The sequence below is a fragment of the Schistocerca cancellata genome, chromosome 3 (genome assembly GCF_023864275.1).
Source record: "Schistocerca cancellata isolate TAMUIC-IGC-003103 chromosome 3, iqSchCanc2.1, whole genome shotgun sequence".
NCBI classification, from domain to species: domain Eukaryota; kingdom Metazoa; phylum Arthropoda; class Insecta; order Orthoptera; family Acrididae; genus Schistocerca; species Schistocerca cancellata.
Window position 1 is genome coordinate 901269272 of NC_064628.1, and position 72089 is coordinate 901341360.

Here is a 72089-nt window from a genome sequence, read left to right on the forward strand (position 1 = left end):
TCTTACATTAATATCAGTGAAAGTCTTTTTCAACATCTGTTTTTGTACCAGAGACATTTGCACTGGAATGTATAATTGGGCCAGATTATACAGGGTGGTCCATTGATACTCACCAGGCCAAATATCCCAGGGCAGTATTCGCCATCTGTACGTTGGATTGGTTGCTAGAGTCAGCGGCTGCATTGCCGCCCATGGAGGTTACACGATCTGCTAATACTGGTGTTTCAACAATGTTCAACAATGGTCGATACCTAGTACCTCAGTCCTGCTTGCGCTATTGTTCCTTAAATGTAATCATTTCATGTGCTCCATATGCATTGTTGCAGCAAGAAATCTTGAGTGAACTGGAAACATCTAACTGGGAGGTCCATTGACCATGACTGGGTCAAATATCTCACGAAATAAGCGTCAAACGAAAAAACTACAAAGAACGAAACTTGTCTAGCTTGAAGGGGGAAACCAGATGGCGCTATGGCTGGCTCGCTAGATGGCGCTGCCATAGGTGAAACGGATATCAAATGCGTTTTTCTAAAAAGGAGCCCCATTTTTTATTACATATTCGTGTAGTACATAAAGAAATATGAATGTTTTAGTTGGACCACTTTTTTCGCTTTGTGATAGATGGCGCTGTAATAGTCACGGACATATGGCTCACAATTTTAGATGAACAGTTGGTAACAGATAGGATTTTAAAATTAAAATACAGAACGTAGATACGTTTGAACACTTTATTTCAGTTGTTCCAATGGGATACATGTAGCTTTGTGAACTTATCATTTCTGAGAACGCATGCTGACACAGTGCGATTACCTGTAAATACCACATTAATGCAATAAATGCTCAAAAGGATGTCCGTCAACCTCAATGCATTTAGCAATAAGTGTAACGACATTCCTCTAAACAGTGAGTATTTCGCCTTCCGTAATGTTCGCACATGCATTGACAATGCGCTGACGCATGTTGTCAGGCGTTGTCGATGAATCACGATAGCAAATATCCTTCAACTTTGCCCACAGAAAGAAATTCGGGGACGTCAGATCCGGTGAACGTGCGGGCCATGGTATGATGCTTCGTCGACCAATCCACCTGTCATGAAATATGCTACTCAATACCGCTTCAACCACATGCACGCTATATGCCGGACATCCATCATGTTGGAAGTACATCGCCGTTCTGTCATGCAGTGAAACATCTTGTAGTAACATCGGTAGAACATTATGTAGAAATTCAGCATACATTGCACCATTTAGATTGCCATTAATAAAATGGGGGCCAATTATCCTTCCTCCCATAATACCGCACCATACATTAACCCGCCTAGGTCGCTGATCTTCCATTTGTCGCAGCCATCGTGGATTTGCCATTGCCCAATAGTGTATATTATGCTGGTTTACGTTACCGCTGTTGGTGAATGACGCTTCGTCGCTAAATAGACCGCGTGCAAAAAATCTGTCATCGTACCGTAATTTATCTTGTACCCAGTCGCAGAACTGTACACAACGTTCAAAATCGTCGCCATGCAATTTCTGGTGCATAGAAATATGGTACGGGTGCAAGCGATGTTGATGTAGCATTCTCAACACCGACGTTTTTGAGATTCCCGATTCTCACGCAATTAGTCTGCTACTGATGTACGGATTAGCCGCGACAGCAGCTAAAACACCTACTTGGGCATCATCATTTGTTGCAGGTCGTGGTTGACGTTTCACATGTGGCTGAACACTTCCTGTTTCCTTAAATAACGTAACTATCCGGCGAACGGTCCGGACACTTGGATGATGTTGTCCAGGATACTGAGCAGCATACATAGCACACGCCTGTTGGGCATTTTGATCACAATAGCTATACATCAACAGGATATCGACCTTTTTAGCAATTGGTAAACAGTCCATTTTAACACGGATAATGTATCACGAAGCAAATACCGTCCGCACTGGCGGAATGTTACGTGATACCACGAACTTATACGTCTGTGACTATTACAACGCCATATATCACAAAGCGAAAAAAGTGGTCCAACTAAAACATTCATATTTCTTTACTTACTACACGAATATGTAATAAAAAAATGGGTGTTCCTGTTTAAAACAAACGCAGTTGATATCCGTTTGACCTAAGGCAGCGCCATCTATCGGGCCAACCATAGCGCCATCTGGTTTCCCCCTTCAAGCTAGACGAGTTTCGTTCTTTGTAGTTTTTTCGTTTGGTGCTTATTTCGTGAGATATTTGGACTGGTCGCTATCAATGGACCACCCGGTATATATATACTACTGGGAAACCATGGTGTGCCAAACCACGTAGAATTTGATCGAATGATGGCATATGCCACCAGGGGTATAGAAGGCATACTGATAATGGTTTCAACGACATCGGCGAACAGGTAGCATAGTGGCATAGCTACCAGAGCGCTATTGTGGCCATTCTTTAACAGGGAATACTCACAACCAGAAGGCTATATAGCCTTCTGGTTGTGAGTATTCCCTATTAAAGAATATATATATATATATATATATATATATATATATATATATATATATATATATATATATATAGTGTATTTTCATGGGACACCCATTTTCGACGGAAAACGTCGGTTTCTTTCCCGTTACACTCAAAATTACATACACATCAGAAAAGTTTTGCATCACATCGGTTCCGAGAGTTCCGGAACCTGTACAGGAAACTGGAATCATTTCCGCCCTTTTTATTGCTCGTGAAAACCACACATTGCATGTTGTACCACCACACAGCGAGACCTTGAGAGATGGTGGTCCAGATTGCTGTACACACCCAGTAGCACGTCCTCTTGCATTGATGCATGCCAGTATTCGTCATGGCATACTATCCACAAGTTCATCAAGGCACTTTTGGTCCAGTTTGTCCCACTTCTCAATGGCGTTTCGGCATAGATCCCTCAGAGTGGTTGGTGGGTCACATCGTAAATAAACAGTCGTTTTCAATCTGTTCCATGGCATGTTCGGTAGGGTTCATGTCTGGAGAACATGCTGGCCACTCTAGTCGAGCGATGTCATTCACAAGATGTGCACGATGGGCCATTATGCTGCAGAAATGGTTGCACTATTGGTTGGAGGATGGAATTCACGTATCGTACAGCCATTATGGCGCCTTCAATGACCACCAGCGGCATAATGCCACCTCGAAACAGCAGGGAACCTCCTCCACCTTGCTGCACTCGCTGGACAGTGTTTCTAAGGCGTTCAGCCTGACCGGGTTGCCTCCAAACACGTCTCCGACAATTGTCTTGTTGAAGGAATATGCGACACTCATCGGTGAAAAGAACATGATGCCAATCCTGAGCGATCCATTCGGCATGTTGTTGGGCCCATCTGTACCAAGCTACATGGTGTCGTTGTTGCGCAGCTGGACCTCGCCATGGACTTCGGGAGTGAAGTTGTGCATCATGCAGCCTATTGTGCACAGTTTGAGTCGTAACACGACGTCCTGTGGCTGCACGGAAAGCATTATTCAACATGGTGGAGATGCTGTCTGGGTTCCTCCGAGCCATAATCCGTAGGTAGCGGTCACCCACTGCGGTAGTAGCCCTTGGGCGGCCCGAGCGAGGAATGTCATCGACAGTTCCGGTCTCTCTGTATCTCCTCCCTGCAGCCAGGCGACTAACGCGAGTTTTGGTGTTCTCGCAAAGATAAGTTATTTTAGATTATAAAACATATAGATTAGTACTGATTACGTGGTAAATAAGTGTATTAGTGTGCCGTTTAAGTGTACCATTAAAGGTTTCATTTTTCTTTACGTAATATAGCAGAAAACGCGAAAAGACCGTACAGTCGTATTTTCTGTTTACGTTCTGCTGCAGCAAATCTATAAAATTTCGTTTAGTTGTTCCTTGCTCTCTCCAGCAATTTAACTTAGCGTAACTCTTCATTATTTAACTAACATTTCCGGAAAGTAGCGTAAAGTTTAACTTGTTGTTTCAGAAACTTTGTACTTTTGTTTTTGTTTACACACAGTTGCGTATAGGCCAAATTTGTGTAACCATATTTTCGTGTTTATCTGTAATTTAACTGACTTATTCTTAATAAACTATTACGTTTATCATGAGTGAAAAGTGCTTGACTTGCCGTAGAATTGTTAGGTCGGGGCTTTGGTGTGATGGGTGCTGTAGTTTTTTCCATGTGGGTGACTGTAGTGGCGTGGGAATAGGGGAAGTAAATGAGACTCATCAGTGGTTTTGTAGGATTTGTAGTAGAGATAGGAAGATACTGGAACAGGAGGGGAAAATTGCTGCCCTTCAGGCTGAGTTAGACAAGGCCAGGGGAGATCTTGACAGGTTAAGGAGGGAGAAGGGTAAAGAGAGGTGGGAAGTGGCAACAGGCAACAGGAGGAACAGGCCAAGAACTTTGTCCGACAGCTTTATGGTGAATGTGGAAAATAGATTTGACCAGTTGCTTCAGTTAGAAGCTGGTGAGCCTCAAGCAGTTACAGGTGTAGACAGGGCACAACAAACTTTCAGCAGCAAATTGAAAAGTAAGAATGTAGGGAAATCAGTAAAGAGAAAGAAAGTGTTGTTGTTAGGTAGTTCCCATGGAAGAGTTGTTGGCCAACTCTTGCAGGATGAACTAGGATCAGAATACCAGGTCACCAATTTTTTTAAACCTAGTGCTGGTCTGGAGCAGGTGACAGAGGATTTAGGATCACTTTGCAAAGATTTCACTAAAGAAGACACTGTGGTTATAGTGGGTGGGGCAGGTAACAGTATTGACAGATATCCTGGGTACAGTATAGAGTGTGACCTGGCGAAGATTGCATCAGCATTGAAGCATACCAGTGTTGAGTTTGTATCTGTTCTTGGGCGCCATGACCGACCTCATTTGAACTCTTCTGTCAAGAGAGTTAATTTGGAGCTGGAACGGCTGCTCATGTCGGGTGCGGGGTCACACATTGGTGTGGTTCATGTTGATTCTATCAGTAGGTGGGATTATACTAGGCATGGCCTTCACCTCAACAGGAAGGGGAAGGGTAAATTGGCTGGGGAAATAGCAGGAAAGTTAAATGGGGGAGGCACTGTCATGAGTGGTAAAATACCAGTGGTTATAGGATTCAGAAAAGACCCTTTTTTAGGGTAGGGAGGACAGAAAGAAAGCAAATTTTAAGAGAGGTTAGAACTGAGACAAACCTTCAGTTTGAGAAAGAAATCAAAAAACATAATTCCAGCTTATTACATCAACATAAACAGCCATTGGTTAAGAATTTTCAACTGTCAGCAGATATTTTAACTCCACCCAATTTTAACTCAGTCAATGTGAAATGTCAGCTATCTTTATTGCATCAAAATATTCGAGGACTGAGAAATAAAATTAATGAATTAACTATCTGCATAGATGAATTAGAGTCTTCAAACCCAGCTGACATAATCTGCCTCTCAGAACATCATGTGACCACTGGTATAGAACTTTTAAGTGTTACAGGGTTTAGGTTAGCATCTCACTTTTGTAGATCAGAAATGGAGAAAGGAGGAGTTGCCACATTCATCAGGAACTGTCATAAATTTAAGAACATAGACATTCATAAATTTTGCCTAGAACAGCATATGTAAGCATGTGCAACAGAATTAGATTTTCACAAAAAAATCTTTCATAATATTAAGTGTATATCGAGCACCTTCAGGTAACTTTAATCTGTTTGTAAACCACCTTGAAGCTGTACTGGCCCATTTAACAACCAAAAACAAAGAAATAGTGGTTGCTGGTGATTTCAATGTAGATTTCCTTAAAGACTCTCCCAATAAGAACTTATTTGAGTTAGTAACACTATCATTCAACTTAATTCCCACAGTAAAGCTCCCCACTAGGATAGCCACTTGCTCACAAACAGCCATTGATAATATCTTTATAGAAAAGTCCAATGAACAAAATTATATTACAAAACCAATAGTCAATGGCCTCTCAGACCATGACATGCAGTTCCTTCTGTTAAATGTTAATAATGAACAGGATATAAAATCTGTTAAATCTGAGCTCAAGAGGGTAATCACTAAGCCAAAAATTTATTATTTTAGGACACTCCTCAGAGACATTCACTGGACTGATGTTTACAGTGCTCATGGCATGAATGAAAAATATAACATTTTTGCTAATAAAGTGCTTACCTTATTTGAACACTGCTTTCCCCCAAAACTTACCAAGGTTAGAGCAAAGTCTACAAAGAACCCATGGATTACTCGAGGAATAGGGGTATCTTGCAAAACAAAAAGAAAACTCTATCTGTCAATCCAAAACATTTCCAATGTTGATGCTATAGCACATTATAAGAAATACTGCAAAATATTAAAGACTGTAATACAGATGTCAAAGCAAATATATTACAAGGAAAAGATAGTCATATCAGATAACAAAATAAAGACAATATGGGATATAGTGAAGGAGGAGAACGGTAGAACCAGACATGAAGAGGAACAAATAGCATTAAGAGTAAGTGATACATTGGTGACAGATGTGTATAGTGTTGCAGAACTTTTTAACAAACATTTTATAACTGTTACTGAAAAGATGAGGTTGTCAGGTTCGGTAGATGCTGCTATGGATTATCTTAGACCAGACATTTCAAGTAACTTCCAAAATATGAATTTGACCCTCACTACCCCAACAGAAATAATGTCCATCATAAAATCTTTAAAATCAAAAACATCTAGTGGGTATGATGAAATATCAACAAAGTTAATTAAAGAATATGATTCTGAGCTAAGTAACATATTAAGCTATCTGTGTAACCAGTCGTTTATCAGCGGAATATTTCCTGAATGGCTGAAATATGCTGAAGTTAAGCCACTGTTTAAGAGGGGAGATAAAGAAATAGCATCAAATTTCCGTCCAATTTCACTGTTGCCAGCATTCTCAAAAATTTTCGAAAAAGTAATGTACAGTCGTCTTTATAACCATCTTATGTCAAATAACATACTGTCAAAGTCACAGGTTGGATTTCTAAAAGGTTCTAATATTGAGAAGGCCATCTTCACTTACAGTGAAAATGTGCTTAATTCATTAGAAAAAAATTGCAGGCAACTGGTATATTTTGTGATCTGTCAAAGGCATTTGACTGTGTAAATCACAATATCCTTTTAAGTAAACTAGAATATTATAGTGTAACAGGAAATGCTGCAAAATGGTTCAATTCTTATATCTCTGGCAGGAAACAAAGGGTGTTATTAGGAAAGAGACATGTATCAAGATATCAGGCATCATCCAACTGGGAACTAATTACATGTGGGGTCCCACAAGGTTCCATTTTGGGGCCCTTACTTTTCCTTGTGTATATCAATGACCTTTCATCAGTAACATTACCAGATGCCAAGTTTGTTTTGTTTGCCGATGATACAAACATTGCAATAAATAGCAAATCAAGTGTAGTCTTAGAAAGATCAGCCAATAAAATATTTGTGGACATTAATCACTGGTTCCTAGCCAATTCTTTGTCACTAAACTTTGAAAAAACACACTACATGCAGTTCAGAACTTGTAAGGGGTGTCCCAAGAGTATATGTCTAACATACGATGACAAGAAGATAGAAGAAGTGGACAGTGTTAAATTCTTGGGATTACAGCTTGATAATAAATTCAACTGGGAGGAGCACACCACAGAACTGCTGAAGCGTCTTAACAAATCTCTGTTTGCAATGCGAATTTTGTCAGACATAGGGGATATAAAAATGAAAAAGCTGGCATACTATGCTTACTTTCATTCCATAATGTCATATGGGATTATTTTTTGGTGTAATTCATCAAGCCAAGCTAAAGTTTTCCGGACACAAAAACGTGCAGTAAGAATTATATGTGGTGTGAACTCAAGAATATCCTGCAGAAGCCTGTTTAGGGAACTAGGGATACTAACTACAGCTTCCCAATATATTTATTCCTTAATGAAATTTGTCATTAAAAATATATCACTTTTTCAAACCAACAGCTCAATTCATGGAATCAATACTAGAAATAAGAATAATCTTCACAAGGATATAAAGTCACTTAGTCTTGTACAAAAAGGTGTGCATTATTCAGGAACACACATTTTCAATAACTTGCCAGCAGCCATAAAAAGCTTAACAACCAATGACATTCAGTTTAAGAGAAGCCTAAAGGATTTATTAGTGGCCAACTCCTTCTACTCCATTGATGAATTTCTTAGTAAAACCAACTGATTTGTATATAAGTACAACATAACTTCTGCACAATTTCAGTGCAGTAATGTGTTCACTGAAAATGTGTGTGTGTGTGTGTGTGTGTGTGTGTGTGTGTGTGTGTGTGTGTAAGTATAATCTAACTTCTGCACCATTTCAGTGCAGTAATGTGTTCATTGTAAATAAGTATTACAGTAGTTGTATTACATGTTTATTACCTTATAAATAAATAAAAAACTTTTTTATTTTAAATTCAGTGCATTAGTATTTGAAAAATGACTCTTAGTGTTCATTAAAAAATGACGATCATTCCACTTGGGACCTGTGGAATGGTACATTAGCTTATTTGTTTTAGTTGTAAGTATTTGTCATGTATTGTTGTTTTTCTGACATGTTCCACATCCTGGAGGACCTCCTCACTACAGATCAATTGGACTGAAAGTAAATCTAATCTAATCTAATCCGGACAACATCGCTTAGGTTCACTCTGAGACGCCTGGGCACTTCCCTTCTTGAGACCCCTTCTTGGCACGAAGTAACAATGTGGACGCGGTCGCACCGCGGTATTGACCGTCTAGGGATGGTTAAACTACAGACAACACGAGCTGTGTATCACCCTCCTGGTGGAATGACTGGAACTGATCAGCTGTCGGACCCCCTCTGTCTAATAGGCGCTGTTCATGTGTGGTTGTTTACAACTTTGGGCTGGTTTAGTGACATCTCTGAACAGTCAAATGGACTGTGTCTGTGATACAAAATCCACAGTCAACGTCTATCAGAGTCCTGGGAACCAGGGTGATGCAAAAGATTCTTTGATGTGTGTACTTTAAGAGGAATCTTACGTGGCCATTCAATACGGCAATCCCAGAATAGTCCACTGAGATATTTGTTTTGTCTATATGTAGTAATAGGGATTGTAAAAGTGAAGAATAACCAGCACTCCAGCAACAACTAAGCACCACACTGCTACATGGTGGTCACAGTCAGCACAGGCAAAGGCAGTGTTGTCACTGCTGGAGTACTGGTTATTTTTTATGTTCTACAATCCCTGTTAATACATATAGATAAAACTGATATCGCACTAGACTAATCTGGGTCCGCTCTATTTGTAGCCAGTTTTCAGTATGAAAATGACTATTTTTGTTCAAGAATTCCTCTTTGGTTGAGAGGGAGTCACTAAGGATAAACATGTTTAACCAAGATCTGCAAACGCTTCTGCTATCTATGAGACATTTTATTCCCAATAAAAGATGTCAAAGAGTTTTATAGCCGCAAATTCCACCACTTTCTGTACCAAAATTAGATTCATTACAGAGTACTATAGATCACTTTTCTTTCTAGTGTTGTATTTGTGAATATCTCTGTTACTCTCAAATTAGATGGATTGCTAATAACAAATTTCGCAAGTGAATAAATGTTTTGTGTGTTTTGTTTGACACTGTCAGCTGCTTAAAGAGATACCTGCAAGATGGAAGTGCCTGAAAACCACACATAATTCTAATCACTTTATTGTCTGAAACGAATACTTTTTGCTTAGGTGAGATATCACTTCAGAATCTTATCCCATAAGACACAAGTGAATGACAGTATGCAAAATGCTCTGCCTGACAGAAAACGTGATGCATTCATAAGAAGAGGAAATGAAATGAAACTTCATGGGTTGAGAAGATATGTGGTATAATTTCAGTAATCACAAGTTCTAGTCAAAGGAATTTGGTGGTATGAATCCACTTATCAGTATCACACTGCTCCCTCTCTGACCTCGATGCATGTGCAGAGTAGGTGTCATAAAGCGATTATATCGTCTGCTGAGGAACTGTGGCCCAAAACTGTTGTAACTGCTATGATGTTAGGAAAAACTCTGCTAACGGCGGGTAAAACAGTTGTTTGTTAAAATATTACCGGTTTCCTGGTCTAAAGCCGCATCATCAGGTGCAACCTGCAAGGTAAAAAGCGAAGTATAGCGTCACCACATTTTTCGGATAATAAAATTAATAAAGGAATGTCTAAAACATACTCACAACGTTAAACGATCAAAAACAAACACATCGCTCCTTGTCAAAATGTACTATTCAGAGCATGTCGTCAATACTATGGCGAGTGTAAGCTAAAGAAGATGTGCTCCAGTCTTCAAGATGTGCTTGGATCACTGGCACTGCAGGGCAGCTCAGTGTGGGGCAAAACATAAGCAGCCTGCCCGAAAGGCAAAGAGAGGGCCCCTCTCCGAGCTGCCCTATGGTGAAAGTGATGTAGGCAAATTTTAAAGAGTGAGGCACATCTTCTTTAGCTTACACTCGCCATAGTATTGATGACATGCTCTGAATAATACATTTTGACAAGGAGCGATGGGTATCCATTTGATCTTTCAATGTTGTGAGTATATTTTACACATTTCTTTATTAATTTTAATACCCACAAAATGTTGTGATGCTGTGCTTTGCTATTTACCATGTAGGTTGCATCTGATGATGTGGCTTCAGGCCGCGAAAGTGGTTGTGTTTTAATAAATAAAAATTTCACCAGCTGTTAGCAGAGTTCTTCCTGACATCATGCCTTTCAACAGCTGCATTTGGCCAGAATCCAAAACGTTTGTTGTAACTGGTCCTTGACATCCTGGATGCTGGCGCTTGGACAGTGTTGATGTCAGACCTGGTCCCACACATGTCCTTTGGGAGACAAATCTGAGGATCTTGCTGGCCACAGGACTACCTCAGCATCACACAGCCAGCTCATAGATCTATATATCATGTGTGGGCGAGCATTTTCTTGTTACAAATGGCACCATGGATCTGTTATGTGAGAGGTAACACACAAGGATGCAGGATGTTCATGACATACCGTTGTGCTATCAGAACTTCCTCAATTACTACCAGTAGTAACTTGAAGACATGTCCGACTCCTTCCTGCTCTACAACACTAAGAGTACCAGCATCGTACTTCTCAGAAACTTTGGAAGAATGTGACCTCTCTCCAGGCTGCCGCCGTACTCGCTAATGATGGTTGCCTGGGCTACTTCTGAACCACAATTCATCGCTCAACACAATGTGACGCCATTCACCAGAATTCCACACTTTCCACTCACAGCATCACTCTAGATACAGCCATTTATGCTGTGATCTTAATGATATCCAGTGCATGGTATGGTAATTCCCTAGTCCGATTGCTGTTCATCTCTGACAAATGGGGCAGGAAGCCACAGAATGGTGTAGGGAGCATGTTACTTGTTTGCAGATGGCAGCCACAAGTGTGGAGTAGAGTTATGATGTACTTGGTGCACAATACTGGAATCCTTCTTAGTGGAGATCTGACATGGTCGACCAGAACCTTGAGATGATCATGCTATGCTCACTTTGCCATACAGTCCTAACATTGTGTCCGTGTTACATCAGTATATGTTACAAATAAGATATTGTACCATTCGACCAGCTGGCCACATGGAGACCCACAAGGACCACCTTCCAAACTTTGTCATGTGTTGATAACACTTTCTCACATGTATATGTTCATAATGTGGTCGCTTGACATCTGACATTGTTCATGCCTTTTATGTGGCCTACACTGAAAACGAACAACACTAATGAACTCTGGTGGTCGTTCTACCTGTCAAAGAGAATTGAATCTCTAATCGTTTACATACCCACCGATGATGTGTAAATGTACAAAGTTACATTGACATCCATCATGTCTATTGGGCGCTTCACTTTTTTCGTCAGGTACAGTAGTTAAATTACTGACTTCTGCACACTGATGGGTGACAAGTACTCTTACTTGAAAAGCATCCAAATCTAAATGTTTTAGGAAGTCAGGGATATTGTTTTTCACTTACAGTTTTCGATGTTCATACCTATGAAATCAGAATTTTTTTGCGCTGTTCATTATTTCTGGCTGGCATGCTGTGTTAATAGGAGGTGGGCTATTTTTGACTGTACAAAACCGGATGACCTGCGTTTGTCAAAACTTAAAACCAACTCATTTGTACAAAACCGAGCAGTAACTAAAACAGGAACACCATTTCTTATTTCCTCTATTGATGCTTCATCACTTCACTTCAGAACAATGCTTGTATATTCTACAAATATTAATAATTCTGCCACGTGATTCAAATAACATGTCAGATAACTAAAATAAAGCATAAACAATAATGGCCAACGATCGAACCTTTGCACTTTCTCACACAGCTGATGTAGACTCTCTTCATGTTACTCAAACAGCTAGAGTAACATTCTGCATTCTGTTTCCAAAATAAGAACTAAACTAGGGACGCGTTGAAATAAATATTTTGTAAAAAATATAATTATGTGATTGATTCAATCAGACGTCTTCAATAAGTAACAGTAGATCCCAGCTGGTAATATTTTATAATTTAAAAAATTTGTTATGTGTTCAGTATACATAAAAATGGCTGACTCAATAGACTGGTCCTGTTGAAATCCAAAGTTTAACTGGCGAAGTAACAACCCTGGAAAATACAACCTTCTCAAAAATTTTGGAAAATGATGTAAGGAGTGACAATGAACGGTAGTTGCTCACATCTGTTGAGTCAACCTTTTTGTGGGGGGACCTAACTATGGCATATTTCAATTTGTCTGGGGAAGCACCTTGACTTAATGATACATTTACAGAAATGACTGAAAATATTACATATTACAGGGTCACAACGTTTTAATGGCTTAAACTTTTACAGACATGATCATCTTCTTTATTTATTATGGGTATGTGAGATTAACTTTTATTTCAGTAAATGTCCTCTCTATTACTTTTTCAGTGTTTTATTCCATCTCCTCTTCTGAACTATCTGCACTAATTTTGTCCTCTAGAAATTAATTATTAAAAATATCTGCTGCACATGAACTGTCTGTTACAGTGCTCCTCTGCTCTTTGATAGAAGTAATATTATACTCTATGACTTCCTTTTCTATCTTTCAACAAAATTCCGCTTTGATTTTGATTTATTGTCTGATCTGCGAATTTCATACAAAACTAGCATATTTTTGGGCTTTTTTGAAACTTCCCTTAACATGTTACAGCTCTGATTACGATTTAGTCATGTCATAATCACGGTTAAATCGAAATCTGAAAGCATGATCTACAGACACACAGAGAGTCCTGCTCTTATATAAACATCGAATATTGTAGAACATGTAACAATTACAAACACAAATAATTTAGAGAACCTTCTAAAAATGACAAACACTAAAAAACATTTAATTGCTGGTGTCCAAATTTGAAGTGTCAATCCACAGTACGCTAGCCATCGAAACTAACCGCAAATCTGCATTGCATGCAGCACAGTAAGCAGTACTGTGAAAGTGTTTCTGGATAATTACTTATTCTGGTTATTTTTAGAAGTTCTTGTTTCGCTGTGAAGAGATATTGATACATATGGTAAGCCAAAGGGTCTTTAATGACTTCTTATTATCATATTTAACTATCTTTTTGGGAAAACTACTTCAAAAAATGGGTACAAACTAATTAAGAAATATGTCGAATTTATAGCTAGGATTAACTCCTCCCAGTCAATATTTCTCATACTTTCTTTAAAAACTGCAGTCAATAATCAACCTTACAGTTTTCTTAATATCTTTCTGAACTGTACAAGGAGATAAATTATGTAATGTAACTAACTGTGCATCGTGATCTGTCAATCCATTTACTGCAGAACAGGTATGCGTCTCTCTAACTCCCATTTATTGTATGAATTCATTATTTATAAGAAAACTGCTATCTTGAGCTACTTGAGTAGGGAAATTTATGACTGATATTAAATTATAAGTTGTTAATAGCACCTCTTGATCACTTTTTCTGACAGGTTCCGTCAAGAAACTTACATCAAAATCACCAAACACGAGTAAGACCTTCCTTCTGTCTGACAGACCGCACAATAATCCATCAAAACATTCATAAAAAATTGCCACGGAGACCTGTATACGGTAACAATCACATTTTCAAAATTAACTCAGATGTACGTGGTTCTACACGGAAACACCAAGGAAACTGGTATAGGCAAATGTATTGAGATATAGAGATTGTAAACAAGACAGAGTACGGCGCTGCGGTCGGTAACGCCTACATAAGACAAGTGTCTGGCGCAGTTGTTAGATCGTTTACTGCTGCTAAAATGGCGGGTTATCAAGGTTTAAGTGAGTTTGAACGTGGTGTTATAGTCAGCTCACGAGCGATGGGACACAGCATAAAGTGGGGACTTTCCAGTACGACCATTTCACGAGTGTAGCGTGAACATCAGGAATCCAATAAAACATCAAATCTCCGACACCGCTGCGGTCGGAAAACGATCCTGCAAGAACAGGACCATCGACGACTGAAGAGAATCGTTCAAAGTGACGTAAGTGCAACCATTCCGCAAATTGCTGCAGATTTCAATGCTGGGCCATCAACAAGAGTCAGCGTGCGAACATTCAACAAAACATCATCGATATGGGCTTTTGGAGCGAAAGGCCCACCCGTGTACTCCTGATGACTGCGAGGAATGGCAAGTGCAGTTTGAGGCGCCATGTCACAGATTGCTCAGACCCTCCCGCCTGAGGTTGGAGTCCTCCCTTGGGCACTGGTGTCTTTGTTGTTCTTAGAATAAGTTAGTTTAAGTAGTGTCTAAGTCTAGGGACCGATGACCTCAGCAGTTTGGTCCCTTAGGATTTCACAACACATTTGAACACGACACAAAGCTTTAGGCACATCCAGGGCCCGTCGACACCGACATTGGACTATTGGTGACTGGAAACATGTTGCCTGGTCGTACGAGCCTCGTTTCAAATTGTGTGTGTACGGGTATGGATCAACAATATAAATCCATGGATCCTGCACGTCAGCAGAAGGCTGTTCAAGCTGGTGGAGGCTCGGTAATAGTGTGGGGCGCGTGCAGTTGGACTGATATGGGACCCCTGATACGTCTAGATACAACTCTCACAGGTGAACGTACGTAAGCATCCTGTCTGATCATTTGCATCCATTCACGTCCATTGTGCATTCCGACGGACTTGGGCAATTCCAGAAGGACAATGTGACACCCCACACGTCGAGAATTGCTACAGAGTGTCTCCAGGAGCACTCTTCTGAGTTTCAACACTTCTGCTCGCCACCGAACTCCTCAGACTGAACATTATTGAACATATCTGGGATGCCTTGCAACGTGCTGTTCATAAGAGATCTCCACCCCCTTGTACTATTACATCTAAATTCTGCTATTTATATTCCTTTCTTATGTATGTGACAAAACGACAACGAGATCAACACGGATTATGGAAGGATGGGGAAGGAAATCAGCGGTGCCTTTTCAGAGGAACCATCCCAGCATTTGACTTAAGCGATTTAGGGAAATGATCTAAATCAGGATGGCTGGAAGCAGGTTTGAACTGTCGTCCTCATCATAATAGAATCCTACCTCTTTTTCACAGCATACTTAGTTAGTTAGCTAATTTACTAATGTCACTCAGTTTTGCTTTCACAAACAATATTGCACTGATAAATCTGTGTATCAACTCACAAATGAAGATCTTGATGAGCTAAATAACAAATACAATCCTATTGGTATTTTCTGCAACTTTTCTCTGGCCTTTTATTTTGTAAACCACAAAATTCTACTGGAAACTAAATTTCATTGCATCTACGTTACCCCACATAGAGATAAAACCTTATCTGCGCAACATAAAGGAGAGGAGTGACTAAATGAAACACAGAAATAAGAGAAATCCTCTGAATGGGGAACAATAAAATCTGGAGAACCACTAAGTTCACCTAATGTACATAAATTGTACCGTTACTTCAGTTAAATGGCATTTAAGAAACTGTAATGGTTGTTAGTGACACATAGTCACACATCTTCAGACAGAGAGAAAGTACCTTTCGGTAGCAGAAATAGATATTACTAGATATACACGTAAGGAAACTATGAGGGGCATTCCATAAGTAATGCAATACATTTTACTTCTGACAGCAGGTTGCTTTCATTCAAGATTTCAGTACACCATATTATTACCCAATCTATTGGCCACAAAACTTTATTATTCAGCATAATCTCCTGTTCAATGCGACGGTTGTACGTCACTTTCCTGGGAGGGCCTGTATTCTTGCGTGGTACCACCCTACTGCTCCATGTGAGAGCCAACGTCTTTCTGCATCAATAACCTCCACATCATCCACGTACTCGCATCCTCCTGAGAGCACCCTTCATTGGCCAAAACAGAGGAAAGTCGGAAGATGGGAAATCCAGGCTGTAAAGTGGGCGAGGAAGGTCAGTCCAGTGAAATTTTGTGACCTTCTCTCGGGTGCGCAGACTTGTACGAGGCCTTGAGGAGAAGTTCGTTTGCATTTTTGTGGAGACGAACACGCTGAAGTCTCCTGTTTTCTGAGATTATCAGGGTACATTTCACAGTTGATGGTTGCATCATTAGGGAGGACATCAGACGGGAAACACCTTCACAGTCCCAGAAGACCGTCGCCATGTCTTTACCGAGAGAGGGTGCAGCTTTGAACCTCTCCTTTGGGGGAGAGGTGCTGTGGCGCCACTCTGTGGATTGCCGTTTTGTTTCCGATTCGAAGTGATCAATTCATATTCCGTCGACTGTGACGATTTTGCACAAAAAGCTGTCACGATCAGCCTCGTAATGCGCAAGCAATTCCGCACAGATTGTCCTTCGTTGCTCTTTATGGTCTTCTGGTGGGCGGTGAGGAAACCAGCGCGCACACGCATTTGAGTACTCCAAATGATGGACGAGTCAGTTCTGCAGCGAGGTATTTCATTGTGATCCGTCGATCAGCTCGAATGAGAGTGTTCACGCATTCCGAGAGCGCAGGGGTCACAGCTGTGTGCGACCTTCCGGCATACGGGAGAGCGGACAGGCTTGCACGATATTGTGGCGATGATGTCCGGCGACTTGCCCAAAGACTCGCCGTTCTTTTGTTCACTGCCAGGTCTCCGTAGACATTCTGCAAGTGCCTTTGAATATCTGCAATGCCCTGGTTTTTCGTCAAAAGAAACTTAGTGAGAGATCTCTGCTTGGAACGCACTTCTGTTACAGACGCCATCTTGAAGGCTACGTATAGTCCGCCAACTATCGGAACTTCATGGAACTATAGGGACTGAAGCATGAATGTTCCACGAAGGTCCCATGACAAATTCCTCATTTCTTCAACCGAAATTGTCGGAAAAAGAAAGTGTTGCATCGCTTATTGGACGCCCCTAGTATGTGTAAAAATCGTTGATCGCTCAGCAAAATAACGTAAACAGTACCAACACAAATACAAGAAAACTACACATTTTGTTTGGCCTTATCAAATACCTTAGAATTATTGTCCTTACTTTTCAGTACAGATATTTCTTAGAGGAATTTTTTGCCACATTTAAAAACAGTTTTATTTACGGTGTGATTCTGAAAACAGCAATACAAGCTCAAAAACAATTTATACACAGAATTTATGCTGTTATTTAGAGTTCTGTGTGGGATTTCGAAGTAACAGCTTTTAACATTCTCTCTTTTGATCGTGATCGTCATTGCTTCAAAGCATATAACATCAAATGCTGAACATCGCACTCTCTAGACTTTTCCACGCATCATGGTCTTCAGCGAATGCATCTATGTTGTTCTTGCATGTTATACTAAGTCTCTTATCTGACTGCCCTTACGTCACCATCTCAGTCTTTTTTATCTCTTCAAGAGCGGCAAAGAAGTTCCTTCACCCATCTATCGTTTATAAACTTGACTACAGGTGTTATCTCTATGCCATTTTTGCTAACATCATCGCTACATTTCCCATGACATATTTGTGTGTTTTTCTGACCCTCTTTGTGATGTTGAATGTACATTGTCCCTTGTTCACTCATTAAACATTAATTTCTGAATATTTTTCACATTAAAATCGAGATCTAACCACCATACATCAAACTTGAAAATACAGACTCATTGTAACTTTTCCTTTATAAACATGTCAGAAACATAGTTTCAAGAACCCCTGTTACATGTTGCCAAAAGCACTTCTGAGGATTTTTACACATCCGTTTCTTATGCTAACATTTAATGATCTGAAGGCTTCCTATCGGAATGCTGAGAAGAAGGCTGAATTCCTCACTACCCTGAAGAATTCTATTGGAAGCTGTAGCACTGACGGTTGTATTCCCCAGTAAACTAGTGTAGGCACAGTTAACGTCTTGTTCCTCAAGAGAGTCCAAAACCCATTGGAAAAACCATAAATCCCAGATAAACTGGGTATTCACAGTCGTTGCTCTGTTTTATAACTTTGTTCGTGACTTCCAAGCCGTGCTGTACAGTACTTCCCTTTCTAACTCAAGCTTCTTCCACTGTATCATGAAAAGCAGTTAAGCCGGCCGTTGTGGCCGAGTGGTTCTAGGCGCTTCAGTCTGGAACCGCGCGACCGCTACGATCGCAGGCTCGAATCTTGCCTCGGACATGGATGTGTGTGATGTCCTTAGGTTAGTTAGGTTTAAGTAGTTCTAAGTTCTAGGGGACTGATGACCTCAGATGTTAAGTCCCATAGTGCTCAGAGCCATTTTTGAAAAGCAGCTGTTTTCTTCACACAGTGAATTTGGTGTACGTTTTGGCGAGAACGTTGTGATGTCCATGGCTTTTTGTGTACTGTATTACCGCCCGCCCTCCTGTAAAGAAAACCAATTACGGTACTCGTCTATTTTTGGGGAAACTGTCTTCTTTAAGCAATTTGTTTTCGATTTTCCCGCATTATTTTGTACATTATTTACTGTATATTTTTCACACGCTTCTAACTTTCGGATAATTATTACAATAGTTTCACAACCCACCTTAATTTTTGTCATTCTCGACAGAAGCGAGACTAATATCCTATACGAGATTTTACGCCAGTTTCCGGCTTCCCTAGGTGAAAAACCTTATAAGTTTCGTATTTATCAATACTTACTATTTGTTATTTTTATCTTGGTCGTTCAAATTTAGACACTACCTAACGAAGAGTTTCTACATAGATCTTGGAGGTACTTGTAAGCGTATTTCCAGTTGAGAAGTTTGCTTTGCGTTAAATGTCTGGCTTCAATTTTTCGAAAAATTATGTAATGGAAAATCGTTGTCTGCAAACTAATTAAATATTTAGATGTCAAAATGACTTCTGATCTGTATATCATGTTCATACGGCTTTTTTTTACATCCACTGACAAGCTTTGATAATATTCTACATAATATGTATTTCTTCAGTTATTGTGAATTTCTTTTCTAAAAATGACACTTCGACCATAATAACTATGTTCACTGAACCCTCTTCGGAGTGCTTTAGATGGTGGAGTACGATATACACTACTGACACAAACCATAGCAGTGAAATGCTGTATTTGCGCCTGTGCGTTGTACGACATCAGTGCAGTAAGATGGGTCGACGTGGAAATGCGACAGAAGGGCAGAAAGAGTTATATCCAACAGGAATTGCTGCTATCAGCGAATGGAGGTCGATGTCAGCCAGGGCAGGATGTACGCATTATCCAGGAGGGGTGTGGGCGTGCGGTACAGAGAGGGGAGAATCTTCGACAGACAGCGGTAGGCACTCGTAGTTTCGGTGGACTTGACCACAAAAAACTTGCATGTGGCAGTGCAAGTCCGCGCCGTGCATTATTCGTGACAACGTCAGCGTAAAATTATAACAAGAGTTTCGTATTAATATATAATTTATTTGTTGCTGTTGTTGTTGTTGTGGTCTTCGGTCGTGAGACTGGTTTGATGCAGCTCTACACGCTACTCTATCCCGTGCAAGCTTCTTCATCTCCCAGTACCTACCGCAACCTACATCCTTCTGAATCTGCTTAGTGTATTCATCTCTTGGTCTCCCTCTACGATTTTTACCCTCCACACTGCTCTACAATACTAAATTGGTGATCCCTTGATGCCTCAGAACATGTCCTACCAACCGATCCCTTCTTCTGGTCAAGTTGTGCCACAAACTTCTCTTCTCCCCAATCCTATTCAATACTTCCTCATTAGTTATGTGATCCACCCATCTGATCTTCAGCATTCTTCTGTAGCACCACATTTCAAAAGCTTCTATTCTCTTCTTGTCCAAACTATTTATCGTCCATGTTTCACTTCCATACATGGCTACACTCCATACAAACTTTCAGAAATGACTTCCTGACACTTACATCTATACTCGATGTTAACAAATTTCTCTTCTTCAGAAACGCTTTCCTTGCCATTGCCAGTCTACATTTTATATCCTCTCTACTTCGACCATCATCAGTTATTTTGCTCCCCAAATAGCAAAACTCCTTTACTACTTTAAGTGTCTCATTTTCTAATCTAATTCCCTCAGCATCACCAGACTTTATTCGACTACATTCCATTATCCTCGTTTTGCTTTTGTTGATGTTCATCTTTCAAGACAATATCCATTCCGTTCAACTGCTCTTCCAAGTCCTTTGCTGTCTCTGACAGAATTACAATGTCATCGGCGAACCTCAAAGTTTTTATTTCTTCTCCATGGATTTTAATACCTACCCCGATTTTTTCTGCTCAATATACAGATTGAATAACATCGGGGAGAGACTACAACCCTGTCTCACTCTCTTCCCAACCACTGCTTCCTTTTCATACCCCTCGACCCTCATAACTGCCATCTGGTTTCTGTACAAATTGTAAATAGCCTTTCGCTCCCTGTACTTTACCCCTGCCACCTTCAGAATTTGAAAGAGAGTATTCCAGTCAACATTGTCAAAAGCTTTCTCTAAGTCTACAAATGCTAGAAACGTAGGTTTGCCCTTCCTTAATCTAGCTTCTAAGGTAAGTCGTAGGGTCAGTATTGCCTCACGTGTTCCAACATTTCTACGAAATCCAAACTGATCTTCCACGAGGTCGGCTTCTACTAGTTTTTCCATTCGTCTGTAAAGAATTCGTGTTAGTATTTTGCAGCTGTGACTTATTAAACTGATAGTTCGGTAATTTTCACATCTGTCAACACCTGCTTTCTTTGGGATTGGAATTATTATATTCTTCTTGAAATCTGAGGGTATTTCGCCTGTTTCATACATCTTGCTCACCAGATGGTAGAGTTTTGTCAGGACTGGCTCTCCCATGGCCGTCAGTAGTTCCAATGGGATGTTGTCTACTCCAGCGGCCTTGTTTCGACTCAGGTCTTTCAGTGTTCTGTCAAACTCTTCACGCAGTATCGTATCTCCCATTTCATCTTCATCTACATCCTCTTCCATTTCCATAATATTGTCCTCAAGTACATCGCCCTTGTATATACCCTCTATATACTCCTTCCACCTTTCTGCTTTCCCTTCTTTGCTTAGAACTGGCTTTCCATCTGAGCTATTGATGTTCATACAAGTGGTTCTCTTATCTCCAAAGGTCTCTTTAATGTTCCTGTAGGCAGTATCTATCTTACCCCTAGTGATACTCGCTTCTACATCCTTACATTTGTCCTCAAGCCATCCCTGCTTAGCAATTTTGCACTTCCTGTCGATCTCATTTTTGAGACGTTTGTATTCCTTTTTGTCTGCTTCATTTACTGCATTTTTATATTTTCTCCTTTCATCAATTAAATTCAATATATCTTCTGTTACCCAAGGATTTCTACTAGCCCTCGTCTTTTTACCTACTTGATCCACTGCTGCCTTCACTACTTCATCCCTCAAAGCTACCCATTCTTCTTCTACTGTATTTCTTTCCCCCATTCCTGTCAATTGTTCCCTTATGCTCTCCCTGAAACTCTGTACAACCTCTGGTTCTTTCAGTTTATCCAGGTCCCATCTCCTTAAATTACCACCTTTTTGCAGTTTCTTCAGTTTTAATCTACAGGTCATAACCAATAGATTGTGGTCAGAGTCCACATCTGCTCCTGGAAATGTCTTACAATTTAAAACATGGTTCCTAAATCTCTGTCTTACCATTATATAATCTATCTGATACCTTTTAGTATCTCCAGGATTCTTCCATGTAAACAACCTTCTTTTATTGTTCTTGAACCACGGCTTCCTGTTTCATTTCTTAGCCCCAATCCATATTCACCTACTACATTTCCTTCTCTCCCTTTTCCTAATACCGAATTCCAGTCACCTATGACTATTAAATTTTCGTCACCCGTCACTACCTGAATAATTTCTTTTATTTCATCATACATTTCTTCAATTTCTTCGTCATCTGCAGAGCTAGTTGGCATATAAACTTGTACTACTGTAGTAGGCGTGGGATTTGTATCTATCTTGGCCACAATAATGCGTTCACTATGCTGTTTGTAGTAGCTTACCCCCATTCCTATTTTCCTATTCACTATTAAACATACTCCTGCATTACCCCTATTTGACCAGAAGTCTTGTTCCTCCTGCCACCGAACTTCACTAATTCCCACTATATCTAACTTTGACCTATCCATTTCCCTTTTTTAAATTTTCTAACCTACCTGCCCGATTAAGGGATCTGACATTCCACGCTCCGATCCGTAGAACGTCAGTTTTCTTTCTCCTGATAACGACGTCCTCCTGAGTAGTCCCCGCTCGGAGATCCGAGTGGGGGACTATTTTACCTCCGGAATATTTTACTCAAGAGGACGCCATCATCATTTAACCATACAGTAAAGCTGCATGCCCTCGGGAAAAATTACGGCTGTAGTTTCCCCTTGCTTTCAGCCGTTCGCAGTACCAGCACAGCAAGGCCGTTTTGGTTAGTGTTACAAGGCCAGATCAGTCAATCATCCAGACTGCTGCCCTTGCAACTACTGAAAAGGCTGCTGCCCCTCTTCAGGAACCACACGTTTGTGTGGCCTCTCAACAGATCCCCTCCGTTGTGGTTGCACCTACGGTACGGCTATCTGTATCGCTGAGGCACGCAAGCCTCCCCACCAACGGCAAGGTCCATGGTTCATGGAGAGGATAATTTATTTATCGATCTCTTTAATACAAATGTTACAGCGAGAAGTACAGTAAAACTTTCTCAAAACGAAACCGCCTGGAACTAAACTAATTTTCCGAATTGGACAAGTTTCCGAATTACACAAAACTCACTGGGCTGCGTAAAGTTTGTCAGGTATCATGCACCAAAATACTGTAAAATTTTTTAATGCGTATACTGTATTATGCGTATACTTTATTTACGTACCTTCACTCCAGCAAAGTAGATGTTTATTTTCTGTATACTGGACAGCAATTATTACACTAATTAATAAACAACACGGCATTTTTATTAGAACTTTAAATTCGTACATTATTGTATGTACATACATATTATTCTAATGTTTACTTGCTTTACACTTTACTTGTTTCGCCACAATTTTTTGCACCATACAATTGGTCCAACAAGTTGGGAGAACTTGTGTGTGCTGCAAATCGCATAACATCGTTTATGCATGCAATTGCTTCTTCAGGGGTATTAATTTTTCTAGAGACACGATTTTGCTCCTCTTCTTCCTCCTCTGTTTCTTCTTCATCATCCTCTGTGTAGCGGATTTCTATTAAATCTGTTGCTGAAGTGAAAGTGGAGTGAGTTGACAGAAAGCCATCACTTCTAATGTAATGATCTGCACTACATGAATTGCTGCCGTATTTTCTTGAACTTCGATGGCCACAGAATCGTCTTGTTCTTGACCCACAAACCCTGCACCAAGCACTTGGTGACAGTTTCAGGTTTTACTGCCAAGCCAGTCCAATTTACTTCACCCAGGACAGAAACTGACGGTACAAGAGCAAACGCACTTTCGGCTTCTCCAACACTAAGAATAAGAGATTTCATCAGTAATCGCCTATATTGACACTTGAATGTGTAAATAAACCCCTGATCCATGGGTTGTGTGAGGCTGGTTGAAACTGGAGGGAACGAAGAAAATTTAACGTTTGATAATGTTACTTTGAAGTGGCAGGTTGCATTGTCTAGGAAAAGAACTTGGCGATTTCCTTTTTTCGTTTTGGCATTGAAAGAGCCCAGCCATTTTTCCATAAGACCACTCACAATCCACGCCGTTTTATTGCTTCGCCATGTGACTGGAAGCTTACCGACGTCTATGCTTTTGACACAACGCTGTTTTGCCGCCTTTCCAATCACCAGTGGCTTCTCCATTTTAAAATGTTTAAAACAGCAGTATAGTGAGTCTTTCCTTGGACATTTTTCCGCCGGTGCAATTTTAACCTCGAATTGCTAGCGATTTCGAAGGTAGCGCGCGATAAAGCAGTCCCGTTTCATCGGCGTTGAACACGTCTTTCAAGTTGGAGAGTATTGTCTTCTATTCTGTTGCTACATTTTCCTGCACATCCTTAGCTTCCCCACAGACTTTATTCCACACGATGTTGTGCCTAGCTTTGAAACTGTGCAGCCATCTTGTGGATGCCTTAAACTCCGTAATTCCAAGCTCTTATAGCGACTTCCACAGCCTCACGCTCAACATGGGTCCAGATAAGGGTAAGTTTTTGCCCGCGCACTTACGAACCATCCCCACACTATCTCGTTAATTTCTTCATTTCTGGCCTCCTTCGCCTCTCTTTTCATATGCCCGTTCCCTTTCATCCATTCGTCTCGAATCTTATCCTTGTTTCTTAAAGTCTCATAAATTTGTGATTTACCACATTTGAAACACAACATAATTTCGCGAACAGACAGATTATTTTTCTCGCTCGCCTCGATTACATGAATCTTTTCGGTAAGTTTTAACGACAAACATACAGTTTGTTCGACATCATGTTACTGTATCTCGTAAAGTGCTACTAGTCAATTGAAACTGGCAGAAAATAATCACATTGGCAGGTAAAACCATTGTTTACGGGCACAATATCCACCTCTTTCATTGTGCACATTGCAGCAGAGTGTTGGTAGATGCGCGACAATGTTCCTACACTCCTGGAAATGGAAAAAAGAACACATTGACTCCGGTGTGTCAGACCCACCATACTTGCTCCGGACACTGCGAGAGGGCTGTACAAGCAATGATCACACGCACGGCACAGCGGACACACCAGGAACCGCGGTGTTGGCCGTCGAATGGCGCTAGCTGCGCAGCATTTGTGCACCGCCGCCGTCAGTGTCAGCCAGTTTGCCGTGGCATACGGAGCTCCATCGCAGTCTTTAACACTGGTAGCATGCCGCGACAGCGTGGACGTGAACCGTATGTGCAGTTGACGGACTTTGAGCGAGGACGTATAGTGGGCATGCGGGAGGCCGGGTGGACGTACCGCCGAATTGCTCAACACGTGGGGCGTGAGGTCTCCACAGTACATCGATGTTGTCGCCACAGAGGTCGGCGGAAGGTGCACGTGCCCGTCGACCTGGGACCGGACCGCAGCGACGCACGGATGCACGCCAAGACCGTAGGATCCTACGCAGTGCCGTAGGGGACCGCACCGCCACTTCCCAGCAAATTAGGGACACTGTTGCTCCTGGGGTATCGGCGAGGACCATTCGCAACCGTCTCCATGAAGCTGGGCTACGGTCCCGCACACCGTTAGGCCGTCTTCCGCTCACGCCCCAACATCGTGCAGCCCGCCTCCAGTGGTGTCGCGACAGGCGTGAATGGAGGGACGAATGGAGACGTGTCGTCTTCAGCGATGAGAGTCGCTTCTGCCTTGGTGTCAATGATGGTCGTATGCGTGTTTGGCGCCGTGCAGGTGAGCGCCACAATCAGGACTGCATACGACCGAGGCACACAGGGCCAACACCCGGCATCATGGTGTGGGTAGCGATCTCCTACACTGGCCGTACACCACTGGTGATCGTCGAGGGGACACTGAATAGTGCACGGTACATCCAAACCGTCATCGAACCCATCGTTCTACCATTCCTAGACCGGCAAGGGAACTTGCTGTTCCAACAGGACAATGCACGTCCGCATGTATCCCGTGCCACCCAACGTGCTCTAGAAGGTGTAAGTCAACTACCCTGGCCAGCAAGATCTCCGGATCTGTCCCCCATTGAAGCGTCGTCTCACGCGGTCTGCACGTCCAGCACGAACGCTGGTCCAACAGAGGCGCCAGGTGGAAATGGCATGGCAAGCCGTTCCACAGGACTACATCCAGCATCTCTACGATCGTCTCCATGGGAGAATAGCAGCCTGCATTGCTGCGAAAGGTGGATATACACTGTACTAGTGCCGACATTGTGCATGCTCTGTTGCCTGTGTCTATGTGCCTGTGGTTCTGTCAGTGTGATCATGTGATGTATCTGACCCCAGGAATGTGTCAATAAAGTTTCCCCTTCCTGGGACAATGAATTCACGGTGTTCTTATTTCAATTTCCAGGAGTGTATATGGGCCGGCGTGCGTCAATAATAAGGAAATAGAGAAAGCCGACAAACAGAGCGCTGACGAACGAACCGTTTCCTTTGATGTACTGTACCGACACTGAGCGTAACTTTTTCGTTGTTGCACAGAGCGGCGCGGTTTTAGGTCCACAACAGCAGCGCCGCGCTGCGCTGGTCCTCTTTTCTTGGTTTTGCGCCGCTTAACAGAGGTTTTAAAGTAACGTCCTTGTAGAGTCGTGAATAACTAATGAATGTAATGCAGTAGAACCGTATGGGCTCTTTCCCGCATTATGCAATGAATTATTAAGTATGTTCTGAGATTTGGTTTCCGTTTCCGCGATAGGCACATTCCGTTGTATGCAAAAAAAATTAGCATATAAATGTGCAGTGAATGCGTCGGGACTGAAACAATTGTACGTTTTGGGCAGATTTCCTAATTATACCCGTGCCGATTTGAGCAAGTTTTACTGTGTACTGTTTACGACTAAGTGTAGGTTACCTGGGCTTTCGGGGGAAGGTTGTAGGCTAGCAAGTACAGTGTCTTGGTTTTCAGTTCTTTTACAGAAAATTATCTATATTTTTCTGTGGGCATTACTAGCGTCAAATAACTGGGAGTAAACTATCAACTGTCGAACCAATATTAAGAGTTTTCTTTTACAATTTGCGGATGTGTAAAATAGCTACGCATCAAAGTTTCATACTGTGCGGGAAGAGAAGATTTCTTTGAAAAATTAACGGTTTCCGGCACAATTAGTGAGAAACTGCATATTAAAATTAGGTTTGGATCAGCAAATGGCAGGAATTACGTAAAGATCGTCGAAACGTAACAAGGAAAAGAAACATGACTTCTTGTTTCGAAACCTTGACGAATTAGCACACGTAATTCATTTGAAAATCTTTACAATCAAAAAAGATAATCAGTTTTTGATTAGCCAACATTTGAAAAGCGTCCCAAGGTACACACATGGAACTGTCATCCGTTATTTGAGAAAGAGAACTTCTGAGCGAAGAGTAAACTACGTTTTAACGTACGCAAAAGATAAATTTTACAGACAAACGTCTGTGAAAAGAAAAGAAATGAAAAATCCACTAAGAGTTCAATGCTGCTAATGTTACGCATATTTCTGTCGTTTAACTTACTACGGAAAAATTCAGGAAAAAGTTGTCCGTGAAACTCGTATTGAATGGCTTTTCTGTTAAATCAGTAGTCTCTGTCACAACCCCATAAAATACAGCTCCTTTTAGAGGTGGGTGTGTTTTCACTGAAAACGTTTTGGAAAAAGAGCTCTTGTATTTAGCTTGCAAGCATAAGATATATGAGACGACTATATTAATAGTTTTTTAATTAACTGCGAATTCTCTTTTCGAAGAACCATCTCATAGAGTATATTTCCATGCTCCAAAGGGACCCATTATGCAAGGCGGATGGCGAAAAACATTTACGTATTTAAAAACTTTATATTCCTTGATAAAGCTGAATTGCGACCACAAGAACAGACTGTGATTCGTTCTGTTTGTATTTTCCTACAGCAAATTATTTCGAAGATGATCGTGTGCCACTCCAAGACCGAAAACGCCGTATTTGGATTTCAGAATTCTTTCAAAACTCCATATTCATACATCAGGTTTCGATAACAATATCCCGTGTGTGGCTTTGCAAACACTGAAATATCATTTACGGCTCCTGTCCCTTGTTATGTCGCCTTAATCTTCTGAATCAAAAATTAAAACAATCACGGAATCGTGAAGGAAACCAACAGACGAAGATACATAGGGACTCAAGAAGGAATCGATCCAGTCCAAAAAATTATGACTAATGGGACTGAACTGCTGGTTTCTAATAAAATAAGTATATGTTTGAACAATCTGCTTTGAGTGACTAGTTCCTTAAGACAGGTTATTCACAGTGACATGTAAAAGAAGATGGCAACGCTCTTCAACTAGTTACCAAACTGAACGTGGTAAATTATCCGATTGGGACAGACATCAAGTTCATGCGAACCAGTATTAAATAAGCTAAAAATCGAGGAACAGAAGCTATATCCACTTCAGGTTGTGTCTGGGTATTCACTTAAGTTTTCAGGGCAGAAAAAGACACTTCAGTAAAGAATAAGTGTATTTAAAAAAGAAAATATGGTTGTCTCGTCATATTTAGCTCATACGATTAATAAGTAGCAGGTTTATAGGTTGTATTATTAAAGTCAGCGCAGCAATATATTAAAAATTAAGATGAGAGCAATAAAGTTTTTCGCTAAAAGGGCATTTCTTAACAATATTTTTTGAGATAAAAAGTAAATACGATTTTACGCCAATCTACGATTCTTCAAATTGAGAAGCACCCCTTCCCGTTTTCCTGCAGAGCCGAATCACGAGCAACCGTCTTTTGTGCGAAGAAACCAAACTATGGGGCAGCTCAAGGAAACAATCAAACTTGAAAAATAAGGAACTCCCTAAGTGTGATGATTTATTTTTGGAAGAAATGAGAAAATCGCAAGTTTAATATAAACTTTCTTGCACTACAGTCAAGAAAAAGTTACCTTAAAAACTAGTAGTTAAGTCTAGCAGATGGAACCTAAAAAGTCGACAAATAACACCAGAAAGCCAACAACCACTTGTCTTATGATGAATACGAGGTCCGCAGTTGATCACAACGAGGAACAGATAAGTAGTTTTCTTGGTTTTCTGTGTGAAACTTTATGTGTTACCTACAAATTAATTTTGATACAAGTCACATAATTATAAAAAAGCTGAAACGGAATTTGGAACGAGAGACTACCCGAAATAGAACGAGACGGAAGCGGGGCTGGAACGAGACAAGCTGCCACCTTTCCTGGAATAAGACATGCCGCGACAGTTCCAACCAGGACCGTTCCTGGAATGAAACCCGCAGCGACCTTTCTGGGAACGAGATCGTCTGTAGCCGTAATGGATAGTGAACGACAGTTCCTCAGTCCTGTTCTCTCTAGTAAATTCGTTTGCGAACAACCCATCTCTGGCACAAACCCGAGTAGATGTCGTAATATTGCCCTCAACAGATGCATGTGAAAGACGTTGGAGCGAATGGTCAACTGCCACCTTGTTTGGATCTACATCTACATCTACATTTATACTCCGCAAGCCACCCAACGGTGTGTGGCGGAGGGCACTTTACGTGCCACTGTCATTATCTCCCTTTCCTGTTCCAGTCGCGTATGGCTCGCGGGAAGAACGACTGTCTGAAAGCCTCTGTGCGCGCTCTAATCTCTCTAATTTTACATTCGTGATCTCCTCGGGAGGTATAAGTAGGGGGAAGCAATATATTCGATACCTCATCCAGAAACGCACCCTCTCGAAACCTGGCGAGCAAGCTACACCGCGATGCAGAGCGCCTCTCTTGCAGAGTCTGCCACTTGAGTTTGTTAAACATCTCCGTAACGCTATCACGGTTACCAAATAACCCTGTGACGAAACGCGCCGCTCTTCTTTGGATCTTCTCTATCTCCTCCGTCAACCCGATCTGGTACGGATCCCACACTGATGAGCAATAATCAAGTATAGGTCGAACGAGTGTTTTGTAAGCCACCTCCTTTGTTGATGGACTACATTTTCTGAGGACTCTCCCAATGAATCTCAACCTGGTACCCGCCTTACCAACAATTAATTTTATATGATCATTCCACTTCAAATCGTTCCGCACGCATACTCCCAGATATTTTACAGAAGTAACTGCTACCAGTGTTTGTTCCGCTATCACATAATCATACAATAAAGGATCCTTCTTTCTATGTATTCGCAATACATTACATTTGTCTATATTAAGGGTCAGTTGCCACTCCCTGCACCAAGTGCCTATCCGTTGCAGATCTTCCTGCATTTCGCTACAATTTTCTAATGCTGCAACTTCTCTGTATACTACAGCATCATCCGCGAAAAGCCGCATGGAACTTCCGACACTATCTACTAGGTCATTTATATATATTGTGAAAAGCAATGGTCCCATAACACTCCCCTGTGGCACGCCAGAGGTTACTTTAACGTCTGTAGACGTCTCTCCGTTGATAACAACATGCTGTGTTCTGTCTGCTAAAAACTCTTCAATCCAGCCACACAGCTGGTCTGATTTCCGTAGGCTCTTACTTTGTTTATCAGGCGACAGTGCGGAACTGTATCGAACGCCTTCCGGAAGTCAAGAAAAATAGCATCTACCTGGGAGCCCGTATCTAATATTTTCTGGGTCTCATGAACAAATAAAGCGAGTTGGGTTTCACACGATCGCTGTTTCCGGAATCCATGTTGATTCCTACATAGTAGATTCTGAGTTTCCAAAAACGACATGATACTCGAGCAAAAGACATGTTCTAAAATTCTACAACAGATCGACGTCAGAGAGATAGGTCTATAGTTTTGCGCATCTGCTCGACGACCCTTCTTGAAGACTGGGACTACCTGTGCTCTTTTCCAATCATTTGGAACCTTCTGTTCCTCTAGAGACTTGCGGTACACGGCTGTTAGAAGGGGGGCAAGTTCTTTCGCGTACTCTGTGTAGAATCGAATTGGTATCCCGTCAGGTCCAGTGGACTTTCCTCTGTTGAGTGATTCCAGTTGCTTTTCTATTCCTTGGACACTTATTTCGATGTCAGCCATTTTTTCGTTTGTGCAAGGATTTAGAGAAGGAACTGCAGTGCGGTCTTCCTCTGTGAAACAGCTTTGGAAAAAGGTGTTTAGTATTTCAGCTTTACGCTTGTCATCCTCTGTTTCAATGCCATCATCATCCCGGAGTGTCTGGACATGATGTTTCGAGCCACTTACTGATTTAACGTAAGACCAGAACTTCCTAGGATTTTCTGTCAAGTCGGTACATAGAATTTTACTTTCGAATTCACTGAACGCTTCACGCATAGCCCTCCTTACGCTAACTTTGACATCGTTTAGCTTCTGTTTGTCTGAGAGGTTTTGGCTGCGTTTAAACTTGGAGTGAAGCTCTCTTTGCTTTCGCAGTAGTTTCCTAACTTTGTTGTTGTACCACGGTGGGTTTTTCCCGTCCCTCACAGTTTTACTCGGCACGTACCTGTCTAAAACGCATTTTACGATTGCCTTGAACTTTTTCCATAAACACTCAACATTGTCAGTGTCGGAACAGAAATTTTCGTTTTGATCTGTTAGGTAGTCTGAAATCTGCCTTCTATTACTCTTGCTAAACAGATAAACCTTCCTCCCTTTTTTTATATTCCTATTAACTTCCATATTCAGGGATGCTGCAACGGCCTTATGATCACTGATTCCCTGTTCTGCACTTACAGAGTCGAAAAGTTCGGGTCTGTTTGTTATCAGTAGGTCCAAGATGTTATCTCCACGAGTCGGTTCTCTGTTTAATTGCTCGAGGTAATTTTCGGATAGTGCACTCAGTATAATGTCACTCGATGCTCTGTCCCTACCACCCGTCCTAAACATCTGAGTGTCCCAGTCTATATCTGGTAAATTGAAATCTCCACCTAAAACCATAACATGCTGAGAAAATTTATGTGAAATGTATTCCAAATTTTCTCTCAGTTGTTCTGCCACTAATACTGCTGAGTCGGGGGGTCGGTAAAAGGAGCCAATTATTAACCTAGCTCGGTTGTTGAGTGTAACCTCCACCCATAATAATTCACAGGAACTATCCACTTCTACTTCACTACAGGATAAACTACTACTAACAGCGACGAACACTCCACCACCGGTTGCATGCAATCTATCCTTTCTAAACACCATCTGCAGCATCGTCGACAGGACTGACTGCGGACCTTTGGTACAGAGCCGAGTGGAGTGTCTGAATCAGAGGTTGAGACGGTTCTGCGACCATGTGGGCTGCAGATTCCTCGACTTGCGCCATAGGGTGGTGGGGTTTCGGGTTCCGCTGGATAGGTCAGGAGTCCACTACACGCAACAAGCGGCTACACGGGTAGCAGGGGTTGTGTGGCGTGGGCTGGGCGGTTTTTTAGGTTAGATGGCCTCGGGCCAGTGCAGAAAGGGCAACAGCCTCAACGGGTGCGGGGCAAAGTCAGGACATGCGGGGACCAAGCAGCAATCGGTATTGTAATTGTAAACTGTCGAAGCTGCGTTGGTAAAGTACCGGAACTTCAAGCGCTGATAGAAAGCACCGAAGCTGAAATCGTTATAGGTACAGAAAGCTGGCTGAAGCCAGAGATAAATTCTGCCGAAATTTTTACAAAGGCACAGACGGTGTTTAGAAAGGATAGATTGCATGCAACCGGTGGTGGAGTGTTCGTCGCTGTTAGTAGTAGTTTATCCTGTAGTGAAGTAGAAGTGGATAGTTCCTGTGAATTATTATGGGTGGAGGTTACACTCAACAACCGAGCTAGGTTAATAATTGGCTCCTTTTACCGACCCCCCGACTCAGCAGCATTAGTGGCAGAACAACTGAGAGAAAATTTGGAATACATTTCACATAAATTTTCTCAGCATGTTATGGTCTTAGGTGGAGATTTCAATTTACCAGATGTAGACTGGGACACTCAGATGTTTAGGACGGGTGGTAGGGACAGAGCATCGAGTGACATTATACTGAGTGCACTATCCGAAAATTACCTCGAGCAATTAAACAGAGAACCGACTCGTGGAGATAACATCTTGGACCTACTGATAACAAACAGACCCGAACTTTTCGACTCTGTAAGTGCAGAACAGGGAATCAGTGATCATAAGGCCGTTGCAGCATCCCTGAATATGGAAGTTAATAGGAATATAAAAAAAGGGAGGAAGGTTTATCTGTTTAGCAAGAGTAATAGAAGGCAGATTTCAGACTACCTAACAGATCAAAACGAAAATTTCTGTTCCGACACTGACAATGTCGAGTGTTTATGGAAAAAGTTCAAGGCAATCGTAAAATGCGTTTTAGACAGGTACGTGCCGAGCAAAACTGTGAGGGACGGGAAAAACCCACCGTGGTACAACAACAAAGTTAGGAAACTACTGCGAAAGCAAAGAGAGCTTCACTCCAAGTTTAAACGCAGCCAAAACCTCTCAGACAAACAGAAGCTAAACGATGTCAAAGTTAGCGTAAGGAGGGCTATGCGTGAAGCGTTCAGTGAATTCGAAAGTAAAATACTAGGTACCGACTTGACAGAAAATCCTAGGAAGTTCTGGTCTTACGTTAAATCAGTAAGTGGCTCGAAACATCATGTCCAGACACTCCGGGATGATGATGGCATTGAAACAGAGGATGACAAGCGTAAAGCTGAAATACTAAACACCTTTTTCCAAAGCTGTTTCACAGAGGAAGACCGCACTGCAGTTCCTTCTCTAAATCCTCGCACCAACGAAAAAATGGCTGACATTGAAATAAGTGTCCAAGGAATAGAAAAGCAACTGGAATCACTCAACAGAGGAAAGTCCACTGGACCTGACGGGATACCAATTCGATTCTACACAGAGTACGCGAAAGAACTTGCCCCCCTTCTAACAGCCGTGTACCGCAAGTCTCTAGAGGAACAGAAGGTTCCAAATGATTGGAAAAGAGCACAGGTAGTCCCAGTCTTCAAGAAGGGTCGTCGAGCAGATGCGCAAAACTATAGACCTATCTCTCTGACGTCGATCTGTTGTAGAATTTTAGAACATGTCTTTTGCTCGAGTATCATGTCGTTTTTGGAAACTCAGAATCTACTATGTAGGAATCAACATGGATTCCGGAAACAGCGATCGTGTGAAACCCAACTCGCTTTATTTGTTCATGAAACCCAGAAAATATTAGATACAGGCTCCCAGGTAGATGCCATTTTCCTTGACTTCCGGAAGGCGTTCGATACAGTTCCGCACTGTCGCCTGATAAACAAAGTAAGAGCCTACGGAATATCAGACCAGCTGTGTGGCTGGATTGAAGAGTTTTTAGCAAACAGAACACAGCATGTTGTTCTCAATGGAGAGACATCTACAGACGTTAAAGTAACCTCTGGCGTGCCACAGGGGAGTGTTATGGGACCATTGCTTTTCACAATATATATAAATGACCTAGTAGATAGTGTCGGAAGTTCCATGCGGCTTTTCGCGGATGATGCTGTAGTATACAGAGAAGTTGCAGCATTAGAAAATTGTAGCGAAATGCAGGAAGATCTGCAGCGGATAGGCACTTGGTGCAGGGAGTGGCAACTGACCCTTAACATAGACAAATGTAATGTATTGCGAATACATAGAAAGAAGGATCCTTTATTGTATGATTATATGATAGCGGAACAAACACTGGTAGCAGTTACTTCTGTAAAATATCTGGGAGTATGCGTGCGGAACGATTTGAAGTGGAATGATCATATAAAATTAATTGTTGGTAAGGCGGGTACCAGGTTGAGATTCATTGGGAGAGTCCTTAGAAAATGTAGTCCATCAACAAAGGAGGTGGCTTACAAAACACTCGTTCGACCTATACTTGAGTATTGCTCATCAGTGTGGGATCCGTACCAGATCGGGTTGACGGAGGAGATAGAGAAGATCCAAAGAAGAGCGGCGCGTTTCGTCACAGGGTTATTTGGTAACCGTGATAGCGTTACGGAGATGTTTAACAAACTCAAGTGGCAGACTCTGCAAGAGAGGCGCTCTGCATCGCGGTGTAGCTTGCTCGCCAGGTTTCGAGAGGGTGCGTTTCTGGATGAGGTATCGAATATATTGCTTCCCCCTACTTATACGACCCGAGGAGATCACGAATGTAAAATTAGAGAGATTAGAGCGCGCACAGAGGCTTTCAGACAGTCGTTCTTCCCGCGAACCATACGCGACTGGAACAGGAAAGGGAGATAATGACAGTGGCACGTAAAGTGCCCTCCGCCACACACCGTTGGGTGGCTTGCGGAGTATAAATGTAGATGTAGATGTAGATGTAAAAATTTCGGCAGAATTTATCTCTGGCTTCAGCCAGCTTTCTGTACCTATAACGATTTCAGCTTCGGTGCTTTCTATCAGCGCTTGAAGTTCCGGTACTTTACCAACGCAGCTCCGACAGTTTACAATTACAATACCGATTGCTGCTTGGTCCCCGCATGTCCTGACTTTGCCCCGCACCCGTTGAGGCTGTTGCCCTTTCTGCACTTTCTGCACTTTCTTAGATCGAGACTTCTCCTTCATCGACTCTAATGCAGATTCACGGGGTATCGCTCCACCATTGATAAAATGGCCCTCCAGGAAACGGCTACACAACAGGCATTTGTGCACCAGCACATAGCCTACCGGCTATTTTGTTTTACATTTGGGTGCCCTATGACAGTACTTGGAGGAATATTATATTCGAGCAACTTCATGAATGGGATTTTCGAGGTTGTCTTCCCATCTTCATATATCCTTCCTCTCACCACACTGTTTTAGGTGCCGAGTCGATGATGTCCTCTGTGGTCCCTTTGAGCAGGAGAATAGTTTCCTTCAAGGTAGTGCTTTAAATGTGACTGTTTTTGTCATAGCTATTAGTAGTATCACATTGGCTGTTAAACGTCCTGTTGAGTGTTCTTTGTTTGTTGATGACTTCTCTCGACTTTGTCCCTTCTTGAGCCTTGCAATAACAACTCATCAGTTGCAACTGACTGTTCAACGGTTGGGGGAATGAGTGGAAAAGAATGGCTTTAAACTTTCCTCTGAGAAGTCTGCGTGCGTTCCAATGAACCATTCACATTCTGTTTGAAACTTCCGTTAGTTGCGAATGGCGGATACTGCTCTTAATTTTCAAGACTCGGTCAGGTTTCTGGGCGACACATTTGACTCTCAGTACATTGTCGCCACAGCTTAGGAACCTGAAAATATGGTCCCTAAATGCACTTAACATTTTAAAATACCTTAACCCCAATTCATAGGAGAAGACCTAACTTGTCAGGTACAGTTTTACAAGGCCTTCATGCGATCTCGTTTTGGTTATTGGCGCATGTTGTATGGATCTATGTAAAAATGGAGGACGTGCTGCACCATAAAGGAATTTGGATGGGCACTCTAGCCTTTACGATCAGTCCTATACTCAGTGTTTGAACTGAGGCTAGCGAGCCGTCATTTCACGTTAGGTGGCGACTCCTCATGGTGCCAGAGGCCTATGAATCACTATCCACTCCTTGCGCAACTGCGTACCATATTATTGCTCAGCCACCAGTGTAAAGACTTTCTCGCAATCGTCAATGAACGACGAGGCCCCAACTGGACTCGCGAGAAGGACTGCATTATTGAGACGTGTATGGCTCGTTTTACTTTTTACACCAAGGTTTGAGCAGATCTCCATCTTGTCTCCTACAGATCTGAAGCATTATAACAAAAATTACACTGCAAATTTCATGTTTCAGTCCCTGTTTTCTACGTTTTGCAAGGTTACAATTATTGAACTATAGGAAATAAAATCGTTATAACTTCTGAATGGTTTGCGTAAGGGCGTTCAAACTGCATGGTTGGCCACTGGACATGATGGGAATTAGTATGCACTTGCATCATTTGGTTTAGCAACGAAGCCCACTTTCATTTGGATGGACTCGTCAATAAGCAAAATTGGCGCATTTGGGGATTGAGAATCCGCATTTCGCGCTCGAGAAGTCTCTTCTACCTCAACGGATGACTGTGTGGCGTGCAATGTCCAGCTGCAGAACAATTGGTGCGATCTTCCTCTATGGCACCGTGACTACCGAATGGTACTTGAAGGTTTTGGAAGATGATTTCATCCCCATTATCTAAAGTGAGCCTGATCTCGTCGAGATGTGGTTCATGTAAGACGGAGCTCGATCCCATCGAAACAGGAGAGTGTTTGATATCCTGGAGGAGCACCGCATTCTGGCTCTGGAGTACCCAAAGGCCACTGGCATGGGCCTCGATTGGCCACCATGTTCTCCGGATCTGGGTACATGCGACTCCTTTCTGTGGGGCTGTATTAAAGACAACATGTACATCAATAACCCCAAAACTATTGCTGAGCTGAAAACAGCCATTCAGTAGGTCATCTACAGCATCGATGTTCGGACACTATAACGGGTCATACAGGACTTCGCTATTCGTCTGCGCTCCGTCATCGCCAAGGATGGTAGGGGTATCGAACATGTCATAACCTAAATCCGAATATCTGTAGTGGCGTTTACGTGTTGAATAAAGTGTGTGCGCCCCGTAGTTTGTAACTAATTAACGTTTCTTTCATATAGTTCAATAATTCTCATCATGTAGACAGACATCTCAGTTTTGAAGTCGTATATTTTGATGACTCCAAATAGGTGACTTCGGTGGCTGTTCAGTAGTGTTCCCCAAGCATGTCTTAGGGATTCGCCTTCCCCGTGAATGCACGAAATTTATTGCAGAGTTCCGTCGGTCTTGGGGGTCTTGTGGTAGCCTTTGTAATGTATAGATGAGGGGCCTTACTTGCTAACAGTTTTAATGTCCTTACTATTCCCGAATTGCATTTTGCGTTTTCTTTTACTCCAGTCTTATGGAAAGGACAGATTGCAATTAGCCACATAGAGGAGATGTTGAGTCGCAGGCAGGCACAAATTAAAAAAAAACTGCTTTCGACCAAACAGGTAGAAAACACACTCATTCTTGCAAGCGCAACCGACACACATATAACCGCTGTCTCTGACCAGTGTGTCATATGTGTGTGAGATGTGCTTGCATGAATGTATGTGTGTTTTCTACTTCTTTGACTGAAAACTCAAATGTATAGCAGTCTTTTTGTCGCCGTTCCTGTCTGCGACTCAATATCTCCTCTATGTGGTGAGTAACAATCTATCCTATCCTCATACCGTTATTCCATCCTGGATTTTCCATTGCTTGGGTTTACTTAGCGGCTTTTCTTCTATCCCACAACCCAGCCCTGTTTTCCTTCCGTGTTTTATACTTTACAAGAATGACTTTTGGCTAGTACGTTCTTGCCAAGGGTCTAGCCATTTCCCTTCACGTGGGAATGCATCCAGTATGAATGATTTGTGTGTGCATCCGACTCTGGTACCTATTTTGATCGCCATATCCTCATAAACTGGACTGTACTTAATTGAGTCTAACACATCTGATTTCATTAACATTTACCGGTTAAGGAATCATTTTTAGTATGAAATATCACGTTATACAGGACTTTTGTTTCATTGATACTATGCCACAAAAAAGATTTTGTTTACAATGTTAAAAAATAAACCAGCCTTATAACCAACAGATTTCGACAGCAGTAGTCACACTCAGCATATCGTGTCTCCCTTTCCCAATCATTCTGAGGGTTCCCAAAGTCAATAATATGAACATGAGCACAATGTACATAGAGTGATAAAAATAAAACCCGAGCCTTCTTAGAACACAAATCGTCGACTGCATGCCCCACTTTTTCGCTACTATCGGCAAACCCATCGAGTACTCAGTTGATTCCTGTTGTACTTATCGGTTGCGCACCAGAAACTCATATTTTAATAATCAATTTAGTGAGCCATATACCTTACGTAAATTCTTCTGGTCGGCATACAAGATGGTGAAGATCACGCACGTTAGCGAGACCTGGCTACAATAGCAGAGTATAGACCAGTGGTTCCCAACCTTTCTTACACCATTATCCCTGAGAACAATCAGACATTAGCTGCTTCCTCGCCCCCCATCCTTCTCTCCCGTCTGTTGTTCCGCCCTCCCCCACATAATCATCAACTTCAGCATCTAACTAAACTGTAGAATCTAAACTTTTCTTGGAACACTTTTATTTTTAAAATTATGAAAGGTGTGAAAGTTGAACGATGTTTAGAATGTGTGTGTGTTTGTTAAAATGAATGATGGAGCAATTCGTGGTGCATCTCAAGTCCTACCCCACAACTCCTCAGATAAGATAGCTAGCTATCCACAGTGCTGGTAGACACGTGTTACAAAACGTACTTCCCCTGCATTACTCCCCTCCATCGCGGCATTTGCTTGACATCCACACTGCAGCCCCAATTAAAATCAAACAAGTTCAGATGTGTGAGTCATACTTACTGTTTGTGAATCACTTGATTGCTGGACTCCTTACTTCTGAACAGGCACAAATTGGACGGCTTCAGGCTGTTTGTCTTTTGTGTCTGACCAGCCTCATCATAATGTTAAGAATAATAATTTCGTCATCAGCAGTGTACGAGACAAAGTACAACAGTTGTGTGTAGTCGGTGGACTATGTGAGAAACCTGTAACCTCCACCGGATTCATGCTACTAATTGAGAAAAAGTATTGGTAACTTATATAATCAGTATCAGACTTTTACAAAACTGTGATGATAGTAATGATATTTTGAAAATAATTTAGTTTCGTGACAAACAGAATCAAGTCGTTTAGTTTTTACCTCTCAGAAAATTTTATTTTAGCCCTCGGGGGTTATTACCCATGCGTTGGGAACCATTGGCGTAGAAGGTCTGAATAAGTCAAAGACGAATTAAGTTAACCTCTATTGAGCGACCCAGTTCACAGATACAGGCAGAAGGCGACTTTCCGCATGTAACTGTTTTTTCTAGCTCTAACTAAAACTTGTATGTACACTTATTCAGTAAATTAATATTCTCTCATCCACATCATTAATCCTTTTGTATCGTCGTTGTTGTTTTTTATCTGATCTTTGCCGCTTGATCCCAGTCATAACTCGTTCCTTTTGGCATTTGCCGATCGTTGAATATGCAACTACACAACATGTTTACCAGAGAACGAAAATAAAGACTGCCTATAAGGCAAAAACGGCAGTTAGCAACTGACAATAGTCAGTCGCATTTGTAAAGTCACTTTAGCATAGGGTGACCAAATTATTTTCGGTGGAAACCGGGACACATTCACCCAGGTGCCAATGGACACCTCATTCCACATGTCCCCAGGTTTCTTAATTTTAAATATTAATGTTTTGTTGGTACATTTTGTTAACTCGATTATTATAACTAATAAGAGAATACAAAAGACTAATATAATCTAGATTATCTGTATAATTAATGACATTTAATAAACGTATACAGTAATAAGGAAATGTATTATGATTTTACAAAATTTTAGGGCCATTCAACTTTTAATCAATTAATATTAACATGAGCTTTAATATTACTGAGCACTTTTAGATGGAATTGGCTGTCCTTGGAGAAAACGGTATTTTTCACTGCCTCCAGCCTTCTTAATCATGCCTTTGTTCTTTGAGACACAGTGATGAAACTCAGCACAATCCATTTTTTAGTTGTACAGGATCTGCAGGATTGCTTCAAGACAGTCCACCTCTATTCTGTTTCTTTCATAAGTCCACTGGATATTCACGAACGAAAATATTCTTTCCACATTGGCATTATGGGCTGGGATTGCAAATAAATACCTTGCAATTATTACCAACTCAGAGAAATGCTGAAGACATTTTTCTCGAGAATAAACACGTCGATAGTATTCATACAAAATCTTGACATTTCGTAAGATGTTACATTAGGTAGGGAACACACCTTCAAAAGTTTGGTCTGAATTCCCTGATTAATATCGAAAAACTGAACAACAAACGGAAATATTTTAGTGGCCTTATGATTGCTGGCATCAGTGGATATCCCGTAGAAAGAAGACTTTTTGATGTATTCAAGGCTTTCCTTTACACCCTGGGGAGCAATAACTCCTTTCACTAAGGCTGACACTTTAGTTCTTGCTGAACTAAACTTTTTTGCAATGGAAGAAATCACCAAACATAATGCTGTTAAGCTTATTAGTACAATCGCTAGATCTATAAGTTTCGCGATATTTTACCGTGTGGTAGGCTAGTTTAAGCTCGGCTGCTCGAACTTTCGTCTCTTCACTTGAGTGATGTTTCACAAAATGATTTTGTAGAGTTTTACTGCAGCTCGGTGCACTGTATCTGTTAATGTGTTTCTTTGACCTGATGTGATCAACTATGTCGGAACGTCCACCATGACTTATGCTAATAAAATAGTTACATACGGAACTCTCTGCTTCGTAATCAAAACGACCTTTCTTAATGAAATTCCATTCCTTGGAATAACAGTCACTGAACTTGCAGGCACGTTTCGGCATTGTGTTTCACAGTACTGCAGCAATAATACCACTAATATGAGAAAAAAACTATTGCAGTTTGTCTGACAAAACAACTACTACACTGTTCTGACAATGAGTGTGTGAGTAAGTGGCTCGACAATCGAACGGTTTCATAGCTCTGTTACAATAATACAACTTACTATTTGTTGGCCAAAGTACCGCTCAAAGTAAATTATTGCCTGATACTGTGATTACTAGTATGGGACAATCGAGGTTTTAGACAAATAAGCTAAAATATATTAATTTCTTGTGTTGTATTTCCTTTAATATAGCGAAATCTCAAAAATTTGAGAAAGTTTCACGAAATGTATTTAAAAACTGAATTCCGGAACTTTTGAGCGTCTCGAAACAAATCTTCGGGACACCGGAATACAGGGGTGAAAACCGGGACAATCCCAGTTTTCCGGGACGTTTGGTCACCCTACTTTAGCATTAATTTCGACTACCTACTAAAATGTGAGTAAAAAAGCAGTGATATTTTCCTCATTTCTCAATACAAGCAAAAGCAAACGTGGTTTTATGTTTGCTGTCTCCCACAGCCCAACTCGTGTACCCTGCCTCACTTTCCACAGAACGAAAGTCTATCACTCGCGCTTCATTCCACGCAAATAGTGGCGGAGCGCGCCAACTATTAACAGCCGTTCGTGCCGAAAATACGGACATGTTTTACGAAACTTAATCATTCCACTTCGTTCATTTGCAACCTAATTCTGAATACTTCACTTCGATTCTGATTTAAACTGTTTTCTTTTAATTAGATCCAGAAAGAGAAAACAGTTTTACATTTTATTTTTTGTTGGAGATGTAATGTAGGAATTTTCATCGCATTTGTAGGTGCCCTTACAGGGGTGTTTCGCAAATTTATTAGACCATGTTTTGATTGAGATCTCCATTGCCCGTGGATTTTCCATCTACATTCTGAATTTCTTGTTAGAAAGTTGTATACAGCAGGTAAATAACGTCATAACGACTTGTTCCACTTTGTCCGGGTGCAGAGTAACAGGTTTCAAAAGGACTTTAAGTTTGGAAATTATACCAAATATTTTTTCAATTATTTGTCGTGCTCTACACAGCATGCTATTGAAAATTCCTTCTGCTGATGACATCGTTAGCCTGGATTAGGTTTCGTCATATGGGTGGATAGTACAAAAGCATTGTGTGCAACAAATACACACCGGACACACCTGCCTGTCATAGCACTGTTTACGAGAATGTTTAGTTAATTTTCTACCATTTTCTTGTGCAAAGCTGTGTTTTTCTACCATTTTCTTGTACAAAGCTGTGTTTTTAAAAACACCACTGCCTGATATTCGACCCTGGTATCCTGTATTTGGCATCACCCCCAAAAAGCACAAAACTGAAGTTTCTTTTATAACTGAAATATATGCTCCCACTGTTTTCTGGGGCCACTACGTGGATTTGTGCGATAGTTGCGCTATAGCTGCCCATTCAGACTTAGGTTTCGGCATCTGAAAGATAAAAAAAGATCATAAAATGGAATATAACAACATGAAACACATAAGAAGAGTAATAAATAAACTAATAAAATTGTTTTGTTCTTCCATAGGAGGTTAACAACGATAACGAAACGGAAGAAAATAGATACGAGGGAGCAGAAGAACGTCTTGTACAACGAGATCAATTCAGAAGGCCGCTGATACCCAAAAGGAGGAATAACACACACCAAGATTTTATCACGAGGCAAAACAGTAAACTGAATGGAGTTAACAGAGACAGTTCGGAATAGAGATGAATTTGCTGTTTTCTGGGAGCACGTCCGAAATAAATTAAGAAACAGTGGAAGAACCCGCATCGGAATTTTATTATCCCAGCGAGAAATTTATGATGTCTTTCTAAAATTGGAAACTGTGTATTGCGGAAAGGTGGCAGATTCAAATGTGCAGATGTAATAATACCTCCAATCCACTGCTCGCCATCGATATCCTGTAGCGTAAATGGCAATTCACTCATTCTCTTCTGAGTCTTCCTCCCTTTGTAAACCGCAACATTATAAAACTCCCTTCGAAAACTTAAAGATCATCCATAACCGAACTGTACACATCGAAACGGTATACTACGCCTTTCAAATAGCTGGCAACGGGTTCTACAAAACGCTGGTGACTACTTTGAAGGACAGTAACAGGTGCAAACACGTAATTCTTTTGCATCGGTTGTGAATAAATAGTTGTCACTATTTAAGTTCCAACTCTCGTACTTGAGCTAACAAGAACGATGTTTTCTGAATCCGTGTTGGCTATTTCTCAATAAATCGTTTTCTTCTAGGTGATTCCTAATGTTCGAGCAGAGGTTATGTACCAAAATCCTACTGCAAGTCGACATTACTAGTATGGGTCTGTATCTCGGCGGATTACTCTTATTTCCTTTCTTTGGTATTGGTGTGTCTTGTGCAACTTTCCAGTCTTGGACACGAATCTCGGTACGAGTGAGCGGTTGTATACGACTGCTAAGTATGGAACTACAGTAGAGCGTCGATTATCAGAAGTAATTGGGGGACATGGGTGTTCGGAAAACTGGTTTGTTCGGATAATCGAACTGTACATGTTTATTTGCCAAAAAGAAGTACTGTACAGTAAATTTATTCTTAAAAACAGGCATCTCTTTTAGTTTTACAAAGTAACATACAAAGGCAACTTCAGTAGGAATATATAGTATGTGGCACAGTTTATTAAACAAAAATATATACAAATATATACAAATCTTGTTTATTTGCTGTAAAAATATATACATATTACATACGCATTTTGCATGAACAATACACTCAGTATATAAAATTAACGTTTAAAAAAATCCTTTATTTTGGTGTGTCTAAGCAAGCGTACACGCTTACGAGCAGCTAAGTCACGTACTTTTTTCATTGCAGATATCTGAAACTGGTCATTTTCATCTTCGGCTTCAAACCATCGCAAGGCAGTATCTAAACAAGTGAACGCCTCAGAAGCTGTTGGTACACTTTCATCTTCACTTTCTGGAGCACTGATTGCTGAGATGCTGGCGGCGTTATCTTTATCAGTGACGACGTTTACAATCTCGCTGTCCTGCATGATTTGGTATCCTGGATCTGCATCATCGATATTCGTCCATTCACGAACGTCTTCTTCATCACATTCGTGGCAATTTATTTCTTTTAGCATACCGAAAATTTCGGACATATCACTCTGTTCGTCATTTTCAATCGTACCTTGTGAATTTTCTTCTGTGTCCAAAATTTTGTTCCAGGCTTTCTTCAAATTCTCTTCCTTTACACTATTCCATGCTGCGCTGATCATGTAGGACGTGTCTTTCAAGTCAATATTCTTATGACTTCTTAAGAGACTTTCTTCCCCATCCTCTTCTATTTCTAACAATAACTTACGCAACAATTCTTTCCTGTAATATCGTTTGAAAGTCTCAATAACGCCTTGATTCATGGGCTGTAATAAGGAGGTTACGTTAGGTGGAAGAAATATTACCTTTATGAACTCGTCTTTTTCGTTTAAAATATCACATGACGAATGAGTCGGTGCATTGTCAAGGAGAAGTAGTGTTTTTTCCCTCTTCCCATTCTTTAGCTGATGAGCTTTTGCAGAGGGTACGAAAACGTCCAGAAACCACTTCATAAAAATCGTGGGAGAGTAACAGGTGCGAGGCGAGCGGGTGCACAGTTCGGTTAAGCGGTCGTTCGGTTGACCGACGTTCGGATAATCGACGCTCTACTGTACTGTATCAGCATACTCTGAAAGGAATCTGACTGGTATACCATCTGAGGCCGGAAGCCTTGCCTTTCGCAAGTGCTTTTAAGTTGTTTTGCTACGTCGAGGATACCTTCTTCTAAGCTACTCATTTTGGAAGTTGTTCTTCATTCAAATTCTGGACTATTTACTTCGCCGTCTTTTGTGAAGGGATTTTGGAAGACCGTGTTTAGTAATTTTGCTTTAGTGGCACTGTCATCAGTTACATCACTATTGTTATTGCGCAGAGAAGGTATTGCGTCTTGGCACAAATGGTTCAAATGGCTCTGAGCACTATGGGACTCAACTGCTGTGGTCATAAGTCCCCTAGAACTTAGAACTACTTAAACCTAACTAACCTAAGGACAGCACACAACACCCAGCCATCACGAGGCAGAGAAAATCCCTGACCCCGCCGGGAATCGAACCCGGGAACCCGGGCGTGGGAAGCGAGAACGCTACCGCACGACCACGAGATGCGGGCCGTCTTGGCACAGGTGCAGGCCTACTTTACATATGACCTGACTCTCTTTGGGTTTTCTGCCAGGTTTGGAGACAAGGTTCCGGTGTGGAAACTATAACTGTTTCTTTGAATTTAAACCACATCTGGACTACGCTTACGTAGTCGCACTGGAAGGAGTGGAGATTGTCTCTTAGGAAGATTTCAAGAAAATTTTTATCTGCTTTTTTAAATAGATGTATTTTGTGTTTATTTTTCGTGGGTTTGGATGTTTGGGTATTCAGTCTAGCCACAACAACTTTGTGGTCACTATTCCCTGTATCCGCCATGTTGCTCCCTATTTGGTGAGGATTATTTGTTGCTAAGAATGTGGTTAAAGTTCTGTGCCCTGTCAAATGTTTTTACAAAGATTTTAGGGAGAGGATTTTAATTTGCCCACTGTATGACAAGCTCGCCCATTTTTTATGTAAGTGGCCAGCCAATAACAATTTCCTGTGACATTTTTGTTGCTATGTTTCCCCTTTCCTTAGGTTTTACTTTCTTATGTAGCATTTTCCTTCTTTTCCTGCTTTCTTTGAGTGTGTGCTTTAGTTTTCTTAGGTCTGTCCACATTCGTTCCTTTTAATGTGTGTCAGGGCGCTGATGACCTCGATTTTGAGCGCCCATAAGCCCCAACACACACACACACACACACACACACTGTTGCTAAGAGGACAAGTATGTTTCCGCAGCCATTTACCCTTCGAGTGGGCTCCTGAACTAGCTGCTCAAAATAGTTTTCTGAAAAGGCGTTCAGTACGATTTCGGAAAACGTTTTATGCCTGCTACTGACTTTAAAAATGTATTTCCACCAACATGCCGAGGGTAGATTGAAGTCACCACCAACTATAACTGTATGAGTTGGATACGTATTTGAAATGACACTTAAGTTTTCTTTGAACTGTTCAGCAACTGTATCATTTGAGTCGCGGCATCGGTAAAAGGAGCGAAATATTAATTTATTCAAGTATGACCTCCAGCCATACTACCACACAGGAACTATCTACTTCAATTTCACTTCAAGGTAAACTACTTCTGACACTTGACTTCTGGCCGGCCGCGGTGGCCTAGCGCCTCTAGGCGCTTCAGTCCGGAACCGCGCGACTGCTACGGTCGCAGGTTCGAATCTTGCCTCGGGCACGGATGTGTGTGCTGTCCTTAGGTTAGTTAGGTTTCAGTAATTCTAAGTTCTCGGGGACTGATGACCTCAGATGTTTAGTCCCATAGTGCTCAGAGCCATTTGAACCATTTTGACTTCTTGACAAGAAACGCGCCACCGCCAACTGTATATAATCTGTCCTTTCTGAACACGGTTAGGTCCTTTGTAAAAACTTCAGCTGGACTTATTTCCGGCTTCAGCCAACTTTCCGTACTTACAATGATTTTTAGATTCAGTGTTTTCTGTTGGTCATTAACACTGTTTGAGCTACAAATGCGAGTTACTAATAACACTAACGCCAGAAACACACATGGTCAGACCCTTCGTGTCTCTGCATACTGTTCTCCACTGCTAGAAGGGAAACTGGTCCTTGTCATCCCGTGCGGCGGTTGTAGCGTTCTGCTGAGAAAGGCACTTCTCCCACCACGAGCGGTTCTCGCCACTTTCTCATTTTACAGACAGACCTTACCTCCCCAGAATTTCCTGTCCAGTCCTCGTATATCGGTACACAAAATTTCAATGAGCTCGTGTTTATATAGTGGAGCTAATTTCGGTTTATTACGCAAGTACTTATTTGCAGTTGTTACGTGAGCTTTTATGTAAAATACGTGCCTATAAACAAAGGCTGAAGAGTATATAATGTGTAAGTGTTATGTTGTCAGTGACTCTTGTAGTGATGGTGAGAAAGAGAATGGATTGGTAAATGTAGAACGCGGCAGCTGATTGTTGGCAGCATATTATAAAACCGCGAAATTGGTGGTGAATCAATAAATGACCAGAAGGTTGCTGCACTTATCTCACCATTAATTCTGTTACTAATAGACTACATAAATCTTTTCCATTCAGAGATTGCTGGTACGTGTCTAGTGGGCTGTACTGGGTGGAGCCAATGTCAATGTCCGTTCCGAGATATACACACCGGTTCCCGTTAGATTACCGAAATTAATAATTATCTGTCATGCCCACTAACAGTGAAACCTCTCGAGAAGAGAAGACCACTCCTTTAAACCGACCCCTCCCCCCGCCCCAACCGACCATATTTTTAAGGATCGGAAATAAACTTTAATAAGCCCAATGAATCTTTGTCTCCTTTAAGTTGATCACCGTTTTTCCCGACCAACGACCATTCTTTAACTATCAGTATCCTCCATTTCAAACGCCCACAAACAATCACAGAAGTGGGAATTGCCATACTATATTACTGTAAGGTTTCTCGTCGACAGTGTGACATAACAATCTCTAAAATTTCATTGCCATTTGTACATCTAATAGCAAACAGTTCTGATTTTTCCTCTGTTGTCAAGTCATGGCTACATCAAATATTGTAGTTCTTTCATTAGGAGAGCGAATTCTGTTATTGGAGACAGTGAAGAAAGAAAATCTCAGCGTCAGTTAGCGAGTGAGTTTAATTGTGGAAAAAGTCAAATACAGAGTACAACTGCTAATCGCGGCAGGTATGTTAAGGAATGGAAAGAAAACACCAACAAGGACTAAAAGAAAAGACGGTGGCAACCATTTGAAGACATTAATAGCGCTGTTTTAGAGTGGATGCGTTGCCGCAGCTCAAATGGTTCAAATGGCTCTGAGCACTATGGGACTTAACATCTGAGGTCATCAGTCCCCTAGAACTTAGAGCTATTTAAACCTTACTAACCTAAGGACATCACACACATCCATGCCCGAGGCAGGATTCGAAACTGCCACCGTAGCAGCTGCGCGGTTCCGGACGTTGGCACAGTGGTAACACCAGTTCCCGTCAGATCACCGAAGTTAAGCGCTGTCAGGCCGGGCTAGCACTTGGATGGGTGACCATCCGGTCTGCCGAGCGCTGTTGGCAAAGCGGGGTGCACTCAGCTCTAGTGACGCAAACTGAGGAGCTACTTGATTGAGAAATAGCGGCTCCGGTCTCGCAAACTGACATACGGGCGGGAGAGCGGTGTGCTGACCACATGCCCCTCCATATGCGCATCCGGTGATGTCTGCGGGCTGCGGATGACACGGCTGCCGGTCGGTACCGTTGGGCCTTCAGGGCCTGTTTGGACGGAGTTTAGTCTTTTAGTTTTTTTAATAGAGCACGTACCATAGGATTGCCTCTTATCAGAACGACACTGCAAGAAAAAGCTCTAAAATTTGCTTGTAATCTTGAAATTCCTTTATTCCTAATTTCAATACAAACAACGATTAGTTGGACCGATCTCGTGTTCGACGCAGTATTGTTTTCCAAGCAGTCTGTGCAAGGTGTATCCGACTGGAAGCCGAGATTTAGTGTTTTTTTAAAGTTATTCCAGAGAAAACACAAACTGTGGAGGGCGATCTGTGCGAAGGCCGCAAAATGGGGAAACAAGATTAACGATGGGTCTTCGTCCTAACCTCTGTGGTGAAGAAGAAGAACCACTAGTGATACATACACCAAATCGTCCACAGTGCTTCAAAAACAATGACTTTTCCTTGCTTGGCGTCTCTTGGCAAGCAAATAAAAATGCAGGGATGATGTGTGACTTTTTTTAGTTCTTGACTGAATAACTTAAATTAAGAAAATTAGCAATCAGAAACGTGAAATCCTACTATTCGTAGATAATGCACCAGCGAAAAGTCGTCAAACGTGGAAATAATTTGTTTCTTGCCAACGCGTCATGTGCTCAGCCTTTTGACCAAGGAGTGATCCAGTCTTTTAAATTATCGAAAGCAGCTTCTGTCTTTCCTAGTTGCGAAAATGGACAACATTACATTTGTGTATGACCTAGCTAAGTCTGTGGCCGTAGGTGAAGCTATCAACTGTATTAAAAGTGCGTGGAATGGAGCGAAAAACGAAACAATTAGAAAATGCTTCATTAATTCTGGTTTTCAGTGTTCGCAAAATGTGGACGCAAGAGAAGAAGAAGGTGACGATGAATCAGTAAATATAATGACCTGTGCGATGCTGCCAATACTGAATGGGACATTTCTACAGTGAACGAGGAAATTGAATGCTTCAATAGTGGTCATAATTGGGAAAATGTCGTTTCAGAAATGCACCCAGATCGTCAGTATAGTGACAACCAAAACAGACGCAACGAAAAGATGACGCAATTCCTGTACAGGCAATCCCATTAGGCGATGCCTTACATAGTGTTGCTTGGCAGAACACCATTGCTTCTGAGCTTTCCAACCAGAAACTGATGTTCTTACCGTCTGAGGTGGAAAAGGAATATCACAATGTGATTGTAAACAATAGTCGGAAACAGAGTGTGCAGATACCAATTGGCGCGTATTTTATACGTAAACGGCTAGGCACGTACTGTATTATTATTACGATTGTTAATACATAATAAGAGCTTGGTTTTAATTTTAGCGTCTTTTGTCATTATTTGTGTTTAAACTATTATGTTTAGCATTGCATTTTACCTTCATCGCCCTTTAAGAAGACCACCCCTGCAGACGACCAATTCCTCACAAAAATTCAAGTGGTTGGCTTAAAGAGGGTGACTTAGATGGGTGACTATCTGCGTACACCGCATCTGTTGATGATTTTCCCTTTCAAAGTATGAATTAAAAAACGCCTTCAGTCAGAAATTTTCGTGTTTTAGTAAATACACGATGCATGTTGGACTATGTGGGTCCATCGTGAGGTGTAATTTGTTTTAATACATGTTTTTTTCTCTTGAATGAAGTGGAATGCATACTCCACATAATCCAAGGAAAGCGTTTTTAACTTTTTAGCACCATCATACATTCTTTTCTCCATCCTGTTCGTACATATCACTTTACTCCAGAGTCACATTTGTCTACGCATATTTGTAAACACTTCACAGATGATGCAAATGTGCCTCTTCGGTGAAGTGACATATATGAACAGGATGGAGAAAAGAATATGTGATAGTGCTGAAAAGTTAAAAATGCTTTTCTTGGATTGCGTGAGATTTGCATTTCACCTTATTCAAGAGAAAAAAATAAGTCATATGTTAAGACAAATTACAACTGATGGTGGACCCACAGAGTCCGAAATGCATCGTGTATTTAATAAAACACGAAAATTTGTAACTGAAGGAGTTTTTTAAATTCTTATTTCTAGTGTACTGAATTCAGAAAAGGTTGAAGCTGCAGAATATGAATAAAATTTAATTTTCCCTTTGCCCATATGGCAGAAGGGACATGAGTGGCGGTAGCATGAAGTCCCCGATCTTTGCGGCAGTGCCCCGGATTCATTTCCAAACTTCTCCACAGAGTCTCGTGAAGTGATGGCACGCAACACTCTTGATGGTTATATGCCTGTTGGATGGGGACATTTAAGCTCGGCGAGCTTTTCGGTGCTCTTCGAGACGAGTAGGCCAGTTGAGACAATGAAATCGCTATTGTCGAGTACCTACTGACAGCATGTTACTCTTCAGTGTGGCAGAGAGCTGACAGCTCCAGCTGTTGAACATTTTTACATAATAGCTCACTGCAAACAAATGCTCATTTTATAAACTGGATATAACTCCACCACATATACAAGAGCTCAGTGAAATAACTGGATAGGAAATGCAGGGCGAGCATCGCTCGAGGCAGGAAAGATATCCTTTCCCAGAGCTGCTGCACAAAATGACTAAGAACGAATTCCCCATCTAGCAGTGCAGCGCAGAGGTTTTCATACTTTCTGCACCGGCCGTTTTGGCCGAGCGGTTCTAGGTGCTCCAGTCCGTAACCGCGCTGTTGCTACGGTCGCAGGGTTGAATCCTGCCTCGGGCATGGATGTGTGTGATGTCCTTAGGTTAGTTAGGTTTAAGTAGTTCTAAGTCTAGGTGACAGATGACCTCAGATGTTAAGTTCCATAGCGCTCAGATCCATTTGAACCATTTTTTTTTGTCCACATGCGTCTCTCGAATATACTACACTACTTGCCATTAAAATCGCTACACCACGAAAATGACGTTCTACAGAAGCGAAATTTAACCGACAGGAAGAAGATGCTGTGATATGCAAATGATTAGCTTTCAGAGCATTCACACAGGGTTGGCGCCGGTGGCGACACCTACAACGTGCTGACGTAAGGAAAGTTTCCAACCGATTTCTCATACACAAACAGCAGTTTACCGGCGTTGCCTGGTGAAACGTTGTTCTGATGCCTCGTGTAAGGAGGAAAATTGCGTACCATCACGTTTCCGACTTTGATAAAGGTTCGGATTGTAGCCTATCGCGATTGCGGTTTATCGTATCGCGACATTGATGCTCGCGTTGGTCGAATTCCAATTACTGTCAGCAGAATATGGAATCTATGATATTCGCTATTTTTGGCTTCATTAAAACAGCACATAGTTAATACTTTCAGCCAGAAGGCAAATACATGTACATAAAGAATGATTATCGTATAATAAGGCGTCGAATAGTGACGGTGGAATTTCCTAAATAATGTAATTCGTCGTCTTTGGGCGGCAATATAAACAGAAACATACGGATAAACATGCGATCCTTCACTATTTTGTTCGCTGGAGAACAAATGAAGCCTTGAGCGCTAAAGTCTTGTACTGTTTTTCTTAAGTAAGACGGACGCAGATTTGTGGCAGTGTGATCTAATTTTTACTAAATGTATGAAAACGTGTTAGTCTAAGTTTGAGTGAAGTGTAAAGAACTGTTATAACTTATCGTGACGACGCACGAGCGACTCAAAGAGGACAATGGCTATATAAAAGAGCGCTCAATGGACATGAAACGGACATAAAAATCTACCGTCATTGTAGTACTAAGCTTAAGGTACGATATATGTTTTAGTTATAATAAATATTTGTTCTGGAAATACTGAATCATTTAGCAGTGCTCATTCCTATCATCTCCTCAGTATTATTTTCGTTTTAACTATGCGTTTTGCTAAGATTACAGACACCAAGATCAGCAGTCCAATGTGCGTGTTACATTGACAGAAAACTGTTTTATCATCTTCTTGCACCAGCTTTAATATTGAATTTCCCTTTTGTGTGATGTTACAGTTGTTTTTGTGCCCTTAAGAACTTTCTGGTCCCTTAGGAAATTGTTTTCTCATAACAATAACTTGACGACCGGGTATGATAGTATGTACGATCATGAAGTAATTAGAAAGACGATAATGCAATTTCTTAATCAGTAGCACGCTAGCTGTGAGTGCTTCAAGCCACGCGAAACTGCAACTAAAAACTAATCACATTTCATAATGCAATATTTTATGACAATGGTCAATCCATGATTCTTACGCCAATTGTGATTGATAAAACAATAAGCGAAATCTCAAACTCCAACTTTTCAATTGAATAACAACCTCACTTTTATTTTGTAACATCACAAGTCGGTGGGTTCAGGATTGTAATACGGAACGCCATGCTGGTTCCCAGCGGCCTCGTATCACTAGCAGTCGAGATGACAGGCATCTTATCCACATGGCTGTAACGAATCGTGCAGCCACGTCTCGGTCCCTGAGTCAACAAATGGGGACGTTTGCAAGACAACAACCATCTACACGAACTGTTCGACGACGTTTGCAGCAGCATGGACTATCAGCGCGGAGACCATGGCTGCGGTTACCCATGACGCTGCATCACAGACAGGAGCGCCTGCGATGGTGTACTCAACGACGAACCTGGGTGCACGAATGGCAAAACGTTATTTTTTCGGATGAATCCAGGTTCTGTTTACAGGATCGTGATGGTCGCAACCGTGTTTGGCGACATCGCGGTGAACGCACATTGGAAGCGTGTATTCATCATCGCCATACTGGCGTATCACTCGGCGTGATGGTATGGGGTGCCATTGGTTACACGTCTCGGTCACCTCTTGTTCGCATTGACGGCGCTTTGAACAGTGGACGTTACATTTCAGATGTGTGACGACCCGTGGCTCTACCCATCATTCGATCCCTGTGAAACCCTACATTTCAGCAGGATAATGCTCAACCGCATGTTGCAGGTCCTGTACGGGCCTTTCTGGATACAGAAAATGTTCGACTGCTGCCCTGGCCAGCACATTCTCCAGATCTCTCACCAGTTGAAAACGTCTGGTCAATGGTGGCCGAACAACTGATTCGTCACAATACGCCAGTCACTACTCTTGATGAACTGTGGTATCGTGTTGAAGCTGCATGGGGAGCTGTACCTGTGCACGCCATCCAAGCTCTGCTTGACTCAATGCCCAGGCGTATCAAGGCCGTTATTATGGCCAGAGGTGGTTGTTCTGAGTACTGATTTCTCAAGATCTATGTACGCAAATTGCGTGAAAATGTAATCACATGTCAGTTCTAGTATAATATATTTGTCCAATGAATACCCGTTTATCATTTGCATTTCTTCTTGGTGTAGAAATTTTAATGACCAGTAGTGTATTATTAGTAACTTACGTCTGTATTCCATGTAGTGTTACTACACTTCGTGGAAAATAAGCACCGCCCTGACACGTCTGCGCACTGCGTCGCCAGAGTGTCGGTATAACTTAAACTGTTTAACTCCCTGTATTCCTCGTTGTGACGTGGTGGAGCAGAGAGAGTGGAGAATTGCCTGTTCGCTCGTCACTTTGGAGACGTATGGTGGAAGGAACTGCAGGACCACAATCCGGCCACCAACCTTCTGTCGAGCTTCTACCCTCCAGCGCCACCCTCTCCGCCCTGTTACACCTTCACAGCAGATTTTGTCCCTTAATACGGTTCTGCTGCACTCGCGCGTGGTACAACACGTAATATGTATTCTTACTTCATTACTTTTAACGATAAATATTAATTTTATAGTATTGTTGTTGTTGTGGTCTTCAGTCCAGGGACTGGCATTAAAACATTGGTTTTAACAATCTGTGATTTTTCCATCTTCTGCAACGTACAAACTAACAGTCCTGGAGGGAAAAAAAATAGGATCCAATTTGTAAGAAATTTAATGTAGCTTAATTTTGTACTGGGAAGCATTTTGGATAGCTAGATGCTACATTTATCGAGTTATTCAAGAAAACCTGAAAAAGGCGACGTTTAAACCCCCAACCTAGAGCTCACACCCCTTAGGTGGGGACTTCCAGTATGTTGTTCATGCACTACCTCCTAGCATTGTACAAAACTTTGCGACTGCACGTATTTTTTCCTTACATTTCCTTCGCTAACTGAACTAACGGCATTTAAGGTGCAGTGCGTTGGTGATGTAGTTGATACATCTTGTGCACACTCCCGTCTTCCAAGATGATAGCAGCCATGTTAACAAGACAGCACGAATAAACACTCCTGCAACCTATCATGCCTCGTCTGCCCTCTAAATCACTCGACCTTAATCCCATAAAATATTCTGTACTTGTGGACTCTCTTCGTCGCCAAATCGGGGCCATGCTAAGGCTAGAGACGGTGCTACGCAGTATTAACATGATGTCTCTTGCAGGTGATTTTTGTCCCAGTGCTTATTTAATTTGATTAACCAACGGTCTACGTCGCAATGATATTTATTTGTTACGATCAGTTCCGACTTTCACTAAAAGTGTATATATATATATATATATATATATATAGTACTGTTTATTACGTATATTTCTGGAGTCTAAACTAATAGAAATTTGTTTGTCAAGAAAAACTGTAAACGCTTGTGAATATTATTATTACGGCAGAGAGCGAAGGAGTTGTAAGCATGCCTCTGATGTGATAGGACGTATTTTTGTATTTTGGACGAACAATGTAATTTCGGCTTTGTTAATGTGAAAATTCAAAAGACAGTGTCATATAGTAAAATACGAAATAATTAATTATCGTGAAAACAAAAATTCTCCAACGACATTTGTCAAAATTATTTAACTCGCTTGAACCATGGGAGCCGGCCACGGTGGCCGAGCGCTTCTAGGCTCTTCAGTCCGGAACCGCGCGACTGCTACGGTCGCAGGATCGAATCCTGCCTCGGGCATGAGTGTGTGTGGCGTCCTTAGGTTAGTTAGGTTTAAGTAGTTCTAAGTTCTAGGGGACTGATGACCTCAGATGTTAAGTCCCATAGTGCTCAGAGCCATTTGAACCATGGGAATCTAAAATGTGAGAATTTCAAGTTCAAGAATCAGATCCCTAGAAATGAAGAACTGGAGCCAACTGCGCGAGAAAAGATAAGTAAAAAGTTTATTGTAAATCTTACTCCTCTCGAATCTTCTGAACAGACTTTAAAAATGGTTTAAATGGCTCTATGCAATATGGGACTTAACATCTGAGGTCATCAGTCCCCTAGATATAGAATTACTTAAACCTAACGAACGTAAGGTCATCACACACATCCATGCCCGAGGCAGGATTCGAACCTGCGACCGCAGCAGCAGCGCGGGTTCCGGACTGAAGCGCCTAGAACCGCTCGACCACAGAGGCCAGCGAAAAGACTTTACCATAGTGGACAACAGCAACAACAAAGAAGGGAGGGGTAGATTACACACTGTATGATTGAATAGCGTTATTGTTATTTTGCATGGTAATTATTGAATGATCATTTTATTTGTTACAATAGGGAATATTTCATGACTAGTTATTGTAGTCCACAAAAGGAAGCCAAGTGTACAAAGTATATTTTGAAAACAGGTATATATTTTTGTGTTAATCTTGGATCTAAAATCAGTAAAAAATTACCTAAGACCATTACCACAAAAAAACTTTTCCTTTCTTCAGAAAAATTCAGGTCTGAAACGGTGAATCAAATTATAGCACCAGATCACTGTTCTCCTACGGTCAGTGTTGTCTACATTTATGGGTTTATTCTTCACATTATTTCATTTCCAGGGAGCGGTCTAAGCACTTAATGACCCAGGAATCTGAGGATGGTCCGTCCAGTTAGCTAACGTGGATAGGGCTAGCTGAATATTTTGAAGGAAATGTGAAACTCTGTAGGGGAAATACATGAACAAAAGGCAAGACATGAGTAACGCCCTTCTGCGCAACACTGTATAAGCGATCTGAATGAAGCCACACTATTCCTGATTGTTCAAAAAAAGCCTGGAGAGATGTACACAGCTAAGTGTGAATGCGAGTAGAGTCAGAGGGAATACTCCAAGTGCAGGCCCTGGACCTGACCTGCACATACATCCCTCCTGGATGGCTGTCTGAACTGAAGTCTCCTTTCGGGTGCCGCAGTAGACCAGGCAGCCCCCTCTACATTGGTGCTCCTGGCCCCCGCCCTGCTGGATCTCGTGTGGGACCATATATGGTCACCGGCACACCTCGCAGCTCTCCACGTGAGCTCACGTGATGCCTCGTGAGTCTGTGTGACATTTCCGGCCGACACCCAATCCGACGCCCTTCCTGTGGCATCTTCTTTGTACTCTGTGTACTTTCTAGAAAACTTATTCGTTCTGGCTACTGTTCTGTGACATTTTTAAATATGCGACAATTGGGCTGTCTATAATTTTGTGGGACAATAGCAGGGTTTTTTTTTTAGATTGGAGATGAATGAGCATATAAAAAACATTATTTTATTGTACATACGAGGCACAGTAGCTTAACGGAACGCTGAGACATTTTTGTAAATGAAATTATTTTATTTATTTTTTACCCTCAGATCACAAAAAAGTATCACAATCAATTTCGGCGTGTTAGCAAGTCATCGTCAGAGAATCTGTTTAAAAAGAAAGAAAAAGGGGATAGTAAATTCTCATTTACTTACTCTCCTGGATCCACAAACCACAGTCGCTTTTTGGTCTCTTCACAGCGTTGTGTCTGTGGCATCTTCTTCCCTTGCACCAACTATCCGAAGATCCTTGGCCACCTGGTCTCTCCATCTTATTTTCCGTTTGCCTAAAGGTCTTCGACCTTTGGGTTTCTTCTCGGAGACTTCATCCCTCCTCTGTTCTAAAGACGTGTCCAGCCCATCTTAACCTCCTTGTCTTGACTTCTTCAGTAATGCCTGGGTCTTTATATACCTATAGTATACATATAGTAATACTGGTTACATACAGGGTGTGAGGGGTATAAGTACAGATATTTCTATTGATCACTGAGGACAGCGTGCTGAACAACATTAGTCCTATATCAGTGCAGGCTAATAATTGTGGCTATTATGAGTATCATGTTTTTAGGTTGCTTAGTGCCTCGTTGTATATGTGGCCAAAGCAAGCCATTGATGTTTATTTTTCCCTGGGCAGCAGGTCAGATACTATGAAGTGTAGACCCCTGGACTCAAAGTGGCTAGTTTATAGTGACACGCATAGTGAACTTCACAGAACAGTTATGACCATACAAGAAAACATCAGTTAGAAAATTCTGTGATATGTGAGATTGTTAGACACAGAGAAAAAAACAACTAACGAACTTCAGTGAGTACATACAATGACGGAAAAAACATGGCAACACCAAAAAATAATTAATGTAGAGTAATTATATACCAGGAATACATTTGTCTATGTAGCATATGTAACTGATTAACACTGAAAGATAACAGGTTAATGTAAGCACGGGATAAGCCATTGAAAATGTGAAAAGCTGGTATGCTAATAACCGGTTTAGCCGCCAGAATGTTAAATGAAAGCATGCGAACATGCATGCACTGTGTTGTACAGGTGTCGGTTGTCAGTTTGTGGGATGGTGTTCCATGCCTGTTGCACTTGCTTGGTCAATACAGGAACGGATAATGTTGTTTGTGGATGAAGCTGGAGTTGTCGCCACATATTGCCCCATATGAGCACGATTGGAGACAGATTTGGTGGTCGAGCGGACCAAGGCAACGTTTCGACACTCGGTAGAGCATTTTGAGTTCCAATAGCGATATGTGACGATAGTTATCTTGTTGGAAAACGCCCCTTGGGGTGCTTTTCCTTGGGGTGCTTTTCATGAATGGCAACACAACAGGTCAAATCACTAGACACGTGAACTTCACAGTAGAAAAAAAAAGGGGGGGGGGGCTCTGCTGAATGCAACCAACATAACGTAGCGGTGTCGCAGCTTCTCTAAGCGCCAAATCCTGTGGGGTACAGTCGTCTGCCTGTACACAATGGTTACCACAAGACACCTGAAGACAACACTGCTCATTATGGCAGTCAGTCCAGATGTATATTAACACCATGATGCAACAAGTATTAGAAAACGAATTATTATACAAGAGACAGTTCTTAACACTTCTAAAATAAACTCCATTACAATAAGTGACACTGCAGTAGTCTTATCACATTCATTAATTAACATAGCGAGTTGTTGTTCATGATCAGAATTTGAACCCACTGTTAACCGAACAAAGCTTGCGTATCTGATCGAGACTCGACAAGGCATAAAGAGACCTAAAACGTCGAAGTGTTCACCAGTATGAGCTTAAAAGGCAAAATGTCCAAACCTGAAAAGAAATGATGGCACATTTAGCACTGCATGGGTAACCCCATCGAGCTTATATTGCTCTTGAGAAGCAATCACGGAAGGTATGCAACACTCAACTGTGAAATGCCATGATGTAAAGTTGTGGTAATAGGTGGGGAGTAGAACCCAGTACCTATATGAATTGTTAATTAATCGCAATCACAATCACATGTCAGATATTAAACATGTTCACCAGTAGCGTGGTATTGGAACCTGAAACGACGATACAAATAATTTTTGCCTGGCAGGGATTAGAACCTGGCACCTTCCACTATTGTCTTACAGCTACGAATAGACATGAAATAATTTTGTTTCTTCACCAGTAGCGAGATGTGCAGTTTCAGCTAGAGGTAACCGAACGAATGCTGCCTGGGACTCCAACTTCACGCATATCGTCGTTGTTCACACCACACGAAGAGGTGTCAACTGTCAAATTCTTTTTCACTTGTAGTTATGATCGCGCCGTTTTTAGAGACCTGGAGGAGTTTGGTATCGTGAGGAATGATGGGACAGCGACATCACGAAAGGTTCAAATCAGGAGAAAAATTGGATTCGGAGCTTGAATCCCAGTCCAGTGTCAGTATTTTTAGAACCTCAAGGCCATTTAAAAAAGAATTGAGGGTTCCACGACCTTAAACGATCATTTATTCGTGAACTAAAATAACATTACTAGGGTAAGGAAGGTTACTAGAGACAGAGTTACTGCAAGCAGCGGCTTCCGCCTCTGACAGCCAAAGCTAATCCAACTCTGTTCTAGTCAGTAGCGAATGGACATGTTTAATGGTGAATTGGAACCACAGCACAGTCCTGCGTTCTTTACTTGGCGTTACTGGAGGTGAAGAGGGTACATCTGTCGCTGTTACAAACTGGTACCCCCACGGGGAATCGAACCCACACCTTAGCCATTACAAGCTAGCCGCAGTCCAACCAACCACCAAATTTCACATGTGTTAGCATCATGTTTTTGTCAAACTGGGGTACGCAGCAAACGGTACGAGAAGTGTTGACACCCTCTTGAGATGCTGTTGTGAATAAAATATTCATGGTCTAGTAGTCAACGTCATGCAATTAAAACACAAAGCTGTGTTATCAAACCCATCCTTTTCCTTCCATTATTAAGCCGTATTCCGTCCGTCTGCTAAGAACATCAGTCTGAGAGAAGGGCAGAGACAGTTTCGTTCGTATTGTGACCGGCCAGTAAAAGAAAAATCTTGTGGAAACATGTCTTAGAAAGGGCTCTTGGATACCTGTCATGGTACCATCAGCCAGTGGCCGCTTGATAGAGACCGACGACCACCCAAGTGATCGCGACCCATCAGGCATAGAGACTATGATAGACAGTGAATTTGTCTGTACTCGAATCAGCAAGTATAACATTATATGACGTTGCGAGTGACATAATACTATGTTTCAGCATGCTCCACGACGATTTTGTATGACATATTACTATAAGCATATTTAACTATGGTCTTATTTTCTTCAGCCGGCCGGTGTGGCCGAGCGGTTCTAGGCACTTCAGTCTGGAACCGCATGACTGCTGCGGTCGCAGGTTCGAATCCTGCCTCGGGCATGGATGTGTGTCATGTTCTTAGGTTAGTTAGCTTTAAGTAGTTCTAAGTTCTAGGGGACTGATGATCTAAGATGTTAAGTCCCATAGTGCTCAGAGCCATTTGAATCATTTTCTTATTTTCTTCAAGTTTGTAGTATGGCTCGTGCTATGACAACTTGAGTATTTCTCATTTTTGACATTACGAGGAGCATCGTTTATTCACTAGAAAATGGAGTCTAAAACTGCGTAAAATCTAACATTACTGACATTGTTTTCTCCTAGTGTTTAATAAAAGAGTGAATGCAGTGCAGACAATTCGAAACCCCTGTGCCCAGTGTAGAGTGAGTACTATCGAGACAGTCAAGTTGTATCGTTTCAAGTGCGGACGTTTTGAAATAAATTAATCACCACATCCAGGAAGACAAACCGGCGTTGATGAAGAACGTGGCTTCGATTTATTTCTATAGTCAACGACAGTGTATTCGACAATAGGCAAGTGTGATGACCAATCAACCTTGGTGCGACACTTGCCTTCAGTAGTCATATTGAGGTTAAAAGAAAGGAAGGAGGATCACGATACAGTCTCGTCGAAAACGACATTAGACACGGAGCAGAATCGCGAACTGTGAAGCATGGGGAAGAAAGTCATCTGTTGCTTTCAAACAATTGATACTGACATTTGCCATAATAGATTTAAGGAGATCACTGCAGCCTGATGGCGATTTAAAGCACCGTATCGTAAATTCATAAGGGGAAACTAGTTGTGAAGCCACAACAAACATTATCACAAAGGATGGCCTGTACATGTCCACAAAATCTATTGTTACTGATATACGTCTGGTGTCAAAAAGAAGGTGTTTTGAATTATGAACTGATTCCATGTGTCCTTCACAGTTGACGTTTGTTGCCAACGAATCAGATGCCTTGCAGTCGCAGAGTAACAAATGCGACCTGGAAGGAACTTTTTTGACAAAAATGCCTGCCACACGCATTCTAATCTGGCATCTGCTTGTGTTTATCTTCTCTCGCCTTATCGATCAGCCACCAAGGAAGTTAGTTTTTGTTTTCTTTTGTTTGTTTTGTTTTGGCGATTTGCTTTAAAGGTGGCTTAACTCAGAATCAACAAGTTGCTACCTGCACATGATTCGATAACGAGATGGAATATATTACGCACAGTTTCACTGATATTTGTGTCTATTTTGTTCAATATCTAACGGGAAACGCCATTAACATGCTCTTCAGTAATACAGCTGGAGTGTCATCATAATACCATTCATCAAATAGTGAAGTCTTTTGTAATACTCAAGTAGCTTTACCAGATTATGATGTAAATACAACGATGTGACCGTGAGAGCACAAAAAGCACTCCCCGTCTTCAGGCCACAAGTGGCCCATCGGGACCATCCGACCGCCGTGTCATCAGTTGAGGATGCGGATAGGAGGGGTGTGTGGTCGTTATGATGGTTTTCCTTGACCGGATACGCTACTAATCGGTCGAGTAGCTCCTCAATTGGCATCATGAGGCTGAGTGCACCACGAAAAATGGCAACAGCGCATGGCGGCTGGATGGTCACCCATCCAAGTGCCGGCCACGTCCGACAGCGCTTAATTTCGGTGATCTCACGGGAACCGGTGTATCCACTGCGGCAAGGCCTTTGCAGAGCAGCTGCTGAATAAAGCAAAGATAACAGAGTATTCAGTGACACGATTTCATTAACAGATCTGTGTATTTTCAGTAGCAGTTCTGCAGTATTTTATGTTTCTTACCGTTAGATCTACTGGTTAATGAACGTAGCGAGACGTCTTACGATGACAAAATTTCTAAAGGTGTCGTTCTGTGTTTGACATAGTTGTTTGTAGCTCTGTCACAGAGGAGGTAAAAAATTGCTCTCGCGCCAGTTTGGAAGTGAAACCTACTGCCGCTTTCTCCTTACAGTGCGGCGACATTTTCATGGATCATGCGGTCATTGCCCTTGTGATGGCTGATTCAGATAATTCACTATGTAGACAACGAGATTAGCTGTAGTTGCCGCGTGAAAGTAATCTCCCACGTCTGTAAACATGTATTTGATAAGTTGATGACACACCAAAGTGGAATTCATTCAGAATCTTTGACTGGTAATCACAACTATATCGAGCGAATCTTGCAAGATAATTCTCGGATATTCCAGGATGTAACCAAATTATCACAGCGCCATCAGACCTGTTCCATTAGGTTGTCATGACCCGATCATAACCATAGCAGGACCACTATGTGTCTACTGTCCTTCAGTGAGCTAACAATTTAGGAATGCATCTTGTGCATCCACAATACAGCGGCTTCATTACTTTTCCTACGACGTTGTGAGGAGTACTCTGGTATTTACGGAGAGGGAGAAGAATGGGAAGTCGCGCAGATCACCGCAATACATACGAAATAAAGTAAACGTAATCTACTGAGTTACAGATCCATTTCATTGACAGCAACATGTAGCAGGATGTACACTACTGGCCATTAAAAATGCTACACAAAGAAGAAATGCAGAAGATAAACGGGTATTCATTGGACAAATATATTATACTAGAACTGACATGTGATTATATTTTCACGCATTTTGGGTGCATAGATCCTAAGAAATCAGTACCCAGAACAACCACCCCTGGCCGTAATAACGGCCTTGATATGCCTGGGCATTGAGTCAGAGCTTGGATGGCGTGTACAGGTACAGCTGCCCATGCAGCTTCAACACGATACCACAATTCATCAAGAGTAGTGACTGGCGTATTGTGATGAGCCAGTTGCTCGGCCACCATTGACCAGACGTTTTCAATTGGTGAGAGATCTGGAGAATGTGCTGGCCAGGGCAGCACATTCTGTATCCAGAAAGGCCCGTACAGTACCTGCAACATGCGTTCGAGCATCATCCTGCTGAAATGTAGGGTTTCGCAGGGATCTAATGAAGGATAGAGCCACAGGTCGTAACACATCTGAAATGTAACGTCCACTGTTCAAAGTGCCGTCAATACGAACAATAGGTGACCGAGACGTGTAACCAATGGCACCCCATACCATCACGCCGGGTGATGCGCCAGTATGGCGATGACGAATACACGCTTCCAATGTGTGTTCACCGCGATGTCGCCAAACACGGATGCGATCATCATGCTGCTGTAAACAGAACCTGGATTCATCCGAAAAAATGACGTTTTGACATTCGTGCACCCAGGTTCCTCGTTGAGTACACCATCGCAGGCGCTCCTATCTGTGATGCAGCGTCAAGGGTAACCGCAGCCATGGTCTCCGAGCTGAAAGTCCATGCTGCTCCAAACGTCGTCGAACTGTTCGTGCAGATAGTTGTTGCCTTGCAAACGTCCTCATCTGTTGACTCAGGGATCGAGACGTGGCTGCACGATCCGTTACAACCATGCGCATAATATGCCTGTTATCTGGACTGCTAGTGATACGAGGCCGTTGGGACCCAGCACGGCGTTCCGTATACCCTCCTGAACCAACCGATTCCATATTCTGCTAACAGTTATTGGATCTAGACCAACGCGAGCAGCAATGTGGCGATACGATAAACCGCAATCGCGATAGGCTACAATCCGACCTTTATCAAAGTCGGAAACGTGATGGTACTCATTTCTCCTCCTTACACGAGGTATCACGACAATGTTTCACCAGGGAACGCCGGTCAACTGCTGTTTGTGTATGAGAAATCGGTTGGAAACGTTCCTCATGTCAGCACGTTGTAGGTGTCGCCACCGGCTCTGTGAATGCTCTGAAAAGCTAATCATTTGCGTATCACAGCATCTTCTTCCTGTCTGTTAAATTTCGCGTCTGTAGCACGTCATCTTCGTGGTGTAGCAATTTTAATGGCCAGTAGTGTATGAACAAATATTTTGTTCCAACATTACAAAATACCCCGAAATATATTACCTATTGACATACAACCAGCATGGATTTGGAAAGAACCAGTCTTGTGAGACACAGCTGGCACTTTATTCGCATGATGTACTGGGTAAAGGGGGTCTCAAACTGGTTCCATATTTATAGAGTTCAAACAGGCTTTTGATGTCATTCCTCACAAGTGGCCTCCAACCACATTACTTTCCTATGGACTATTGTCTCAGTTCTAGACTGGATTCGTGATTTCATGTCTGAATGGTCACAGTTTGCAGTAAGTGACTGGATGTCAGTTAGTGAAATGGAAGTGGCGTGTGATTCCACAAGTTAAGTGATGTAGACCTTCTGCTATTTCCAATATATATAAACTATTTAGCAGACAATGAGAACATTTCGCCGGCCGGAGTGGCCGTGCGGTTCTGGGCGCTACACTCTGGAACCGAGCGACCACTACGGTCGCAGGTTCGAATCCTGCCTCGGGCATGGATGTGTGTGATGTCCTTAGGTTAGTTAGGTTTAATTAGTTCTGAGTTCTAGGCGACTGCTGACCTCAGCAGCTAAGTCGCATAGTGCTCGGAGCCATTTGAACCATTTTTGAGAACATTTCTCCTAGATTTGTGGCAGGTGATTTTGCCGTCTAGTAAACTCGTGAGAAGAGGAAAGCGAATTGCAAAATGATCTTGAAAATATATCTTCACAGCCCAAAAGGTGACAGTTGACCCTAAACAATAAAATGTGTGAGGTTCTCCATATGAATACCATAACAATTCCGTTGAAGTTCGCTTACACGATAGATCAGTCACATTTAAAGGATGTCAATTCAGCTAAATATCTAGGGGCTACGATCAGGAACAACTTAATATGGAACCTTCATATGGAAAACATTTTGGAGAAGGAAACCCAAAGACCGCGTTTTATTGGTAAAATACATAGAAGATGCAACAAATCAGTTGAAGTGACCGCATGCAACAAACTTGTCAATCCGCTTCGTGGGTATTCCTGCGCGGTATAGGATCCCTACGAGATAGGACTGATGGAAGACATCGAAATAGTTCTAAGAAGGGCAGATAGTTTTTTATTATCACGAAATGATTGAGACTTTGTCACGGATATGGTAAACGAGTCAGAATGAAAATCATTGAAACGTAGGCATTTTACTTTGTGGCGAGGTGTTCTCACTAAATTCCTATCTCTAGCCGCCGCTGGTGAATGTTACGATATTTTTTTTTACCCCGACATTCATTGGAAACATGACCATTGTGATAAGAGACATAATGTTTGCATGGAAAGATCCAGTTGTTAATTATTTCCACGCACTTTTTGAGAGTGGAATGGTAAATGTGACAGTGGTTCGAAGAACTCTCTGCCAAGCAGTTGATCGTGAACTGCAGAGCATTCATGTAGATGTGGATGCAGATGTCAAGGGAGGGGTAGCAGGAAGGAGGGAGGGATCTTGGAATGGATGGGAGTGCAGAAATGTAAAATAAAAGGGTGAACAGCTTGCAAGGTCTTCCTTATTTAGACATATGGCACAGTTCGTTTTATCTTAGGACTGAGAGAAAAGTAAGGAATGTTTTCAGAATGAATAATGGATTATAAAAAGAATGTTCAAATGTGTGTGCAATCTTATGGGACTTAACTGCTAAGGTCATCAGTCCCTAAGCTTGTACACTACTTAACCTAAATTATCCTAAGGACAAAGACACACGCCCATGCCCGAGGGAGGACTCGAACCTCCGCCGGGACTAGCTGCACAGTCCATGACTGTAGCGCCTAGACCGCTCGACTAATCCCGCGCGGCAATGGATTATAGCTAAGGGAATATAAAATAATACCGTTTCATGGATTTTGAGAGGAATGATAGAGAACAGCAAAGAAAGCAGAAATTAAACGAGAGCATACAGTTTCAATGGAAACCGCTTCACTTGTTTATAAGGGCAATTGACGTGATGTGTAATAGAGACAAGAGATTGTGAGAGAGAGAATGGAGAAGAAATTAACAATGAATAGATATAAGACGAAATCGTTTGCATAATTTTTGGAGGACGGAGGTTGTATTAATGGATGGAGAGGAAGAGAGAGATGTATTTGAAATAATGCAAAATACTTTTAAAGCGTCCTTCCTAAACTGATTACTCTGCAAGAATCTGGACAGTGTATAAATGACATAAAAATAGAATATTTAACAAACTATATATTCAAAAGAAACTCACTTCAGTTAAAATGGCAACTCAAAGTAACACTAATTTTATTTTATCTGTTGCCAAGCGATCTTCTGCTGGCTCTCAGTGACGAAAAAAGAAGAAAAAGACGAAATAACGAATCGTTTTAAGGACTCTAATACTTTATCCAGAATACCACATTATTTTGTACTTCTATCACGCGTCTCGGCATCAAATGTATGTCGTCGGACGTAACAACCTGAAGAAGCAACTTCCTCCCATGCTCCAAGAAAGCAGTCCCAAAGAGCGTCAGCTGTGGAGAGCTGCTGCTGAACGAATTGAACTCCTCTTGCAGCGTAAAGTTCCCTTCTCCGTACAGCACTCGCACTGACGGAAGCATCATATTTTCCAATATGTGGGCGTACTGTTCGCTGTCAAGAGTTCGCTCTATCCTGTGAATAATTCCTGCCATTCTCAGAGAAATTCATCCCCAGCAGGAAATAGACAGCCGCCCACTTCTTCTCGTCGTAGTTGCACATTCGCGTCGATGGCGAGTCCCTTGCGGCCTGTAAGCGACTCTTGGACCGCCGTTACTGGTGAAAACACTCATGTTAGTGAAAATGATGTTGTCCAATGACGCACCGCACTTAGGTGGAGCACCGCAAATGCCAGCTAGTATAAAATTTGTCTCTGCTGAGCTCTTGTTTCATAGCGGATCATCTTGTGTGCAGCCCAGCGTCCCTTAACCTTCGGCGAATCGTGTCACTGGAGCCGGGGATGTTGGTCTCCCGCCGCAACTGCTTCGCGTCCAGAAAGGGATTTTCCCTGCTCTAAGACACTAGCTCACTGCCCCCCCTGCTGAAAGCTCACTCTCTTCCTGTCTGAGCCACGAGCTGTGTTGGATGAGCCGGCCCGTCCCGGGCAGGTGTACTGACGGCCGGTCACCGCCAGCTCGGTCGCTCTGGTGTCGCCTCGGCACCCGGCTGTAGCTGGCCGGCTAGCCTATGAGTCATTCAGCCTGGCTGGCCTGTAGCTCACAAGTCACCACTAGTGCAGGCACAGGCTGTAAAGCCACACTCACCCTGGTAGGACCAAACGTTCCATCTACGAGGTGCATTCAAGTTCTAAGGCCTTCGATTTTTTTTTCTCCGGACTGGAAAGAGATAGAAACATGCACATTGTTTTAAAATGAGGCCGCAATCATTGTCAATACGTCCCAGAGATGGCAGCACCGTACGGCAGATGGATTTTTACCGCCAGCGGCGAGAATGAGAACTGTTTTAAATACTTAAAATGGCGACGTTTTCCTTACTTGAACAGCGTGCAATCATTCGTTTTCTGAATTTGCGTGGTGTGAAACCAATTGAAATTCATCGACGGATAAAGGAGACATGTGGTGATGGAGTTATGAATGTGTCGAAAGTGCGTTTGTGGGTGCGACAGTCTAATGAAGGCAGAACATCGTGTGACAACAAACCGAAACAACCTCGGGCTCGCACAAGTCGGTCTGACGACATGATCGAGAAAGTGGAGAGAATTGTTTTGGGGGATCGCCGAATGACTGTTGAACAGATCGCCTCCAGAGTTGGCATTTCTGTGGGCTCTGTGCACACAATCCTGCATGACGACCTGAAAATGCGAAAAGTGTCATCCAGATGGGTGCCACGAATGCTGACGGACGACCACACGGCTGCCCGTGTGGCATGTTGCCAAGCAATGTTGACGTGCAACGACAGCATGAATGGGACTTTATTTTCGTCGGTTGTGACAATGGATGAGACGTGGATGCCATTTTTCGATCCAGAAACAAAGCGCCAGTCAGCTCAATGGAAGCACACAGATTCACCGCCACCAAAAAAATTGCGGGTAACCGCCAGTGCTGAAAAAATGATGGTGTCCATGTTTTGGGACAGCGAGGGCGTAATCCTTACCCATTGCGTTCCAAAGGGCACTACGGTAACAGGTGCATCCTACGAAAATGTTTTGAAGAACAAATTCCTTCCTGCACTGCAACAAAAACGTCCGGGAAGGGCTGCGCGTGTGCTGTTTCACCAAGACAACGCACCCGCACATCGAGCTAATTTTACGCAACAGTTTCTTCGTGATAACAACATTGAAGTGATTCCTCATGCTCCCTACTCACCTGACCTGGCTTCTAGTGACTTTTGGCTTTTTCCAACAATGAAAGACACTCTCCGTGGCCGCACATTCACCAGTCGTGCTGCTATTGCCTCAGCGATTTTCCAGTGGTCAAAACAGACTCCTAAAGAAGCCTTCGCCGCTGCCACGGAATCATGGCGTCAGCGTTGTGAAAAATGTGTACGTCTGCAGGGCGATTATGTGGAGAAGTAACGCCTGTTTCATCGATTTCGGGTGAGTAGTTAATTAGAAAAAAAATCGGAGGCCTTAGAACTTGAATGCACCTCGTACATTACCCAAGTCTGTAGTACAAAGTAACGGAGCTAAAGCTACACTGAAGAGCCAAAGAAGAAACTGGCACACCTACCTAACATTGTTTAGGACCCCTACGAGCACGGAGAAGTGCCGCAACACGGGGTGGCATGGATTCGACTAATGTCTGAAGTACTACTGAAGGGAATTGACGCCATGAATCCTGTTGGGCTGTCCATAAATCCGTAAGAGTACAAGGGGGTGGAGATCTGTTCTGAACAGGGCGTTGCAAGGCATCCCAGATATTCTAAACAATGTTCGTGTCTGGGGAGTTTTTTGGCCAGCGGAAGTGTTTAAAATCAGGGAAGTCTTCCTGGATCCTGTAAGTAGGCTGTTTAGGTTTTTATGTTGGTAACGCCACGTAGCGCTCTATATGAAAATCACTGACTGTGCTCTGTGAAGTCTGTGGCTGGTCTGCATTGTTGGAATATTGATATTGTAGTGTTGGGCAGTTAGACGTGAACAGAGCGTAGTGTTGCGCAACAGTTGTGGACGTGGGGAGAGAGATGGCAGAATTTTAAGAGCGGCCGATCTGGACGTGTGTCCATCAGAAAGAGTAAATTTGTGATACTGGATATCATGAACTGATATACACTCCTGGAAATTGAAATAAGAACACCGTGGATTCATTGTCCCAGGAAGGGGAAACTTTATTGACACATTCCTGGGGTCAGATACATCACATGATCACACTGACAGAACCACAGGCACATAGACACAGGCAACAGAGCATGCACAATGTCGGCACTAGTACAGTGTATATCCACCTTTCGCAGCAATGCAGGCTGCTATTCTCCCATGGAGACGATCGTAGAGATGCTGGATGTAGTCCTGTGGAACGGCTTGCCATGCCATTTCCACCTGGCGCCTCAGTTGGACCAGCGTTCGTGCTGGACGTGCAGACCGCGTGAGACGACGCTTCATCCAGTCCCAAACATGCTCAATGGGGGACAGATCCGGAGATCTTGCTGGCCAGGGTAGTTGACTTACACCTTCTAGAGCACGTTGGGTGGCACGGGATACATGCGGACGTGCATTGTCCTGTTGGAACAGCAAGTTCCCTTGCCGGTCTAGGAATGGTAGAACGATGGGTTCGATGACGGTTTGGATGTACCGTGCACTATTCAGTGTCCCCTCGACGATCACCAGTGGTGTACGGCCAGTGTAGGAGATCGCTCCCCACACCATGATGCCAGGTGTTGGCCCTGTGTGCCTCAGTCGTATGCAGTCCTGATTGTGGCGCTCACCTGCACGGCGCCAAACACGCATACGACCATCATTGGCACCAAGGCAGAAGCGACTCTCATCGCTGAAGACGACACGTCTCCATTCGTCCCTCCATTCACGCCTGTCGCGACACCACTGGAGGCGGGCTGCACGATGTTGGGGCGTGAGCGGAAGACGGCCTAACGGTGTGCGGGACCGTAGCCCAGCTTCATGGAGACGGTTGCGAATGGTCCTCGCCGATACCCCAGGAGCAACAGTGTCCCTAATTTGCTGGGAAGTGGCGGTGCGGTCCCCTACGGCACTGCGTAGGATCCTACGGTCTTGGCGTGCATCCGTGCGTCGCTGCGGACCGGTCCCAGGTCGACGGGCACGTGCACCTTCCGCCGACCACTGGCGACAACATCGATGTACTGTGGAGACCTCACGCCCCATGTGTTGAGCAATTCGGCGTTACGTCCACCTGGCCTCCCGCATGCCCACTATACGCCCTCGCTCAAAGTCCGTCAACTGCACATACGGTTCACGTCCACGCTGTCGCGGCATGCTACCAGTGTTAAAGACTGCGATGGAGCTGCGTATGCCACGGCAAACTGGCTGACACTGACGGCGGCGGTGCACAAATGCTGCGCAGCTAGCGCCATTCGACGGCCAACACCGCGGTTCCTGGTGTCTCCGCTGTGCCGTGCGTGTGATCATTGCTTGTACAGCCCTCTCGCAGTGTCCGGAGCAAGTATGGTGGGTCTGACACACCGGTGTCAATGTGTTCTTTTTTCCATTTCCAGGAGTGTATATATATGATGACTTTTGAACATTATTAAGGTAAATACATTGTTTGTTCTCTATCAAAATCTTTCATTTGCTATGCGCATCAGTAGTCAGTGCCTTCAGTAGTTAGAATCTTTTATTTAGCTGGCAGTATTGGCGCTCGCTGTTTTGCTGTAGTTCGAGTAACGAAGTTTTTGTGAGGTAAGTGATTCGTGAAAGTTATAGGTTATTGTTAGGCAGGGCCATTCTTTTGCAGGAATTTTTGAAACAGTCCGGAACCGCACGGCTGCTACGGTCGCAGGTTCGAATCCTGCCTCGGGCATGGATGTGTGTGATGTCCTTAGGTTAGTTAGGTTTAAGTAGTTCTAAGTTCTAGGGGACTGATGACCACAGATGTTAAGTCCCATAGTGCTCAGAGCCAATTTTTGAAAGTCATATTGCGTTGCGCTAAAAATATTGTGTCAGTTTAGTGTTGATCAGAATAAGTAAAGAGAGTAATGTCGGAGTATGTTCAGTTTTACTCAGCTGTTTGAAAATCAAATAACCTAAAGGGTTTATCAGCACAGTAATTCATAAATTTTTCTAAGGGAACGTTTCAATCCACTCTGCAGCAACTCTGGAAATGTGGGGTGTCGCACTGTCCTGCTGAAATTGCCCAAGTTCGTCGGAATGCACAGTGGAGATAAATCGCTGTAGATGGTCAGACATTATTCTTACGTACTTGTCACCTGTCAGAGTGGTATCTAGACGTATGAGGAGTCACATATCACTCCAACTGCACACGCCCCACACCATTATAGAGCCTGCAACATCTTGAACAGTCGCCTGATGACATGCAGGGTCTATGGATTCATGAGGCTGTCTCCACACCTGTACACGTCCATCCGCTCGATACAATTTGAAACGAGACTCTTCCGACCAGACAACATGTTTCCAGTCATCAACAGTCAAATGTCGGTGTTGACGAGCCCAGGCGAGGCGTAAAGCTTTGTGTCGTGCACTCATCAAGGGTACACGAGTGGGCCTTCGGCTCAGAAAGCCCATGTCTATGATATTTCTTTTGATGGTTCACAGGCTCACA